The 70,617-nt window shown below is 45.8% G+C and overlaps 5 protein-coding genes across 6 annotated transcripts; 2 read left to right on the top strand and 3 right to left on the bottom strand.

Annotated features, from left to right (window-relative positions):
• Nucleotides 1-14,605: 14,605 nt before the first annotated feature.
• LOC119355299 (uncharacterized membrane protein At3g27390-like) lies at nt 14,606-19,585 on the top strand. Its single transcript, XM_037622085.1, has 9 exons — nt 14,606-15,114; nt 15,216-15,324; nt 15,581-15,776; nt 15,871-16,004; nt 16,482-16,770; nt 16,891-16,997; nt 17,115-17,292; nt 18,585-19,039; nt 19,125-19,585. Exons 1-9 carry the CDS (start codon nt 14,988-14,990, stop codon nt 19,288-19,290), a joined length of 1,761 nt encoding a protein of 586 aa, XP_037477982.1. The 5' UTR covers nt 14,606-14,987; the 3' UTR covers nt 19,291-19,585.
• A 23,118-nt stretch (nt 19,586-42,703) lies between these two features.
• LOC119355296 (probable protein phosphatase 2C 40) lies at nt 42,704-48,091 on the top strand. 2 transcript variants are annotated; one of them, XR_005171529.1, is made up of 9 exons: nt 42,704-43,243; nt 43,332-43,503; nt 43,730-43,880; nt 43,981-44,044; nt 44,591-44,698; nt 45,231-45,356; nt 45,467-45,714; nt 46,903-47,127; nt 47,200-47,339. XR_005171529.1 is itself a non-coding variant. In XM_037622082.1 (9 exons), exons 1-9 carry the CDS (start codon nt 43,022-43,024, stop codon nt 47,514-47,516), a joined length of 1,329 nt encoding a protein of 442 aa, XP_037477979.1. In that variant the 5' UTR covers nt 42,740-43,021; the 3' UTR covers nt 47,517-48,091. The 2 variants fall into 2 exon arrangements, 1 of the variants encoding a protein (XP_037477979.1); XM_037622082.1 differs by lacking the exon at nt 46,903-47,127 and adding an exon at nt 47,482-48,091 and having other exon boundaries at nt 42,740-43,243; nt 47,200-47,402.
• Nucleotides 48,092-48,661: 570 nt separating this feature from the next.
• LOC119355298 (mitochondrial uncoupling protein 3-like) lies at nt 48,662-51,554 on the bottom strand. Its single transcript, XM_037622084.1, has 2 exons — nt 51,038-51,554; nt 48,662-49,446 (listed from the first exon to the last, which is right to left on the bottom strand). The coding sequence occupies exons 1-2, from the start codon at nt 51,404-51,406 to the stop codon at nt 48,910-48,912; spliced, it is 906 nt and encodes a 301-aa protein (XP_037477981.1). The 5' UTR covers nt 51,407-51,554; the 3' UTR covers nt 48,662-48,909.
• A 239-nt stretch (nt 51,555-51,793) lies between these two features.
• On the bottom strand, nt 51,794-57,888 carry LOC119355295 (zeaxanthin epoxidase, chloroplastic-like). The gene is made up of 16 exons (XM_037622081.1): nt 57,299-57,888; nt 55,308-55,470; nt 55,123-55,197; nt 54,921-55,021; nt 54,720-54,835; nt 54,362-54,573; nt 54,091-54,182; nt 53,804-53,918; nt 53,494-53,597; nt 53,230-53,275; nt 53,075-53,139; nt 52,879-52,968; nt 52,732-52,786; nt 52,511-52,599; nt 52,331-52,418; nt 51,794-52,198 (listed from the first exon to the last, which is right to left on the bottom strand). Exons 1-16 carry the CDS (start codon nt 57,775-57,777, stop codon nt 52,118-52,120), a joined length of 1,971 nt encoding a protein of 656 aa, XP_037477978.1. The 5' UTR covers nt 57,778-57,888; the 3' UTR covers nt 51,794-52,117.
• Nucleotides 57,889-58,853: 965 nt separating this feature from the next.
• Nucleotides 58,854-63,896, bottom strand: LOC119355294 (mitochondrial phosphate carrier protein 3, mitochondrial-like). The gene is made up of 6 exons (XM_037622080.1): nt 63,435-63,896; nt 62,551-62,912; nt 62,419-62,462; nt 59,590-59,804; nt 59,366-59,490; nt 58,854-59,259 (listed from the first exon to the last, which is right to left on the bottom strand). The coding sequence occupies exons 1-6, from the start codon at nt 63,738-63,740 to the stop codon at nt 59,199-59,201; spliced, it is 1,113 nt and encodes a 370-aa protein (XP_037477977.1). The 5' UTR covers nt 63,741-63,896; the 3' UTR covers nt 58,854-59,198.
• Nucleotides 63,897-70,617: the final 6,721 nt, after the last annotated feature.

The raw sequence follows: 70,617 nt of genomic DNA, 5'->3' as shown, positions 1-70,617 counted from the left end.
CACGTGAGATGGGTTAGTCATCAATGGTGTGAAGGAAATATGCCCTACAGGCAATAATAAAGTTGTTATTTATATTTCCTTATATCATGATAAATGTTTCTTATTCATGCTAGAATTGTATTAACTAGAAACTTAGTACATGTGTGAATACATAGACAAACAGAGTGTCCCTAGTATGCCTCTACTTGACTAGCTCGTAATCAAAGATGGTTAAATTTCCTGACCATAGACATGTGTTGTCATTTGATGAACGAGATCACATCATTAGAGAATGATGTGATGGACAAGACCCATCTGTTAGCTTAGCATAATGGTCGTTAAGTTTTATTGCTATTGCTTTCTTCATGACTTATACATATTCCTCTGACTATGTGATTATGCAACTCCCGAATACCGGAGGAACACCTTGTGTGCTATCAGACGTCACAACGTAACTAGGTGATTATAAAGATGCTCTATAGGTGTCTTCGAAGGTGTTTGTTGAGTTGGCATAGATCAAGATTAGGATTTGTCACTCCGAGTATCGGAGAGGTATCTCTGGGCCCTCTCGGTAATGCACATCAGTATAAGCCTTGCAAGCAATGTGACTAATGAGTTAGTTGCGGGATGATGCATTACGAAACGAGTAAATAGACTTGCGGGTAACGAGATTGAACTAGGTATAATGATACCGACGATCAAATCTCGGGCAAGTAACATACCGATGACAAAGGGAATAACGTATGTTGTTATGCGATTTGACCGATAAAGATCTTCATAGAATATGCAGGAGCCAATATGAGCATCCAGGTTCTGCTAATGGTTATTGACCGGAGATGTGTCTCGGTCATGTCTACATAGTTCTCGAACCCATAGGGTCCGCACGCTTAACGTTTGATGACGATTTGTATTATGAGTTATGTGTTTTGGTGACCGAAGTTTGTTCGGAGTCCTGGATAAGATCACGAACATGATGAGGAGTCTCGAACTGGTCAAGAGGTAAAGATTCATATATTGGAAGGTAGTATTTGGACATCGGAATGGTTCCGAGTGATTCGGGTATTTTTCCGGAGTACCGAGGGGTTACTGGAACCCCCGGGGAAGTATCGGGCCTACATGGGCCTAAAGGGAGAGAGAGGGAAGCCCGCGAGGGGTGGCACGTGCCCCCCTCCTAGGGAGTCCGAATAGGACAAGGAGGAGGGGGTGCCCCCCCTCTTTCCTTTCCCTCTCCCTCTCCTTCCTATTTCCTCTGATGGAGAAAGGAAAGGGGGGTGAATCCTACTTGGACTAGGAGTCCAAGTAGGACTCCCTCCTTGGCGCGCCCCTCCTGGCCACCAGCCTCCTCCTCCCCCCCTTTATATACTAGGAGACCAAGAATTCTCTTAGCCGTGTGCGGTGCCCCCCTCCATAGTTTACTCCTCCAGTCATAGCGTCGTAGTGCTTAGGCGAAGCCCTGCGTGGATCACATCACCATCACAGTCACCACGCCGTCGTGCTGACAGAACTCCCCCTCGACCCTCTGCGGGGTCAATAGTTCGAGGGACGTCATCGAGATGAACGTGTGCTGAATACGGAGGTGCCGCACGTTTCGGTACTTGGATCGGTTGGATCGTGAAGACGTTCGACTACATCAACCGCGTTAACCTAACGCTTCCACTTTCGGTCTATGAGGGTACATGGACACACTCTCCCTATCTCGTTGCTATGCATCTCCTAGATAGATCTTGCGTGATCGTAGGATTTTTTCTGAATTTGCATGCTACGTTCCCCAACAGTGGCATCCGAGCCAGGTCTATGCGTAGATGATATGCACGAGTAGAACACAAAGAGTTGTGGGCGATAATAGTCGTACTACTTACCACAAACATCTTACTTTGATTCGGCGGTATTGTTGGATGAAGCGGCCCGGACCAACATTACATGACCGTGGTCATGAGACTGGTTCTACCGACGTGCTTTGCACATAGGTGGCTGGCGGGTGTCTGTTTCTCCAACTTTATTTGAATCGAGTTTGACTACGGCTGGTCCTTGTTGAAGGTTAAAATAGCACACTTGACGAAAAATCATTGTGGTTTTGATGCGTAGGTAAGAAAGGTTCTTGTTAGAAGCCCGTAGCAGCCACGTAAAACTTGCAACAACAAAGTAGAGGACGTCTAACTTATTTTTATAGGGCATGTTGTGATGTGATATGGTCAAGACGTGATGAGATATAAATTGTTGTATGAGATGATCATGTTTTGTAAAAGTTATCGGCAACTGGCAGGAGCCTTATTGTCGGGGATATACCCCGCGGTATGACCCGGCCAGATGTATAACCCGGCCAGACTTTGCGACTCACTAATGACCCGCCCTGACTGGACGACTCACTAAGTGACCCGCCCGAGCCTGGCGACTTATGGGTGACCTGGCAAGCGGATCAAAGGAGCGACAAGACCCAGGGGTCCAAGAGGCTCAAGGCCCAGAAGGCCGGCTACGTTATGGTAGGCCGGCTTAAGAGGAAAGGCGTGAGGAATATCTCCTTTACGAGGAAGCAAGACCCGGACTTGTAATCAACTTGTAAGAGAAGATAGACTAATCCTAGTCCTACTAGGACTCCACATGTAACCCGCCCCTCTAACTTATATAAGGAAGGGCAGGGCTCCCCAAAGAGGGACAAGCAACAAGAAATAATATTTAGGGCTAGACACAAAGAGGAGAGCCGGCTTCCGGCCACTCCCTCATGATCGTAATGAGACCTAGCCACAAACAGCACGTAGGGTTATTACCGGATGATGTTTCCCGGGGCCCGAAGCTGTCTAAATCCTCGTCTTGTATGTTGCGTCTCTCGATTCCGCTCAACCCCTTCAAGCTACCACATAGATGCGTTGGCCTCGCGACTAAGTCCTTACACTAGGACATCTGCCGTGACAATTCCATGACAGTTGGCGCCCACCGTGGGGCCGGCGCACGGTGATGATGAGTTTTTGAAGGGATCTCTCCTAAGGATCGAGAAGTTAGCAATTTCTTCGGATGAAGAGAAGCCATCGCGGGAGGATTTACGTTGTCACTTGTTTCGAAGGCGAGTAGTCAAGTCTAATATTGGCCCGAGGTTCAAGAGAAAATTAGGGTTACGATCTGTTCGTGGCCGTGAGTCGCCATTGCAAGTCGACAAGAGCGACAAGATTTTTTTTATCCCCCGCGGCATATGCACTGGAGTAGCCGGGTCAGATTGCTACTCCTTTTTGGTATCCACGTCAGATGTTGTTCACAAGAAGGTAAAGTCTCGAAGGAAACCGCTGCTATTCCCTGGCATGACGATCGGAGACTGCAAATCAATTGGCAAGTATATTACTTCTGTACGTACGAGCAAGCATGTATATCAATCAAACAGATGGAAGAAAAGTCAACGCTGAAAAAAAAGGGAGCTAATACCCAGAAGGGAACACGGACATGGACTCATCAAATCAGCCACGACTTGGAAGCGGAGACGGACGCGGGTTCCGCTGTTGCAGCCGCGCCACAGGCCGCCTTGCCGCCGCCGGCTCGCAGTGCCTCTCCGCCCTCTGCCGGCTTCCAGCTCTGCCTTGCGTGGGGCCTTCCCGAGCTGTCGCGCCGGAGTTATCCCGTTCTTCAGATTCATCCCAAGTCGGCCAGAGACCAATAGGCCACTGCTGCCCTCGTAAAGCCGCCGCCCTCAACATCGCTGTGGCAACCCGCCCCTGCAGACGCGGATTTAAGCCGCCCAGCTCCAGCCGCTGACTGCTTTTTACCGCACTTTGCCTGCCTCGCTTCGACGAGCCGTCACGGCCGTGTTTCCAAGTCGCCGTCGCTTCCAACCTGAGGCGCCACTTCTGCCTGGAACCGCATCGAATCGCTGGGCTCCATCACCGTTTTTACAGCTGTGCCCTGACCTGCCTTGGTTCACAGGCCGCCATGCCCTGCTCGCATCGACGAGTCGCCGGCTCGCCGCATCGGCCTCTTCCCGGATTCTGCTCCATTGACGAGTCGCCCGCGGCGTTCAAACTACTGTCGAGCCGCCTCCTCTACGACGGGTCAACGCCGAGCCACGCCCGGCCTCGTCTCGAGCCGCCCTGGTCGGCTCTCCGCCGCTCCAGACCCGTGGCGAGTCATTTTTTCTGCAAGCCTCTGCACGCGCAAGTCCTCCGGTTTTGTGCGGCCTTCGAGCACCTCGGCTCTGCGAAAGACGCCGACGCCTCTGGAGCGGCAAGAGAGTGGCAGTGGCACGGCCCCAACAACCATTGATTTTCCAAAACATCTCACGTGAAAAGTACTACCACAGGTTGCCATTTTAAATAATGTGAGGTTATACTGGTCCATCGTAACCAGTATTTAGTCTGCATATGGATCATCTGTCCAAAGGGCATAATCTATCATCCAGATAATCAGGTGATATTAGTCCGGTCTATTTTTAGTACATATTAAATTCTTTTAAAAGAATTACTGTACTTTACGTATTTGTCTGTACGCAGGGACAATGATTTATTATAAAGATGGTGTCATGCTATGTCTATGAAATATGTGTTAGCATCATCATGCACGGGCCTCCGCGCCCGCTTGCTGTTAAACGCGTGCGCGCAAACCGTCACCCGTGCAGCTCAATCTACATCAACTCGCTGAGACCACATCCGCGATTGATTCACCGCCCGCGCGGCTTACCGTGCCTGCAATTAACTCGCCCGTCGGCACCGGCTTACAAATGCTGCGGTCAACTCACCCATAAGTAATTTTAACTTCACCTAGTGATCATCAACTTCATGGCGGATTATTTCCGACCTAACACATCAGGTGATATCCATTTAAAATATATTTTATTAGCCCATATTATTTTTATCAAAGAGCGGTTTATCTTTGTCTTGGTCTGCAATATTGTTTATGCATGGCAATTATTTATGACAAAAGGTGATATTATACCGCGGAGATGGAGGAACGCCAGCATCTTTTGGCACAAGTGGTCGTCTTACTCAACGGACTCTCGCACCGGCTTACAATTCCGTGGCCGTCTCTTGCGACCACGCTGGCTTACAACAAGGAGGACAACTTGCCCGTCTGCACCGGCTTATAACGCCACGACCGGTTCATCTGTTTGTGCCGCCGCAGATGTTGCGGTCGTCTTTACCGTCCGCCTCTTGTGGCCTGGTCTACATCAACACATCGGGCCACATCTGTCTGCATGAGCTGTTTATTGAGTATGAGCAAGTCACTGCTTGGGAAGCCCGTTTTTCTCTTCCAACAAATTGGAGACAAATTATCATATATTATCAACCGCCGTCTGCACTGAATGGCTCAATGGGCAGGCGCACAAATCGCCGCCACTACAGTTTGGTTAAACTTCAAACAACCAGTTGAAAGGAACCATTGGCCGAGTTGCTGACACGGCTCATACGGGATCATTTATAACCCGCCGCAGTCACCTCAACCTTCTGTGGATTCACATCGCGTTATCAACGCTAATGATATACACCTTCTGCTATGGTCAAATATGGAGAATCTTAAGCCAACTCTTCGAGTCATCTTGAGACTCGGGGGCTACAATGGTATGGCTCGACAAAATTAGCCGGTTTCAATGAATTCAAGAACTCCGGGTGATTGGAAGAAAAAATAGCCCGGCCCGGAGGCTACTGTCCTTTTGACAAATATTTAAAGGCCGTCAGGAAATTTCCGGCTTAAAAGAAAGGATTCCGGTTCAAAATCCGGTTCAAGGTAAACCTGTTTCCCACAAAGCTTGAAGCTCTCAAATCCGGTTTAAAGTTTCGGATTCAAAAAGATTTAAATCTCTCGCAAGTTCGAGTTCTCAGAAAAATTAAAGGTTGCCAAAAGAACTTGCTGCCATGATGCGCGGTTCAAACTTGGATATCCTGCCTTACGGCTTATCTTATTATGATCACTTGGGGGCTTCCTGCTCATCGAGCATAGCTATCAATACCCTCTTGATCGGCGCAATGCCAAAATTTATATGGTCACTTGGGGGCTTCCTGTTCAAACATAGGTCGTATTCGAACCAAAGAGAACATAGCTGTTGATACCCTTTTGATTGGCAAACTGCCGAACCTACTTGGGGGCTTCTTGATTGTATCCGAATCATAGCTCAACCCTTTTGGGGATCGACGTGGATCGTATTCGAATCAGCGTCGTTAAACAACTCTTAAGGTCATTTGGGGGCTTCATGTTCAAACATAGATCGTATTCGAACCAAAGAGAACATAGCTGTCGATACCCTCTTGATCGGCATCGCCAAAGCCACTGGGGGCTATATGATCGTATTCGAATCTTAGCTTAACCCCTTTGGAATGGTTTACTGATCGTATCCGAATCAGAAGCCTCAAAAAGTTTTATTCTGTCTCTGGTAAAGTTTATTGCAGCCACAATTACTTAACTTGAGACCTTTTTGGGATTATATCTCAAATATATATAAGTGTTTTATGCTTAACCCGGCTTGACTTTTGACTATAAGTCGCCAGTTTATGACAATCATCATCTATGTGGAAGCATTGGCTTCTAAGGATTGGGTTATCACCCTTACTGCATAGGTTATGTAAGCCGGCAGTACAAATTCAATATCACAGTAGTTATATGTGAGATATTATGACCTGCCCTGGTTTTGACGCTAAGTCGCCAGGGCATATGTTGTTTAAACTCTCTGCAGGATTTGCAGAAATATGACATGTAAATGATTAAGTTCAAGCTCATTACCAAAGTTGATGCTTCAAAATGATTATCCGTTCTGGATTTTTCTCAAAAGGCTATAAGCCGCCGGGTCATGAAAATTCCGGTTTACAATGAAGGCGTATTGAATCTCCATCAGCCAAGAGCCGCCGGGTATTTAAACTCCGGATTTACTTGTCAACAGATAAGGTATTTGAATTATTTAAATAGCCAACACGGCTGGATTTTCAATGATGATATTGAATGATTGAGGTTTTCATACCGGATTATATTATTCAAATTTTGAATAGCCAACATGGATGGATTTCTATTATGATTATCAATAACCAGTATTATGATTGAGGTTTTCAAAGTCGCTTTAGCGCCACAGCTATTATCTTTATCAATGGGCATGATTTATTTTACAATGGAGGAAATAGTCCCGAGTCGCTGCAGGCTTACGACCCGACATTTGGGGGCTACATTATTCAAGTTGAGGTTACATCAAATATGCAAGTCTCATGTCACTGCAAGCATGCACCATGACACTTGGGGGCTAATGCAAAGTCATTTTTATTGGCCTTATTGAAGACCCGACTCATCCCATTGTAATGAGCCGGCCCTTGGGGGCTACCAATTGCTCTTGTTAAAATTCAAGATACACAAGCCTTATTCCATTATATATTGAAGGATCCACTGCTCAGTTGGTAAAACATAAAGCTCTTAACCTTGTGGACGTGGGTTCAAGCCCCAGGATGGGGGTTACATCATATGATATTATTTTCAATGAAAAGTCCCAGCTTAGTATTATCTTACTAAGCCGGCCCTTGGGGGCTACACGTTACTGCTCAAATTTACATCATCATATTTACAAAGTCCCTGCTCATTATTACATAATGACCTGACACTTGGGTGCTAATGCATATTGCTCTTTGCTTAAGACAATTCTAGGATGACCCGGCTACACTACTATGACTATAGCCGACTCATGGGGGCTACATAACTGGATTTCATTTAAAGCCATGGTGATAAGTCCCGACTTATTCATGCTGATTAAACCGGCCCTTGGGGCCTACAGGTATTATGGATATAAGGGAGAAATATCTTCAAATTTTCAGTTTGAGTAAATGGGATTGACCGGTGTCTGCAAAAATCATAAACCGGCATCGGCGACAATTATGACTCGGCATCATCTATTTATAACCCGGCAATTTTGGTAATCATAAACCGACAAGTTTTATATCTCAAGTCGGCTGAATATAAGTTGAATATTTGAAGACCAATATTTTTGTCAAGTCAGAGCATTGAAGGCCGACTCAAATGGATGCTTTATTTACAATATTTCTTCTACAAGCAAATTGACTACGAAGTTGGTCCATTGACCCGGATTTTCCAGAAGAAGGAGATGACAAGGACTTAAGGATGATCAAGTGCCGGCTTACAAGAATATTTAACCCGGAGTGCAACCTGTCAATTTGTTCTTGTGTTTATGTTGCAGATCAGTTTAACATGGATAAATCCAAATTAAACTTGGGGGCTAATGTCGGGGATATACCCCGCGGTATGATCCGGCCAGATGTATAACCCGGCCGGACTTGGCGACTCACTAATGACCCGCCCTGACTGGATGACTCACTAAGTGACCCGCCCGAGCCTGGCGACTTATGGGTGACCTGGCAAGCGGATCAAAGGAGCGACAAGACCCGGGGGCCCAAGAGGCTCAAGGCCCAGGAGGCCGGCTACGTTATGGTAGGCTGGCTTAAGAGGAAAGGCGTGAGGAATATCTCCTTTACGAGGAAGCAAGACCCAGACTTGTAATCAACTTGTAAGAGAAGATAGACTAATCCTAGTCCTACTAGGACTCCACATGTAACCCGCCCCTCTAACTTATATAAGGAGGGGCAGGGCTCCCCAAAGAGGGACAAGCAATAAGAAATAATATCTAGGGCTAGACACAAAGAGGAGAGCCGGCTTCCGGCGACTCCCTCATGATCATAATGAGACCTAGCCACAAACAGCACGTAGGGTTATTACCGGATGATGTTTCCCGGGGCCCGAAGCTGTCTAAATCCTCGTCTTGTATGTTGCGTCTCTGGATTCCGCTCAACCCCTTCAAGCTACCACATAGATGCGTTGGCCTCGCGACTAAGTCCTTACACTAGGACATCTGCCGTGACAATTCCACGACACTTATGATTGTCGCTTTATTGTATGAAATGCAATCGCCATGTAATTGCTATACTTTATCACTAAGCGGTAGCGATAGTCATAGAAGAAATAGTTGGTGAGACGACAACGATGCTACGATGGAGATCAAGGTGTCAAGCCGGTGACGATGGAGATCATGACGGTGCTTTGGATATGGAGATCAAAGGCACAAGATGATGATGGCCATATCGTGTCACATATTTTTGATTGCATGTGATGTTTATCCCTTATGCATCTTATTTTGCTTAGTACATCGGTAGCATTATAAGATGATCCCTCACTAAATTTCAAGGTACAGGTGCTCTCCCTGAGTATGCACCGTTGCTACAGTTCGTCGTGCCGAGACACCACGTGATGATCGGGTGTGATAAGCTCTAGGTTCACATACAACGGGTGCAAGCCAATTTTGCACGTGCAGAATACTCGGGTTAAACTTGAGGAGCCTAACATATGCAGATATGGCCTCAAAACACTGAGACCAAAAGGTCAAACGTGAATCATATAGTAGATATGATCAACATAGTGATGTTCACCATTGAAAACTACTCCATCTCACGTGATGATCGTACATGGTTTAGTTGATATGGATCACGTGATCATTTAGATGACTAGAGGGATGTCTATCTAAGTGGGTGTTCTTAAGTAATATGATTAATTGAACTTTAATTTATCATGAACTTAGTCTTGATAGTTTTTGCATATCTATGTTGTTGTAGATCAATGGCCCGTGCTACCGTTCCCTTCAATTTTAATGCGTTCCTAGAGAAAGCTAAGTTGAAAGATGATGGTAGAAACTACACGGGCTGGGTCCGTAACTTGAGGATTATCCTCATTGCTGCACAAAAGAATTACGTCCTGAAAGCATCGCTAGGTGCAAGACCCGCTGCAGGAGCAACTCCGGACGTTATCAACGTCTGGAAGAATAAAGCCGATGACTACTCGATAGTTCACTTTGCCATGCTTTACGGCTTAGAATCGGGACTTCAAAGACGTTTTCAATGTCATGGAGCATATGAGATGTTCCAGGAGTTGAAATTAATATTTCAAGCAAATGCCCAAGTTGAGAGATATGAAGTCTCGAACAAGTTCTATAGCTGCAAGATGGAGGAGAATAGTTATATCAGTGAACATATACTCAAAATCTCTGGGTATCATAACCACTTGACTCAGTTGGGAGTTAATCTTCCTGAAGATAGTGTCATTGACAGAGTTCTTTAATCACTTCCACCAAGCTATAAAGGCTTCATGATGAACTATAATATGCAAGGGATAGAAACGACAATTCCTGAGCTCTTCGCGACGCTAAAGGTTGCGGAGGTAGAAATCAAGAAAGAGCATCAAGTGTTGATGGTTAACAAGACCACAAGTTTCAAGAAAAAGGACAAAGGTAATAAGGGGAACTTCAAGAAGAACAACAAGCAAGTTGCTGCTCAAGAGAAGAAGTCCAAGTCTGGATCTAAGCCTGAAACTGAGTGCTTCTACTGCAAAGGAGCTAGTCACTGGAAGCGGAACTGCCCCAAGTATTTGGCGGATAAGAAGGATGGAATAGTGAAAGGTACATTTGATATACATGTTATTGATGTGTACCTTACTAATGCTCGTAGTAGCGCCTGGGTATTTGATACTCGTTCTGTTGCTCATATTTGCAACTCGAAACAACAGCTACGGATTAAACAAAGATTGGCTAAGGACGAGGTGACGATGCGCGTGGGAAATGGTTCCAAAGTTGATGTGATCGCCGTCGGCACGCTACCTCTACATCTATCGCCGGGATTAGTTTTAGACCTGAATAATTGTTATTTGGTGCCAGCGTTGAGCATGAACATTATATATGGATCTGTTTGATGTGAGACAGTTATTCATTTAAATCAGAGAATAATGGTTGTTCTATTTATATGAGTAATATCTTTTATGGTCATGCACCCTTGATGAGTGGTCTATTTTTGTTGAATCTCGATTGTAGTGATACACATATTCATAATATTGAAGCCAAAAATGCAAAGTTAATAATGATAGTGCAACTTATTTGTGGCACTGCCGTTTAGGTCATATTGGTGTAAAGCGCATGAAGAAACTCCATGCTGATGGACTTTTGGAATCACTTGCTTATGAATCACTTGATGCTTGTGAACCATGCCTCAAGATGACTAAGACTCCGTTCTGCGAAACAATGGAGTGAGCCACTGACTTATTGGAAATAATACATATTGATGTATGCGGTCCAATGAGTGTTGAGGCTCGCGGCGGGTATCGTTATTTTCTGACCTTCACAGATGATTTGAGCAGATAGGGGTATATCTACTTAATGAAACATAAGTCTAAAACATTTGAAAAGTTCAAAGAATTTCAGAGTGAAGTGGAAAATCATCGTAACAAAAAAATAAAGTTTCTACGATCTGATCGTGGAGGTGAATATTTGAGTTATGAGTTTGGTCTTCATTTTAAACAATGTGGAATAGTTTCGTAACTCACGCCACCTGGAACACCACAGCGTAATGGTGTGTCTGAACATCGTAACCGTACTTTATTAGATATGGTGCGATCTATGATGTCTCTTATCGATTTACCGCTATCGTTTTGGGGTTATGCTTTAGAGACGGCTGCATTCATGTTAAATAGGGCACCATCTAAATCCGTTGAGACGACACCATATGAACTGTGGTTTAGCAAGAAACCTAAGTTGTCGTTTCTTAAAGTTTGAGGCTGCGATGCTTATGTGGAAAAGCTTCAACCTGATAAGCTCGAACCCAAATCGGAGAAATTATGTCTTCATAGGATACCCAAAGAAGACTATTGGGTACACCTTCTATCACAAATCCGAAGGCAAGATATTCCTTGCTAAGAATGGATCCTTTCTAGAGAAGGAGTTTCTCTCGAAAGAAGTGAGTGGGAGGAAAGTAGAACTTGATGAGGTAATTGTACCTTCTCTAGAATTGGAAAGTAGTTCATCACAGAAATCAGTTCCAGCGATTCCTACACCAATTAATGAGGAAGCTAATGATGAAGATCATGAAACTTCAGATCAAGTTACTACCGAACCTCGTAGGTCAACCAGAGTACGACCCGCACCAGAGTGGTACGGTAATCCTGTTCTCGAGGTCATGTTACTTGAGCATGACGAACCTACGAAATTTGAGGAAGCGATGATGAGCCCAGATTCCGCAAAATGGCTTGAACCCATGAAATCTGAGATGGGATCCATGTATGAGAATAAAGTGTGGACTTTGGTTGACTTTCTCGATGATCAGCAAGCCATAGAGAATAAATGAATCTTCAAGAAGAAGACTGACGCTGATGGTAATGCTACTGTCTAGAGAGGTCGACTTGTTGTGAAAGATTTTCGACAAGTTTAAGGAGTTGACTACGATGAGACCTTCTCACCCGTAGCTAGTCTAGTAGAGGCTCACTAGGGACACGATATTTGTTTATGTATTCACACATGTATTTAAGTTTCCGATCAATACAATTCTAGCATTAATAATAAACATTTATCATCAATAAGGAAATATAAAATAACAACTTTATTATTACCTCTAGGGCATATTTCCTTCATGATGTAGGTCATTACTTTCAGACCAAAATAGTCATATGGCAGGGTGACCCAGTGTCCCTAATGTTATTTAACATTATTGCTGACATGTGGACTATTCTGATTGAGTGCGCCAAGCAGGATGGCCAGATTGCAGGAGTAGTGCCATACCTTGTGGATGGTGGCCTCTCTATTTTGCAATACGACGACGACACAATACTTTTTATGGAACATGATCTGGACCAGGCTCAAAACCTGAAACCCTTGCTTTCAGCGTTTGAGAATGTTGCGTCTCAAAATAAACTTTCATAAAAGCGAATTGTTCTGCTTTGGAGAATCCGTTGAGGCGTCGTCCGATTATGCTGACCTATTTGGTTGCGCATATGGCCAATGCCCAATTAAATATTTAGGAATACCGATTCATTATCAGCGCCTCACCATTGCAGTGGAAGCATATAGAGGAGCGTCTAGAGAAACGGTTGAGCATTTAGAAAGGCAAACTGCTCTCAATTGGAGGACGGTTTTGGTTTACTCCGTCCTTATAAATATGGTTCTCTATATGATTTCTTTCTTCCAACTTCCAAAAAGGGTCCTACAAAGACTAGACAATTTTAGATCCAGATTCTTTTGGCAAAGAGACGATGAAAAGAAAAAAACATACAGGTTGGCAAAATGAAGCGTGGTTTGTTCATGACCTACATGTCAAGAATGAGGCCCTACTCAGTAAATGGTTGTTCAAATTTCTTACTGGCGATGGTGTTTGGCAAACCATGTTGCGGAACAAGTATCTAGGCCAAAAAGCGGTGTCCAGGGCATTTTTGAAACCTGGCGACTCGCACTTTTGTGCTGACCTAATGGCGGCAAAGAAACGTCTCTTTTGCTTTGGGTCTTTCGTGATAAAGGACACCCGGAGATTCATTGTTGTAAAGACATCTGGCTAGGCACTGCCAGTCTCCGAGAACAATATCCAACCTTATATACCATTGTTCGTGATAAGAATAATACTATTGTGCAAGTGTTCAGTTCATCCCCGCTGAATATTTTGTTCAGTCGGGATTTGATTGGCCCCCGACTTGTGTCATGGCATAATCTTTTATCCCGACAAGATTCAATTTACCTGACACAAGGCCGAGATGTGTTTCGCTGAAAACTTACTACATCAGTGTAGACTCTATGTGCCGTGCACTCACAAATCTTGAGGTACCAGTGAGTAATAACAAGAAAATTTGGAAGTCCAAGATTCCATTAGAAGTGAAAAACTTCATGTGGTATCTTCATAGGGGAGTTCTATTAACCAAAGACAACCTTGCACAACGCAACTAGCAAGGGAGTAAGAGTTTGTACTCATGACGAGACAATCAAACACCTCTTTTTTCAATGCAAGTTTGCACGTTATACATGGCCAGTCACCCAAATAGCGTCAAATGTGCATCCGTCCACAAGTGTTGCCAATATTTTTGGTTTTTGGTTTGGATGGTATTCTAAATAGATTCAAAATGGTAATAAGGGTGAGAACCGTATGCCTTAGTTTGGTCGACTTGACTATGTAGAAATGATTTGTTTTTTAATGAAAAAAACGCTTCTCCTCTGCCTATTATTTTCTTGTATATGCACTTGCTACGTACGTGGTGTATGCTACAAAGATCGAAGTACCAATCGTTGTTCAAAATGGTGTGTACGCGATTGGAGCAGGTGTCTACGAAGGGTTTTGTTTTTTCAACATGGATGACAGCATAACCTTTGGATCAATCCACCACCACCTTTGACATAGGCAATGAGACTCTACTTTTGCCGATTTATCAATTTTTATTTATGATTTTTTGTCAGACTTTTGAATTTGGTTGTATGCATCCTAATCATATAAAGACCGAATGTTATTCATATTACTTTGTATCTGTTTGATGCTACATTTGAGATAATAAAATCGCCATGTATCAAAAAATTATCAATAGAATGAGATGTTCTTTATGAAAAAAGATGGATGATGACCAAAATGACAGCAATCAAAAGCAAACCTCAGCGCTTACCACACGGCCAGGGTCACTAACTTGTCGCCTTGACCGCCAATTTTGACCTACTTCACACTAACGCCGTTAGTCGGCACTACGTCACAGCGCGCGCCAGTCGAAACTATCCAGACAAACGGACAAAACTCCTTCCGTCCCGGCAGTTTATTTACTCCTACGCAAAAAATATAAATAAATCCGAAAGGCAAAACCCCCGAAACTTCTCCGCGTTCCCCTCACTCCCTCTCTCTCGCGTCTTCTTTCTCCTCGCAACATTTGGTTCGACTCAACTCACGGGCTGGCGAGCGGGGACCTGGAGAGCGCAGCCGCCGTTTTGACCCGCCCGGCCGGCGGATCAAGGACCCTTATAAGCGTCTTTTCTTCCCCATACGGCTTCTCACGCAAGCTGAGTTTTCTGCTCCGCCTGCGCCGGTCGCAGATTCCCGCGAAAGCGAGGGCCAGAGCTTTTCTTTTTTATCTATCTTGCTCTGTCCTCTCCCCCCTTTGTGCCCTCCGTCCTGCCAAAGCGGCAGAAAGCCGCGGCTGTTCTTGATTCTCGCGGGGGGCTGCGCCGGTCTTGGCGGCCTGGACGTGAAGGAGGCGCGGCGCGGCGGGGGCGTTCGATGGGCACGGTGAAGGCGTGGGTGGCGGGCAAGTACGCGGAGCCAATGGGGCCGATGCACGACTCGCTGCGCGTCGCCTACGTGGTCTTCTCCTTCTGCGCCGCCTTCTTGCTCGGCGGAATCAAAGGCATGTGCCTATTCTCTTCCTCCCTGTGAATATTGGTCGCGCCTTTGTTTCTGCCGGTGTGGCTTACTGTTCTTCTCGTTCTTGGGGAAATGGGTGTGCAGCGATGGTGGTCGGCCCGGTGGCGGCGGCGCTGATGATACTGGGGAACGTGGGCGTGATCCTCGTGCTCTTCCCGGCGCACGTCTGGTGGACCATCTACTCGCTCATCAAGTAAGCCCATTCTGCTTCTCGTGTGCTGGAAACAGAGCATTCTTTGTTGGTTCCGAGCTTCCGATCCCTTCCGCTGAATGTTCAGTTCTGGGCGCAAACTTCTGATTCTGGCTTGGCCGAGGTTTCGATGACCCGATTCGGCTGCCGATTCTTCGAATTTCAGTGGCGAATCAGATGATCCGCCACATGAGAATGAGATAGAATAGTCAAACTGATCGATCGCTGTTGGTTGCGTTGCTCTGCATTCTGAACCCAGGACGGACCGCATCAACGCGGGCCTGAAGCTAGCGGTGGCCATCGCGCTGCCGGTGCTGTTCGGGCTCTGGCTCGGCCTGGGCATCTTCGGGAGCGCCCTGGTGGCGCTGGGCTACGGCTTCTTCACGCCGTGGATCTCCACCTTCGAGGCGTTCCGGCAGGAGAGCGAGGCCAAGAAGTTCGTGCATGGCATTGTGGTAAGCTCAAACTTCTAAGGGACGACCGGTCGCTGCTAACTGTGAAAATTGAGTGAGAGATCGACGGTTGATTTTGGTTTCTCGGCGGTGGCAGGACGGGACGTGGGGGACGATCAAGGGCAGCTGCACGGTGGTGAGGGACTTCGCGGACATGTGCTTCCACTCCTACCCCGTTTACCTCAAGGAGCTCCGCGAGTGCGCCCAGGACCGCGAGCCCCTCTCCATAAGGTATTGATACCATCGTGTTAGACCACATAATGATATATTAGCACTGGGTTACCTGTCTAAAGCTATTCAAGATTTTTGTCTGAAGCTGTTGATATTATCGTGTTAGATAATACTATAAGATGGTATTTATTGTTATATTAGCACTGGATGACCTGTCTGAAGCTGATTTTGTCCCATGGTATCATCTTGTGTGACAAGAAATTTTGTTTCATGCTGTGATCTTGTGTGACAAGGACGTGCCTATCTGATAGTGATACATTTTTCATAAGAAAGACATGCCCTGGCAGCTTGCCATTCTAGACTTAATGAAGCATAGTAAAGCCTGTAAAATCTGGGTCGATCGCCCCGTCATGATCACTGCACATCACATTATAATTACAGTTGCTTGAAGCTGGACAATGAAAGCGATGGTGAACTAGCTAGCTGTGCACGCCAAAAATCACCCTGAAAAGAAAATGTGCTGTGGTGTTTGTGCAGGCTGCTGGACGTGCCGTCGTGCATACTCGTCGGCCTCCTGGGGTTGATCGTGGACATACCGCTCTACACGGTGATCGCGCTGATCAAGAGCCCCTACATGCTCTTCAAGGGCTGGCAGAGGCTGCTGCACGACCTCATCAGCCGCGAAGGCCCCTTCCTGGAGCCGGTCTGCGTGCCCATCGCCGGCCTCGCCATCCTTTTCTGGCCCCTGGTGGTGGTTGGGAGCGTCCTGCTGGCCGTCGTCTCCAGCATTTTCGTAGGTCTCTACGGAGCGGTCATCGTCTACCAGGTCTCTTTCTTTGCCACTGCCACCGTGCCGTGCCATTTCTTGCCCGTCTCCCACGCGTCCGATTCCATGCTGCGCGCGAAAGAGATTGCCTGATGTGGTCAAGTTTGTTCGTCGTCGCAGGAGAAGTCCTTCCGGCGGGGGGCTTCGTACGTGGTGACCATGGTCGCCGAGTTTGACGAGTACACCAACGACTGGCTTTACCTTCGCGAAGGGACTGTTCTTCCAAAGTAAAGTGTTCTCTACTGCTGTTTTTGAACACTTTGGGTTGTATTGTAGGTTGTAGCTTCTACTTTGTTGTGTGCTGCTTTATTCATTTCTCATGGTTCAAGTTTGTTTTCCACCAGGCCTTCCTACCGGAAGAGGAAATTGCCCGATTCCGCCGAGTTCTCGGTCCGGCCAAATGTTTCTGTCAGGGGAGGTGAGCACCCTAGTTCATCCAGTGAAGCTCCGGCAATGCTGGTTCCCACTTTGGTTCCGGCGAGGTCCGTCAGAGAGGCGATACAAGAGGTCAAAATGGTCCAGGTCCGTTTGTCACCCATGTTTAATTCTTACCAACCAACGCCCGTCTTATTTCACCAAAAACACCAAGAAGCGTCACTATATGCAGCTCCCTCTTTGAGCAAAATTTCTGGAAGATACTCAAACTTGGCAATAAGTGCATTCATTGTTTCAGTAACATCAATGTTGTTCACATGTCTGGAAAGAAAAGGCAATGGATACACTTTTCAATCCATGCTTCCTCTTTGATGCATGGCTATACATTTTCATTCTCTCATCCATGCTCTCGTAGATTAGGTGTGAGCTAGTCCCGACTGAAGTAATAATACCACAAATGAAATGGTACCGTCAAACAAGGGAATGTTAAGCATATGTTAGTTGTTGGGGTCCATGGTCTCTTACATTAGGCGAGCTAGTTCTAATTGAGGAAATGTTGTAAATGCAAGGAAGACCTAACAGAACGAATAGTTGAACAGCATAACTGCTGAATCTATCATTGAAAAGAAGCGATGGATGCCGGCCTATTGAACTTACAGAATTGTATGGTAGCTACTGACCTCGCCAGTGGCCACAACTAGAATATAGACTTTGATTCAAGGATATGAAAGCTTGTCAGCCCCCTTTCCCCAAAAAAAAGGTATAACGCTAACATAAGCATATCCATTGCAGTTTGTGTGTAATGTGTACCAACCCAAATAACTGTTGTTCTTTTACACCTTCCTCTCTGATCAATGCTGGAATTTCTATCTTCTCAGAGCAAACTAGAAGCTTCTTTTAACGTTATTTGAAAATACAATAGGTACCAGATCATAGTTGAGTCTGTACAAATTTTGTACTCAAATGCCATGAGATGCATATGCGAAGCAGAAAACGTAAATACGCGGATGTACTAGGTTTAGCTCTGCTTTAAGTGAGAGGTAGTGGATTTCACCTACAATACCAGATTCTGCACCATGTATATACTCCCTCCGTTCCTAAATATAAGTCTTTTTAGAGATTCCAACGTGGATAACACATGCCATGTATATACTCCCTCCGTTCATAGATGAGTCTGTACAAAAATTTGGCTCAAATGCCATGAGAGATGCAGATGCGAAGGAGAAAACATAAATAAGTAGATGTACTAGGTTTACCTCTGCTTTAGATGTGAGGTAAGTGGATTTCACCTACAATACCAGATTTTGCACCATGCATATATTTTTGAACAAATAGAAGGTGCCACCAAAAAAAATTCTACACCGCAGTGTACATGGTGTTTCATCTTGAATGTCAAGTCCTGCCTGAATCCCTAATCATTCATTCTCCTTGATCTGCAGATATGGGAAAACGTTATGAAGTCGTGCGAGCAGAGGGGCAGGGACCTGCTGAACCTGAATGTCATAACCAGCGTGGACCTGACCGAGTGGCTGAGAACGAAAGACGGCGGCAACGAGACGATAAACCTGGGGCTGCCTTCCTACGACATGCTGTGCACCGTCCTGCAGTCGATCAAGGCCGGCTCCGCGGGGCTGCTGCTGGGCAACGGCGTGGAGGTGGACCAGCAGAACCGGCCGCAGGACCTGCTGCTGGACTGGTTCTTCCACCCCGTGCTGGTGCTCAAGGACCAGATACAGGTGCTCAAGATGACCGAGCAGGAGGTGAGGTTCCTGGAGAAGTCGACGCTTTTCGTCGGCGGTGGTTCTGCCACCGCCGGTGCGGATGCGTGGGACAATGGCGCCGAGACGCCCCGAGATCCTGTCAGGACCGCGCAGATCCAGGCGATCAGTAGAAGGTGCGCTGTCCCCTGCAGCAACTGCTTGTTTCTGCTATGGAATTTTAGTATTTGACATGTCAGTTTGTTGTTGATCTGCTGGCAGGATGGTGGGGATAGTGAGGAGCATGTCCAAGTTCCCGACGTACCGGCGGCGGTACAGGCATGTGGTGAAGCTGCTGGTGGCGTACGCGGTGGAGCGGGAAGGCTCGTTCGGGTCGTCGGCGTCGGCACCGTCGGTCTCCTTCGAGATCACACGCCTCGAAGTGTAGATAATGCCGTCCGTCGTCTTTTGCTTCTTTTTCTCTTCAGTAAGTATAGGCATCTATCGCACGCCGTTTTTGTCTGTGCCTCTCCTGTTTCAAGTCTACTAGGAGCTTCTGTGACTGTGTGTAGTATACGTAGTAGTTTTTTTTTTTACCCTTTGGGTAGTGGGAGTGTGTATAGTTGTTGTGTTTTAGGATTTGAGATGATGCATGTGCCGAAACTTGAGGCACGGTCTTCAGTTGTGCTGTAAATTCTTGTATATACATTTCACTTCTTAGGGAATTGTTTGGTTCCTTGGTAGGTGTTGCATTGTTGCGTCTTTGGCCGGCTGCGTTCACTGCTGGCATGATGGTAACCTATATGAGCGAGAATACGTCGGGTTTGACGGGGCCAAAATCTGACAAAATCTTTTTTGAGGAGAAACACACGAAGCAGCCAGCTGCTATCCACTTTCTTTCCCCTTGCATCGTTTTTTTAGAGAAAAGGTCTCTTTCTCTTGTGCATCATTTATTCATTTTCTTTTGCGCTTGTTTTCCTTTTTTGTGAGAAACTTCTGCTCTTGTGAACCCCGAGATTCATCGGGAGCTCATTTTTGGGCAGGCCCATTCTTTTCTTTTCTTTGCTGTTTTTGTTTTTTCTTCTTCCAAATAGTTTAGGGTTATCAAAAAGTTTCAATTTTTTTAAGTGTGAATTTTCAAATAAATGTTCTTCAATTCAAAAAATGTTTGGAAAATCATAAAATATTCGTTGACTTCATAAAATATTCGTGATTTTCAAGAAATGTTTGCATATTCAAAAGATGTCCATGAATTTTAAAAAAAATTCTAAATCATAAAATGTTCGTGATTTTGAACAAATATTCATGAATTCAAAAAACATTCATGATTTTTTTAAATGTTCCCAAATTTCAAGAAAAGCTCATCGATTCAAAAAATGACCGCTGTTTCAGAAAATGTCCATGAATTTGGAAACTGTCCATGTATTTCAAAAAAGTTAGTCAAAACAAAAAAGTTAGTGAATTTTAAAATTGTTCCCAAATTTAAAAATGTTCGCCGATTCAAAGAAAATGTAGTGTTGGTTGGCAAGCTCATAGGCCTGCTCATGGTGGTTGGCAAGCTCCTGACATTGGAGTTGCCAAAATATATGTTGATGGAGGTATAGACCGAGGAGAATGGAAGGGGGCTGTCAGTCAAATTTTGCCGTGACGCGAGTGGGACATATTTGGGTGTGTCGTCAATCCTTTTTGAAGGTCTTACACATCCAGCGACGCTTGAAGCCATTGCTTGTAGTGAGGCAATGTTTCTAGCTCTTGATCTAAACCTCTCCCGCTACAAATTGCTATGGATTGTCTAAAAGTGGTACGCAATATTAAAGAGGATAAACCATGCAATTATGGTTCGTTGATCAAGAAGATTCTGTCGAAGAAGGCGTTGTTCCGGGAGGTGTCCATTAGTCATGAATATCAATCATGCAATATAGAAGCACAGAATCTTGTAAAAGTAGCAACTTCTGTGGAGAGTGGGTGTCATGTTTGGCTCACCGGAGATGTATCTGGTGCACGGGGGCAATTTGGTGCTACCGGTGCACCGGTCCCCATTAAACATTCAAATGTTCGAAAATCCCCAAAAAAACATTAGTGCACTGACACAACACCAATGTATGTTGTCACAAAAAATCAAATCAAAATCTGAAACATTACTCGAGATAAAAAAATGTCAAATTTGATATTGAATAGTACATAACACAAGTTGGGCTTCGGTTTTGGCCCATTGGCGCACTGATGTCAAATTTGTCATTTCTGTATCTCGACCAATGTTTTCAATTTTGATTTGAATTTTCATGAAAACATACATTGCTATTGTGCCAATGCACTAAATATTTTTCGGATTTTTTTGAACATTTTTGAATGTAACAGGGTCTGTTGCACCAGATACGTTCTCTTGGCCCACCTCACCCCCACCTATAGCTTGTATCCCTGTCAACATCGTTTAAATAAAAGCTATATGGTGTTGTACAAAAACTATCGAGCTACAACCCGTTTAGCCCTTAAATTTTCACTCATTTTATTTTTATTAAAGCACATGAATTGAGTTTTTTTTAAAATAATATCATGAGAATAGAAAAAAAATCGATCCCATGATGGATTTGAATAATTCCCCCAAAATATTTTTTAAAATAACTCCCTAAATTAGTTTTACGATTTGAATAATTCCCCCAAAATAGCTTTTGTGCTTCAAATGAAGATGCAAAATCCAAATATGCATGAAATAATGGTATGCTTCTATTAACATCTAAATTGAAAAATTGGAATGTTACACCAACACACACACATTGACACAACACCTACTTGAAGTCCTTGGGTAGTACTAGTAAAAACTACTACTACTCGTAAATCAGGCAACACGTACTAACACCCACCGAGACACCGAGGGTGTGTTTGGTAGGGTGCATGGAGGCTGCATGAGGGCAAAAGTTTTCAATCCGACCCACTTTTGCTTGTTTGGTAGGGTGCATAGGCTCACCTGAGCTATGCTCATCTGATGCATAAAAGTGCCCTCAGCCATGCTCATCTCATGCATCCCAGACAGGATGCATGGAGGCAGCTATGTTGGCCCTGACACTCGTCCCCACCGACCAGACCATGTCCGGATATATTTATTTTTTCAAAAAGAATCAAAATTTCAAAATTTGTTTAAATTTTCGAAAAACTTTAGAATTTCAGAAGAAATGAAAAAATGAATTTCAAAATTGTTTAAATTTTCAAAAAAAATCATAATTTCAAAATTTCTTTGGACTTTCAATAAATATTTGAAATTTCAATTTTTCTAAAAAAATCATAAATGTTTGGTATTTCAAAAGGAAATCAAAATTTGTTTGAATTTTGAAAAAAATAGAATTTTGATTTTTTATAAAATATTCAAATTTTGTTTAAATTTTCAAAAAAACTCGTAATTTCAAATATGTTCAAATAAAAAACAGAATTTCAAAATTTATTTTAATTTCCCAAAAAAGTTTAGAATATCAAAATATGTTTAAATTTGTGTTGACATTTTTTCGATTTTGTTCATCATTCAAAAAAAAATATTCAGAATTTGAAATTGTTCAGCATGTCTAAACACATGCAGGCTGCCAAACAAAATTTCAGCTCAGCATGTCTCAGCGCATACATCACTGCCAAACAACAGCAACTGCTTGGACTTAGCATGTCTACACTCAGCATGTATGAGATAAGAACAACTAGGCTAGGTCCATACATGCTACCAAACACACCCTCGTGAATGTGTTTCGGCCTACCCTACTAACTAAATCAGACAATGAAAGTTTTAGTGCTTGGAGTAGGGCCCAAAATGGTGGTCTATTAGCTGGTACACAAACCGGTTGGTAGGTCGGAACTCAGAAACCGGACCTGTGAATGTCACCGAAACTTGGAGGCCGACCTCGTCATAGCTGAACACAGTACTGGAATAGTACACCCATGCCCCAGCATTCAAACCAATGCACCTCAATGCGAATTGCTGCATTTCTAAAACAGGAGGTGAATCTCTGACAATAGAGTTCAGGACCAGAATAAGCCTAGTTGTGACCTCCGTGATCCACGATCCATCCCACGACCAAGAGCCACGGCCGGCGGACCGAAGAAGCGTTCTCCGCCATGCGTGCCAGTCAGCGGCCGGCCCTCCACAATTCACGGGCCCAATCGCCATCCAGTCTAGTCTAGAGCAGAAAACGATGGAACCCAAGTCGTCGAAAGAAAACAGCATGCTGTGAGTTGCCGACGGTGAAACAGGAAAGGAGGCAACAAGGCAACAAGGAGCGAGCACAAGCGCACAGCTGGCTGAAACCGCAATGCAAAGCAAGGCAACCAACCACTTCCTTCCTTGGTTGCATCCATCCATGTGAACATATTAACTTGGAAAGAAAAACGAGGAACCGAAAAGGAAAGCTCTCCTTGATTACATCCGCTCTAGGTCAGCGGGCATCGATTAGACCATCTCCAACAGCTTCCTTATTTTTTAGCATGAGACGTTTTTTTTATGTAACATGAGACGTTTATCGGTGGGTTGATTTTCATCATTTCCCGCAAGAAAAACGTCCTCCAACAGTTACCCAACCACAAAAATTGTAGTTTTTTTTAGCAGCCCTAAAATACAACACAAAGTGCCTCAAACATACAACACTTCCGATGTTGTCACAAAAAACGAGTGGATGCCCCGGGATGATCGCCCACGGCCGTTTCACTCCCGTGCCCGGCCGGATCTCCACCCCGCTGAAGGCCACCGCCGTCGCTCCGCCACCCCGACCCCATCGCTCCCCTCCGCTACCTCGATGGCCGTCACCGCTCTGATTTTGCATCCGCCCATGACGGCCGGCACTCCGCCGCCCGTAATGGCTGTAGAAACTCGGCCGTGTCCCTCCGGGTGGCCTAGCGTCCGCTGGTTCTTGCTGCCCGATCACCGTGGCCGAACGGATTGATGACGAGCTTGGGGTGGCGACAACGCGACGTTGTCGCCTTCCCCACGCCGACGGAGGACACCACATGGCCTTTTACATCTCCTCCCGACAACAACTAGCCACTGAGGACCCGCCAACCGGATATCCCTCCTCGCCCACAAGGTGTTCGACGAAATTCTTACGAAGGTAAAAAAATCGTTTGCGTTTTTTTGTATGCAATTGTAGAATTTTAGCTTGATAGATAGTTTCGTATTGTAGATGAGTTCTTGTGACTCCAACTATTGCGATGATTCCTCGTTGGATGAGGAATTTGACTTGACCAAGGAGGAAGATATTGCTATATCGTGATGACGATGCACAAGAACAAGAGGCTGAAGCATGGCGGTTTGATTTTCGGCAGTGGTTTCTATGGAGAGAACGGAAAGAGGCGGGCACCCGATTGATGTGCAACTACTTTGGCCCAAATCCTCATTAGCTAGATAGAATGTCTACGATCTTGTTTATTCACATTTGCAATGTTGTGAAGCAACATGATCATTCCTGCCTACAAAGAAGGAATTGCACCGGATTGCTTGGACATAGCACTAAGAAGAAGGTCACTGCCGCATAGCTCATGATGGCCTATGGTATTCTGGAAGATTCCATTGATGATAACTTGGCAATGGGAGAGCATTTCAATTTCTTCAGACAATTTGCGAAGGCGGTAGTCAAAGTGTTTGGTCCAAAGTATTTGAGTGCACCCAATGGTCAGTACACGACAAGACTTTTGGATATAAACAATCCCGTGGGTTTCCAGGTATGCTTGGCTCCATGATTGCATGCACTAAAAGTGAAAGAATTGCCATGCAGAATGGCATGGACAGTTCAAAGGACACAACAAGAATGCCACCATCATTCCTGAGGTCGTGGCCTATCGAGAGAGATGAATTTGCCATGTCTATTTTGGGATGTCTGGATCTTACAATGACATCAATGCGCTAAACCGGTCACCTCACTTTCAAAGTTAGAGCATCTACAGTCGGGCGCCCCAAACCGGCCTTAAACGCCCGGGCAGCCTGCCCGGTCATTGACCGGTCATGATTTTGTTGTTGGGGAACGCAGTATTTCAAAATTTTCCTATGATCACGCAAGATCTATCTAGGAGATGCATAGCAACGAGAGGGGAGAGTGTGTCTACGTACCCTAGACCGAAAGCGAAAGCATTTAGTAACGCGGTTGATGTAGTTGAACGTCTTCGCGATCCAACCGATCAAGTACCGAACGCACGGCACCTTCGCGATCTGCACACGTTCAGCTCGGTGACGTCCCTCGTACTCTTGATCCAGCTGAGGCCAAGGGTGAGTTTCGTCAGCACAACGGCATGTTGACGGTGATGATGAAGTTACCGACGCAAGGCTTCGCCTAAGCACTACGACAATATGACCAAGCTATAAAACTGTGGAGGGGAGCACCGCACACGGCTAAAGATCAACTTGTGTGTCTATGGGGTGCCCCCCTCCCCCGTATATAAAGGAGGGAAGGAGGAGGAGGGCCGGCTTCAAGGGGCGCGCCCAAGGCGGGGATTCCTACTCCTAGTAAGAGTAGGTTTCCCCCTTTCCTAGTCCAAGTAGGAGAAGAAGGAAGGAGAGGAACAAGAGAAGGAAAGGGGGGCTGACCCCCTAGCCCTAGTCTAATTCGGTTTGGGCTAGGGGAGCGCGCCACCTCTTGGACCGCCTCCTCTCTTCCACCACTAGGCCCATAAGGCCCAATAACTTCCCGGAGGGGGTTCCGGTAACCCCCGGTACTCCGAAACTTATCCGAAACGACCCAAACCATTCCGGTGTCCGAATGTAGCCTTCCAATATATGAATCTTTATGTCTCGACCATTTTGAGACTCCTCGTCATGTTCGTGATCACACATGGGACTCCGAATAACCTTCGGTACATCAAATCACATAACTCATAATACATATCGTTATCGAACGTTAAGCGTGCGGACCTTACGGGTTCGAGAACTATGTAGACATGACCAAGACTCATCTCCGGTCAATAACCAATAGCGGAACCTGGATGCTCATATTGGTTCCTACATATTCCACGAAGATTGACGGTGTCCTGGACTAGGGGGTACTCACCACGTCATCTTTCGATCTGATAGATTAGGCCGAGGACCCCCGTGGCCGTATACTCATGGGCCAGTTCGGACAGCTGCCGCATACAAGAAAGATTCCACAAGACTTGGCGATCAAGACAAGGACTTCTCCCCACCGGCGTATTTGGCTAGGACTCTTGTCAACCTAGGCCTCTGGTGCATTATATAAACCAGGGCCAGGCTAGTCGATAGATCATATACACATCAACAATCATACCATAGGCTAGCTTCTAGGGTTTAGCCTCTCCGATCTCGTGGTAGATCTACTCTTGTACTACCCATATCATCAATATTAATCAAGCAGGACGTAGGGCTTTACCTCCATCAAGAGGGCCCGAACCTGGGTAAACATCGTGTCCCATGCCTCCTGTTACCATCGATCCTAGACGCACAGTTCGGGACCCCCTACCCGAGATCCGCCGATTTTGACACCGACATTGATGCTTTCATTGAGAGTTCCGCTGTGTGATTGACAAAAGAATCGATGGCTTGCCTGCATCAACCGCGACTTCGGCATCTTCGTCACTAGCTCGACTGGTCACTTTGGTTCGACCAAGAACTGCACTCTATGTTCGGATCACCATGTTCTGACGAGGGTCTTCATCAAACATCAACTCTGATCTCTATCAAGATCATGGAGGAATCATCCATGGAGCTCGGGGGCTCAACGTCAACATTGCCCTCAAGCGACCATGCTGTTTTTTTGGACAGCGAACTCGTATCTGCCGCCACCACCTCCTCGAGTATCGCTTTGACGATCGCTTTGGTGGAATTTTGCGGAATTGAGTCTACAACAACCCTGGAAAATTTTGTCGAGTTCCAATGGAGGAATCTCTAGCAATCCACGATATACCGGAGCCCTGTCAAATCTGGACGGAAATTTGGATGAGTTTAGGGCGTGGTGTTCAGCTTCTAACTCAGACGTCCTTTGGAAAATCCAACCGTTGATCGGCTGCGGAATTCCTATATCTACCACCTCTCAAAATTTCAGCTCGATCCGACCGTCCAAACTCTCGGAACCTTCCGATTAGTGCATCACTTTTCGGATCTGTTTTCTGCGCGAAAACGAATCCGACCCGAGTTCATCTTTTTTATGAACGGAGTTTCGGACATCCCTTTTGAAGAAGTTTTGTATGGGGTATTGTGTTTTGTTCCCGAACACATCGCACTAACTTTAAGATCTTTTGAACATGATCTTCAACATCATGCTGGTGTCAAACCAGTCCGGCAATATTACTTCACGACTGTCGACCTGCGCTAGACACGTCGTCACTTTAGTCGAGCTCAACTTATTCGGATCATCATCTCGGCAAGCCGAACAAGAGTCCGGCATCGCGAAGGACAAATCATCATCAACATCGCCGCCCCACGGATTGCACGGAGCGGGCATACCGGCATCACCGCACGGTCGCTTCATCAAGCCGGCATCGACCACGTCACGACCCGCATCGACAGAGCCGCACTATTGCTTCTTCAAGCTGGTGTCCATCACGCCGACCTACTTCGACATCTCGGCTGGACCGGGGGTTTCGCCATCTCTTCATCAACCTACTCCGGACGCTTCGGCGTCACTAGCCGACCAGCTCCGTCACGTTAGCTGGGCCGAGGGCTTTGCCTCAGCGAGTCAACCTTTACCAGCATTGCCATGTTATCGTTTTATTGTCCATCAGGCAATGGGTGTGCGGAGCGAGTCCCAATTTTGGGAATCATCTTCCTTCGGATTGCTACAACAAATAAACCAGGTTCTATTAATTCCAGTATTTTTTGCTTGTTTGGGTTCATTTTTTCCAAGGAATTATTACTCTGGTTTGTCCATGATATGTACACAGGTCTATCAAATGGTGACCGCATTAACGACGGTCGCGTGGTGGTTCGGTCAGTTTCCGTACATAGTCCGGCGAACGCCGCATCCGGAGCTCGGACCGACCTGTGAATTCAGACTTTGCCACACCTTTACTACATCACGCCGACGCCCTGCATCGACATTGACTTCGGCGCCAGGCCATATTTCTTCTATTCCTTACTTTGCATAAATTATTTATTATGCAACATTTTTTAATTTATCATTACTACTATTATCTCAGGTTTGCACTATTTTTTGTGCACAGGAAAATGATCTGGGGACTTCGACGTCACTCTGTCGGTCTGCATTGACCGTGCTATGTCACCACTTCAGCGTGTCGAGCTCTCCGCTCCACCACCTCGGGACCGGCTTGGGGGATGGAACCTTGCCCCGCATCAAGCTCGGACCGCGTCATCAATACGGGACACATTAACCAACTAAGTCGCTTTCATGCTCAAAGCTTTAATTTCTAACTTGTGTTCGGTTCGACCAAGAATTATACTTTTTTGGAAAAAAGTGTTGGGGAACGTAGTAATTTCAAAATTTTCCTATGCACACGCAAGATCATGGTGATGCATAGCAACGAGAGGAGAGAGTGTGATCTACGTACCCTTGTAGGAAGCGTTAGCACAACGCGGTTGATGTAGTCGTACATCTTCACGGCCCGACCGATCAAGCACCGAAACTACGACACCTCCGAGTTCTAGCACACGTTCAGCTCGATGACGATCCCCGGACTCCGATCCAGCAAAGTGTCGGGGAAGAGTTTCGTCAGCATGACGGCGTGGTGATGATCTTGATGTACTACCGTCGCAGGGCTTCGCCTAAGCACCGCTACAATATTATCGAGGATTATGGTGGAAGGGGGGCACCGCACACGGCTAAGAATATGATCACGTGGATCAACTTGTGTGTCTAGGGGTGCCCCCTGCCCCCGTATATAAAGGAGCAGGGGAAGGTGCGGCCGGCCAGGAGGAGGGCGCGCCAGGAGGAGTCCTACTCCCACCGGGAGTAGGATTCCCCCCCTTTCCTAGTTGGAATAGGATTCGGGAGGGGGAAAGAGGAGAGAGAGAAGGAAGGGGGGGCGCCGCCCCCCTCTCCTTGTCCTATTCGGACTAGGGGGGAGGGGCGCGCGGCCCAGCCCTGGCCACCTCTCCTCTCTTCCACTAAAGCCCACTAAGGCCCATATACCTCCCGGGGGGTTCCGGTAACCTCCCGGTACTCCGGTAAAATCCCGATTTCACCCGGAACACTTCTGATATCCAAATATAGGCTTCCAATATATCAATCTTTATGTCTCGACCATTTCGAGACTCCTCGTCATCTCCAATGATCACATCCGGGACTCCGAACAAACTTCGGTACATCAAAATGCATAAACTCATAATATAACTGTCATCAAAACCTTAAGCGTGCGGACCCTACGGGTTCGAGAACAATGTAGACATGACCGAGACACATCTCCGGTCAATAACCAATAGCGGAACCTGGATGCTCATATTGGCTCCCACATATTCTACGAAGATTTTTATCGGTCAGACCGCATAACAACATACGTTGTTCCCTTTGTCATCGGTAAGTTACTTGCCCGAGATTCGATCGTCGGTATCTCAATACCTAGTTCAATCTCGTTACCGGCAAGTCTCTTTACTCGTTCCGTAATACATCATCTCACAACTAACTCATTAGTTGCAATGCTTGCAAGGCTTATGTGATGTGCATTACTGAGAGGGCCCAGAGATACCTCTCCGACAATCGGAGTGACAAATCCTAATCTCGAAATACGCCAACCCAACATGTACCTTTAGAGACACCTGTAGAGCTCCTTTATAATCACCCAGTTATGTTGTGACGTTTGGTAGCACACAAAGTGTTCCTCCGATAAACGGGAGTTGCATAATCTCATAGTCATAGGAACATGTATAAGTCATGAAGAAAGCAATAGCAACATACTAAACGATCGGGTGCTAAGCTAATGAAATGGGTCATGTCAATCACATCATTCTTCTAATGATGTGATCCCGTTAATCAAATAACAACTCTTTTGTTCATGGTTAGGAAACATAACCATCTTCGATTAACGAGCTAGTCAAGTAGAGGCATACTAGTGACACTCTGTTTGTCTATGTATTCACACATGTATTATGTTTCCGGTTAATACAATTCTAGCATGAATAATAAACATTTATCATGATATAAGAAAATAAATAATAACTTTATTATTGCCTCTAGGTCATATTTCCTTCATTCTCCCACTTGCACTAGAGTCAATAATCTAGTTCACATCGCCATGTGATTCAACACTAATGGTTCACATCACCATGTGATTAACACCCATAGTTCACATCGTCATGTGACCTGTACCCAAAGGGTTTACTAGAGTCAGTAATCTAGTTCACATCGTTTATGTGATTAACACCCAAAGAGTACTAAGGTGTGATCAGGTTTTGCTTGTGAGATAATTTTAGTCAACGGGTCTGTCACATACAGATCCGTAAGTATTTTGCGAATTCTATGTCTACAATGCTCTGCACGGAGCTACTCTAGCTAATTGCTCCCACTTTCAATATGTATCTAGATCGAGACTTAGAGTCATCCAGATCTGTGTCAAAACTTGCATCGACGTAACTTTTTACGACGAACCTTTTTTCACCTCCATAATTGAGAAACACATCCTTATTCCAGTAAGGATAATTTCGACCACTGTCCATTGATCTACTCCTAGATCACTATTGTACTCCCTTGCCAAAATCAGTGGTAGGGTATACAATAGATCTGGTACGCAGCATGGCATACTTTATAGAACCTATGGTTGAGGCATAGGGAATGACTTTCATTCTCTTTCTATTTTCTGCCGTGGTCGGGTTTTGAGTCTTACTCAATTTCACACCTTGTAACACAGGTAAGAACTTTTCCTTTGACCGTTCCATTTTGAACTACTTCAAAATCTTGTCAAGGTATGTACTCATTGAAAAAACTTATTAAGCGTCTTGATCTATCTCTATAGATCTTGATGCTCAATATGTAAGCAGCTTCACCGAGGTCTTTCTTTGAAAAAATCCTTTCAAACACTCCTTTATGCTTTGCAGAATAATTCTACATTATTTCCGATCAACAATATGTCATTCACATATACTTTTCAGAAATGTTGTAGTGCTCCCACTCACTTTCTTGTAAATACAGGCTTCACCACAAGTCTGTATAAAATTATATGCTTTGATCAACTTATCAAAGCGTATATTCCAACTCCGAGATGCTTGCACCAGTCCACAGATGGATCGCTGGAGCTTGCATATTTTGTTAACACTTTCAGGATTGACAAAACCTTCTGGTTGCATCATATACAACTCTTCTTTAAGAAATCCATTAAGGAATGCAGCTTTGTTTATCCATTTGCCAGATTTCATAAAATGCGGCAATTGCTAACATGATTCGGACAGACTTAAGCATAGATACGAGTGAGAAACTCTCATCATAGTCAACATCTTGAACTTTGTCGAAAACCTTTTTGCGACAATTCTAGCTTTGTAGATAGTAACACTACTATCAGCGTCCGTCTTCCTCTTGAAGATCCATTTATTTTCAATTGCTTACCGATCATCGGGCAAGTCAACCAAAGTTCATACTTTGTTTTTCATACATGGATCCCATCTCAGATTTCATGGCTTCAAGCCATTTTGCGGAATCTGGGCTCACCATCGCTTCTTCATAGTTCGTAGGTTCATCATGATCTAGTAGCATGATTTCCAAAACAGGATTACCGCACCACTCTAGTGCGGATCTTACTCTGGTTGATCTACGAGGTTCAGTAATAACTTGATCTGAAGTTTCATGATCATCACCATTAACTTCCTCACTAATTGGTGTAGGCGTCACAGAAACCGTTTTTTGTGATGAATTACTTTCCAATAAGGGAGCAGGTACAGTTACCTCATCAAGTTATACTTTCCTCCCACTCACTTCTTTCGAGAGAAACTCCTTCTCTAGAAAGGATCCATTCAAAGCAACGAATATCTTGCCTTCGGATCTGTGATAGAAGGTGTACCCAACATTTTCTTTTGGGTATCCTATGAAGACGCACTTCTCCGATTTGGGTTTGAGCTTATCAGGTTGAAACTTTTTCACATAAGCATTGCAACCTCAAACTTTAAGAAACGACAGCTTAGGTTTCTTGCCAAACCATAGTTCATACGGTGTCGTCTCAACGGATTTAGATGGTGCCCTATTTAACGTGAATGCAGTTGTCTCTAATGCATAACCCCAAAACGATAGTGGTAGATCAGTAAGAGACATCATAGATCGCACCATATCTAATAAAGTACGGTTATGACGTTCGGACACACCATTATATTGTGGTGTTCTAGGTGGCGTGAGTAGTGAAACTATTTCACATTGTTTTTAACTGAAGGCCAAACTCGTAACTCAAATACTCTTCTCTACGATCAGATCGTAGAAACTTTATTTTCTTGTTACGATGATTTTCCACTTCACTCTGAAATTCTTTGAACTTTTCAAATGTTTCAGACTTATGTTTCATCAAGTAGATATACTCATATCTGCTCAAATCATCTATGAAGATCAGAAAATAATGCTACCTGTCGCGAGCCTCAATATTCATCGGACCACATACATCAGTATGTATGATTTCCAACAACTTTGTTGCTCGCTCCATTGTTCCGAAGAACGGAGTCTTAGTCATTTTGCCCATGAGGCATGGTTCGCAAGCATCAACTGATTCATAATCAAGTGATTCCAAAAGCCCATCAGCATGGAGTTTCTTCATGCGCTTTACACCAATATGACCTAAACGGCAGTGCCACAAATAAGTTGCACTACAATTATTAACTTTGCATCTTTTGGTTTCAATATTATGATTATGTGTATCACTACGATCAAGATCCAATGAATCATTTTCATTGGGTGTGTAACCATATAAGGTTTTATTCATGTAAACAGAACAACAATTTATTCTCTTACTTTAATGAATAACCGTATTACAATAAACATGATCAAATCATATTCATGCTCAACGCAAACACCAAATAACACTTATTTAGGTTCAACACTAATCCCGAAAGTATAGGGAGTGTGCGATGATGATCATATCAATCTTGGAGCCACTTCCAACACACATCGTCACTTCACCCTTAACTAGTCTCTGTTTATTCTGCAACTCCCGTTTTGAGTTACTAATCTTAGCAACTGAACTAGTATCTAATACTGAGGGGTTGCTTTGAAAACTAGTAAAGTACACATCAATAACATGTATATCAAATATACTTATGTTCACTTTGCCATCCTTCTTATACGCCAATCACTTGGGGTAGTTCCGCTTCCAGTGACCAGTCCCTTTGCAGTAGAAGCACTTAGTTTCAGGCTTAGGATCAGACTTGGGCTTCTTCACTTGAGCAGCAACTTGCTTGCTGTTTTTCTTGAAGTTCCCCTTTTTCCCTTTGCCCTTTTCTTGAAACTAGTGATCTTGTCAACCATCAACACTTGATGCTCTTTCTTGATTTCTACCTTCATCGATTTCATCATCATGAAAAGCTCGGGAGTCATTTTCGTCATCCCTTGCATACTATAGTTCATCACGAAGTTCTACTAACTTGGTGATGGTGACTAGAGAATTCTGTCAATTACTATCTTATCTGGAAGATTAACTCCCATTTGATTCAAGCGATTGTAGTACCCAGACAATCTGAGCACATGCTCACTAGTTGAGCGATTCTCCTCCATCTTTTTAGCTATAGAACTTGTTGGAAACTTCATATCTCTCAACTCGGGTATTTGCTTGAAATATTAACTTCAACTCCTGGAACATCTCATATGGTCCATGACGTTCAAAACGTCTTTGAAGTCCCGATTCTAAGCCGTTTAAGCATGGTGCACTAAACTATCAAGTAGTCATCATATTGAGCTAGCCAAACGTTCATTCTGCATCTGCTCCTGCAATAGGTCTGTCACCTAGCGGTGCATCAAGGACATAATTCTTCTGTGCAGTAATGAGGATAAACCTTAGATCACGGATCCAATTTGCATCATTGCTACTAACATCTTTCAACACAATTTTCTCTAGGAACATATCAAAATAAACACAGGGAAGCAACAACGCGAGCTATTGATCTGCAACATAATTTGCAAAATACTACCAGGACTAAGTTCATGATAAATTTAAGTTCAATTAATCATATTACTTAAGAACTCCCACTTAGATAGACATCCCTCTAATCCTCTAAGTGATCACGTGATCCAAATCAACTAAACCATGTCCGATCATCACATGAGATGGAGTAGTTTCATTGGTGAACATCACTATGTTGATCATATCTACTATATGATTCACGCTCGACCTTTCGGTCTCCATGTTCCGAGGCCATATCTGTATATGCTTGGCTCGTCAAGTATAACCTGAGTATTCCGTGTGTGCAACTGTTTTGCACCCGTTGTATTTGAACGTAGAGCCTATCACACCCGATCATCACGTGGTGTCTCAGCACGAAGAACTTTCGCAATGGTGCATACTCAGGGAGAACACTTCTTGATAATTAGTGAGAGATCATCTTAAAATGCTACCGACAATCAAAGCAAGATAAGATGCATAAAAGATAAACATCATATGCAATCAATATAAGTGATATGATATGGCCATCATCATCTTGTGCTTGTGATCTCCATCTTCGAAGCATCGTCGTGATCACCATCATCACCGGCGCGACACCTTGATCACCATCGTAGCATCGTTGTCGTCTCGCCAATCTTATGCTTCCACGACTATCGCTACCGCTTAGTGATAAAGTAAAGCATTACAGCGCAATTGCATTGCATATAATAAAGCGACAACCATATGGCTCCTGCCAGTTGCCGATAACTCGGTTACAAAACATGATCATCTCATACAATAAAATTTAGCATCATGTCTTGACCATATCACATCACAACATGCCCTGCAAAAACAAGTTAGACGTCCTCTACTTTGTTGTTGCAAGTTTTACGTGGCTGCTACGGGCTTAAGCAAGAACCAATCTTACCTATGCATCAAAACCACAACGATAGTTTGTCAAGTTGGTGTTGTTTTAACCTTCGCAAGGACCGGGCGTAGCCACACTCGATTCAACTAAAGTTGGAGAAACTGTCACCCGCTAGCCACCTTTGTGCAAAGCACGTCGGGAGAACCGGTCTCGCGTAAGCATACACGTAATGTCAGTCCGGGCCGCTTCGTCCAACAATACCGCCGAACCAAAGTATGACATGCTGGTAAGCAGTATGACTTATATCGCCCACAACTCACTTGTGTTCTACTCGTGCATATAACATCAACACATAAAACCTAGGCTCGGATGCCACTGTTGGGGAACATAGTAATTTCAAAATTTTCCTACGCACACGCAAGATCATGGTGATGCATAGCAACAAGAGGGGAGAGTATGATCTACGTACCCTTGTAGACCGAAAGCGGAAGCGTTAGCACAACGCGGTTGATGTAGACGTACGTCTTCACGGCCTGACCATCAAGCACCGAAACTACGGCACCTCCGAGTTCTAGCACACGTTCAGCTCGATGACGATCCCCGGACTCCGATCCAGCAAAGTGTCGGGGAAGAGTTCCGTCAGCACGACGGCGTGGTGACGATCTTGATGTACTACCGCCGCAGGGCTTCGCCTAAGCACCGCTACAATATTATCGAGGATTATGGTGGAAGGGGGCACCGCACACGGCTAAGAATATGATCACGTGGATCAACTTGTGTGTCTAGGGGTGCCCCCTGCCCCCGTATATAAAGGAGCAGGGGAAGGTGCGGCCGGCCAGGAGGAGTCCTACTCCCACCGGGAGTAGGATTCCCCCCCTTTCCTAGTTGGAATATGATTTGGGAGGGGGAAAGAGGAGAGAGAGAAGGAAGGGGGGCGCCGCCCCCCTCTCCTTGTCCTATTCGGACTAGGGGGGAGGGGCGCGCGGCCCAGCCCTGGCCACCTCTCCTCTCTTCCACTAAAGCCCACTAAGGCCCATATACCTCCCGGGGGATTCCGGTAACCTCCCGGTACTCCGGTAAAATCCCGATTTCACCCGGAACACTTCCGATATCCAAATATAGGCTTCCAATATATCAATCTTTATGTCTCGACCATTTCGAGACTCCTCGTCATGTCTGTGATCACATCCGGGACTCCGAACAAACTTCGGTACATCAAAATGCATAAACTCATAATATAACTGTCATCAAAACCTTAAGCGTGCGGACCCTACGGGTTCGAGAACAATGTAGACATGACCGAGACACGTCTTCGGTCAATAACCAATAGCGGAACCTGGATGCTCATATTGGCTCCCACATATTCTACGAAGATCTTTATCGGTCAGACCGCATAACAACATACGTTGTTCCCTTTGTCATCGGTATGTTACTTGCCCGAGATTCGATCATCGGTATCTCAATACCTAGTTCAATCTCGTTACCAGCAAGTCTCTTTACTCGTTTCGTAATACATCATCTCGCAACTAACTCATTAGTTGCAATGCTTGCAAGGCTTATGTGATGTGCATTACCGAGAGGGCCCAGAGATACCTCTCCGATAATCGGAGTGACAAATCCTAATCTCGAAATACGCCAACCCAACATGTACCTTTGGAGACACCTGTAGAGCTCCTTTATAATCACCCAGTTACGTTGTGACGTTTGGTAGCACAGAAAGTGTTCCTCCGGTAAACGGGAGTTGCATAATCTCATAGTCATAGGAACATGTATAAGTCATGAAGAAAGCAATAGCAACATACTAAACGATCGGGTGCTAAGCTAATGGAATGGGTCATGTCAATCACATCATTCGTCTAATGATGTGATCCCGTTAATAAAATAACAACTCTTTTGTTCATGGTTAGGAAAGATAACCATCTTCGATTAACGAGCTAGTCAAGTAGAGGCATACTAGTGACACTCTGTTTGTCTATGTATTCACACATGTATTATGTTTCCGGTTAATACAATTCTAGCATGAATAATAAACATTTATCATGATATAAGGAAATAAATAATAACTTTATTATTGCCTCTAGGGCATATTTCCTTCAAAAAGTTGCGTGTAAAAATTTCCTTGTCCAAACTTTGTTTGTGACGCATAAATTCAAATACCTCGTTTACTTGGGGGCTTCCTTTATGAAGCTTTTCCTCTTGCATATGATTATACTTGTACGGCTTCGTTCCTTGTTCGTGTATTACGCCACAATATGCACCATATTGACTTAAGCAATTTGCAAGCTGGGTTGCCTCGCTCCTGTGTTTACCCCTACGTTCCCGATTGTTCGGCTAGGGAGTAAAGGGAGCACCTCTGCGATTGTCACGATTGGGTCACCCGAGCCGGACCTCAGACTGGGTGAAGCCGAAAGCTAGCGCTCTTATTGTTTTCAATGATGGTCGGCACACAACGGAACTCATGAGTATAAAAAAATCTATTGCACAAGTCTCATAATAACAATGAGCACCGAAGAAAGGTATCGGTGGGGGTACTATTTTCTTCGAAGATGCTTCTTACACTTCACGGTAATATAGCATGAGTTCCCTGAGCGCGCTTTGTCTGTTACAGCCTTATGGCTTGATTGCCTGGTTATTGGAAACACCGTCGATATTCTCGACCGATGGAGTACATAACACTTTTTCAGTCCTTAACCGAAGAGGGAGAAGCTGACGGTCGGTTAAGACGCGTTTAAAGTTCGGTTGAACATAGATATGACATAAGTACTTCGGTACATGCAATCATTCTTCTACCCAAGTCACTTGGGGGCTCTTAAGTTTATTTGAGTTGTTTTATAATAAGTGTTCTTCTTCTTAGTTGTTGCAAAGTTTTATTATTATTATTTATCACTCCTTTTTTCGATACGAGTGTGCGGTCACTAGCCGGGGAGCCTAATTTCTCTCTCAAAGCCGCTAGAGTTTAGTTTGCTAAACTGACCTGATGAGAAGTACTCCGCCCTCGGGATAGGAGGTTGAAGTCGTAGGCTGACCCGCTCGAACTCTTGAGATAGGATGTATCATGTTAAAGCACGACAGAAGCACTTCTTTTTTCTAAGACCAACTTTCGGATTGGCACCGAACACTTGATATTGTTCGGACGTCATGTTTTTACTGACGTTTCTTGGTTTTCCAAGCTTTTTGGCACTTTTAAACTATTTGTGCTTTTCCAGCATTAGTCTCGCAGTGCAACGCTGGACACCTTTAGGGATTCGGCAAAAACATTCTCAGATATTGCTATATATGCATCGGTTTCGAATTGTGTCTTCGGTTAATAGTTGGGTTGCCCGGCTCCTGCACTTGCTTCCTACGTTCCGTTTTGTTCGGCTAGGCGTGCAAAGGGAGAACCACTGCGATTGTGCTTCCAGCTCACATGGTTAAGCACCTCAGTGGAGAAAGCTGAAAACTGACTTTTACAATAAGCGTAAACTGGTCAGCGATCCGATGACTATGTTAAATGATGGGTCGTTCATAACATTGGCCGAAGTGTTTACGGCTTGACCCCGACTGTCGCCGAACACTACCGGGGGCTATTAACTGGCCTCCCAAACTAAATCCTCAATATTTTGCTCTTACATTAGAGCTGAGGTTTAATGATCATGCTTAGCATGACAACCCAAAGAAAGGAACCGATAGCGGGACTATTTTCTTTGGAAGACATTTCTTCTATTAAACAGTAATATAACTCTCTGCGTACCTTTGTTTATAAAACCGTATGGCCAGATTGCCTTGTTTGTTATAAATCTTTGCCCTCATAAAGGCCTTATAAAGTAGGACAAACACTCCTCGGCTACTGGCCGAGGAGGTGGAAGCCGATGGTCGGTCAACAAAGTTTTGTACAATGCGGATCCGAGCATTAATGACGTGAAGTACTTGGATACATAGAGTCATTACACATAATTTGTGATTTTACTATGGATATTGATCCTTAATTCGGCCACCCATGCCCGCATTAAGGCTCGGGGGCTACTGGGCTTTGGGCTTATTATTTACAAATATTAAAGGGGCACATTGATCCCTGATCTGGTGTTACCACCCGACCAGTGTCTTGGGGGCTACTGCATTGCTTGTCCAATGCAGAAAATTTTATGTGCAATATAGTTTCCGAGGAGATTTTGATCCTCAGGATGGTCGGCCGCACCCAACCGAGTCTCGAGGACTGAGCACGCCTCTTTTAGTGCCCCGAAGTATTCTGCCGAGCTTGGACTTGATCCTTAGGCCGATTTTGCAAATCAACCTGGGTCTCAGCGGCTACTGGGATCAGCGGTCTTACGTCATCCTTCAGGTGCATCTCGGGTTTTAGACCGATACACACCTTGAGGGCTACTGGCTATATATCTCGGCAGAGAATAAATTGCACCAATAAAAAATATTCACAAAAATCGGCCCACATTCGGGGTGGTGCACCACCTCGGAAGCAGCCCGGCATAAAGCTCGGGCGCTAGTGGCTGGCTCCATAGAGGGCATTTTCGGCATTAAGCTCGGCTAAACTCCTTCAAACTTCTTTGAACCAAGGTGATTTACGACACCTCGGATATAGTCCGGCGTTGGAGCTCGGATACAGTCCAGCGTTGGAGCTGGGAAGTGGTCCGGCGTTGGTGCTCGGTTGCAAAAGATACCTCGAATACAGTCCAGCGTTGGAGCTCGGACGCAAGAGGACGCTGCCGCCCGGGAACAACCTCAAACCCGAGGTGTGGCATAAAAATAACAAGGCATTGGTAAAGGCCGGAAACTTAAAGGGGCTCCTCAGATACCCGATGTGTAAATGAATTTCGGCGATCCTCAAGATCGAAGATAAAGAAGATTTGTTGAACCAGTTTTCAAGACCGACGATCGAAGATGAAGAACAGTTCGGAAGAATCGAGGAGCGTCCCTAACTTGAAGACCGGTTCAGGGGGCTACTGACGGTGTCCTGGACTAGGGGGTACTCACCACGTCATCTCCCGATCTAATAGATTGGGCCGAGGACCCCCGTGGCCGTATACTCATGGGTCAGTTCGGACAGCTGCCGCATACAAGGAAGATTCCACAAGACTTGGCGATCAAGACAAGGACTTCTCCCACCGGCGTATTCGGCTAGGACTCTTGTTAACCTAGGCCTCTGGTGCATTATATAAACCAGGGCCAGGCTAGTCGATAGATCATATACACATCAACAATCATACCATAGGCTAGCTTCTAGGGTTTAGCCTCTCCGATCTGGTGGTAGATATACTCTTGTACTACCCATATCATCAATATTAATCAAGCAAGACGTAGGGTTTTACCTCAATCAAGAGGGCCCGAACCTGGGTAAACATCGTGTCCCATGCCTCCTGTTACCATCAATCCTAGACGCACAGTTCGGGACCCCCTACCCAAGATCCGCCGGTTTTGACACTGATAAAGATCTTTATCGGTCAAACCGCATAGCAACATACGTTGTTCCCTTTGTCATCGGTATGTTACTTGCCCGAGATTTGATCGTTGGTATCATCATACCTAGTTCAATCTCGTCACCGACAAGTCTCTTTACTAGTTCCGTAATGCATCATCCCGTGACTAACTCATTAGTCACATTGCTTGCAAGGCTCATAATGATGTGCACTACCGAGAGGGCCCAGAGATACCTCTCCGATATACGGAGTGACAAATCCTAATCTCGATCTATGCCAACTCAACAAACACCATTGGAGACACCTGTAGAGCATTTTTAAATCACCCAGTTACGTTGTGACGTTTGATAGCACGCAATGTGTTCCTCCGGTATTCGGGAGTTGCATAATCTCATAGTCATAGGAACATGTATAAGTCATGAAGAAAGCAATAGCAAAAAACTAGACAATCATAATGCTAAGCTAACGGATGGGTCTAGTCCATCACATCATTCTCTAATGATGTGATCCCGTTCATCAAATGACAACGCATGTCTATGGCTAGGAAACTTAACCATCTTTGATTAACGAACTAGTCAAGTAGAGGAATACTAGGGACACTCTGTTTTGTCTATGTATTCACACATGTACTAAGTTTCTGGTTAATGCAATTCTAGCATTAATAATAAACATTTATCATGATATAAGGAAATATAAATAACAACTTTATTATTGCCTTTAGGGCATATTCCCTTCATTTTTGACCCAGACGGATGCCTCAAACAGGTCTCAAACGCCCGGGCTGATCGGCACCCCTTATATCCAGCCCAAACATGAGACGGATATGGGCGCGCCCGCCACGTCGGACTGACGGCGGGGACCCACCTGGAAATGCCCGGGAACCCGACGGTCCGAAGCCCGTCTCCTCCATCGGACTGCTGGCGCCATGTGGCGCAGCTCCGGCGGGCCGCGTAGTGCCTAGCTTGGCTATTTAAGACGATCGGCGGCACCGAAACCCTACCATCCATCCACATTTCCCTCCACCTATCCGGTGCCGCCGCCACTTTCCACTCCACCTATCCGCCTAGTAGCCATGCCCCACGCCACTGGGTGAGGAGCGAGCCATTTCTGACGCCGGAGCGCCGGCTCAAGCTCCTTGAGCAGATCTGGGCTAGGCGCGAAGCCTGGATCGCCGCGGAGCTGCCTCCGGATGTAGTGATCCGGGAGAGGAGTTGGAGGAGGAGGAGGAGAGGATGTGGGAGACGCTGGCGATGCGGATCTGCAGGCGGAGCAGCAGGCCATCCTCGGTTCCCTCCGGTCGGGGTCGGCTGCGGAGGCCAGACGCCGTCGCCGGCAAGAGATGGAGGCGCAGCAGGCCGCGGAGGGGGCGGAGATGCTCGCCTACATGGATGAGGTAGAGCAGGAGGAGGATGAGCCACAACCCTCCTACCCGCCCGTCCAGTCGGCGCCAAATAGTAGCACGCAGGGGTTTATTTTTTTGCATGCTCTGTATGAGTCTTTTTTTTGCGGCAAAGAGGAGTTTTATTCCAAAATTATAGGATTACAATCTACTGGGAAGAGATCCTCGATACATGGAGGGCCTCTCTAAAGCCAAACAACAGTACGACTACAATTAGCCAGACAATCTGCTACCCTGTTTTGATCCCTACAAATCTTCTGGGGAATAAACCCCCTCTCCTCCATCAGGGCCTTGATCTCAACTACCAAGTGCCCATAAGCTGAACGTGAGAGATTCTCATTTGATAAGATGGACAAAGCCTCAATTGAATCTGACTGGACGATCACTTGCAGTTCTGTGTGTTGGAGAGCTAAAGCCATGCCTTGCATAAGCGCATGGATCTCCGCTTCAAGAGCATCATTGCATCTGAATAAAACCCTATAAGCAGCAAAGATGACCGAACCATCATGACGTCGTAGCACCATACCAGTCGCTTCGGAGCCATCATGAACAGAAAAGGAACCATCCACCGAGAGTGCCGCCTAGCCCACTGGAGGAGGAGGCCATGGCACACACTGCCCGCTACCATGCTCTCTATGAATCTAAGGGTTGAAATATGAGAGACGAATGTAGAATGGCTAATTTGAGGCATGACCGGTTACTGTCCGCGTTCGCGGACGTTTGAGGGGCCAGATTTGCAAAGTTCGGTTGTACATGCTCCGGGGAACTCACACCGGTGAACTTCCAAGCAAATGGTCGCACATACAACTTTAGGTATAAGATTTTCTAGAGTGGGGTACTTTGGTGAAGCCAATTTCAGAATATATCAAGGTCGCAGCCACCTGTTGCTGCTACTTTTCCACGTCCTCTTCCCTTATGTCGATCCAACCATGCATAGGTTGTAGATACTCACGGGACTCACTCCGGGCTACGATCGGGCACGTAGACGACGACGCCTTCTTCTCTTCTCTTCTCTGTCTACCAAAAAAAAAGGAAAAAGAAAAATGCCGGACCTCGTGGTGTGACAACGGCAGAGCCAGAGGCGGCCCACCTGGCTGCCTGCCGCGGCGCGTCCGTTAAAAACGCAAGGCAGGGCGACCTGATTGGTGGCGCGCAATAAATTTGTCCGGCCGGGGACGGCGCGCGTGGGAGCGGGCTGGATTTGCGCGTCGTCTTCCTCTCTCTCTCTCTCCCGGAGCGGCGCGCCCCATGTGAGTGCCGGCCCCCCCACCCCCACCACCCTCGCCGATCCCGCAAAGCAACAGCTCGCGCGCGCCCAGGCAAAAAAGCCAGCGGAAAGGTTCGGGGCCGCTTGCTACCCGACCACACCACCACCGCACCGCACCGCCAGGCCAACCCTCCTGCCTGCCTGCCTGCCTGCCAGCGCGACCCAGAGACCCGTCCCGCGCGCGTGCTCTCTCTCGCCCACCCAGCTAGCCCGCCCGCCTGCCCGCCTGCCATGCGCGCAGGATCCGCGGCGGGGATCTGAGCGACGATGGCGGTGGCGGAGGCGAGGACGCCCCGGCGGCGCCACGGGAGCATGGCGCTCGCCGACCTGCTGCTGCGGGAGGCCTCGGCGGAGCGGGCCGACGCGGCGGGGGGCGAGCGGCCCGGGGTCGCGGCGGGGCAGGCGGCCCGGGCCAGGAAGGGCGAGGACTACGCGCTGCTCAAGCAGGGCTGCGAGCGCCACCCGGGCGCGTCCTTCTCCGCATTCGCCGTAAGCTCCCCCTCCCCACGCGTCCGCTGCATTTCACTTGTTCATCTCGCCCGGCGATCTGCTCTGACAGGTGCCTGCCTGGCTGCAGATGTTCGACGGTCACAACGGGGCCGCCGCCGCGGTCTACGCCAAGGAGCGGCTCCTCGCCAATGTGCTCGGCTGCGTCCCCGCCCACCTCACCAGGGACGAGTGGCTCGCCGCGCTGCCCAGGGCGCTCGTCGCCGGCTTCGTCAAGACCGACAAGGATTTCCAGACAAGAGGTCAAATCCCCTGCGACCATTTATACATGGAGCTAATTAAGACCCTCCATTCCTAGTGTAGTACTACTACCACCACCAATTACTGCCATGTCTACAAGTACACACAGCTCTATGCCCACCTCAGTTGGGAGGTCATCAATTCAAATTTGTGCATGTCCATGCTCTCCTGGTACACCGGTACAGTAGTACCAGTGCTGAACCTTGTTTGTCCACTCCTGCCTTTCAGCGCACTCTTCGGGGACAACCGTGACGCTCGTCATAATCGACGGCTCCGTTGTGACCGCCGCATCCGTCGGTGATTCTCGATGTGTCCTTGAAGCAGAGGGTTCAATTTACTACTTGTCGGCTGATCATCGTTTTGATGCTAGCGGGGAGGAGTAAGATTTGTTTATACTATATCACAAATTCATCAATTCCGTTGCTCTATTCATGAATATATGTCGCTGCTTCTTATCACTTTTTGGTTTCCATTTGTAGAGTTGGACGTGTAACAGAATGTGGAGGTGAAGTTGGCAGGCTAAATATTGTTGGTGGAGCTGAGGTTTTGCTCTTCATCTTTTGCTTCTGCTCAAGTTTTTCCCTCTATTTTACGTGTTGGCAGCCAAGGAACTTTCTAAAGTTGAATCTTTATATTTTGATGACTTTGGAAAGATGTAGCTACGAAAGTGTTGCTATCCGTTAGCGACTGATTTGACTTGTAGCAAGTTATTAAGCGTGGAATTTTCATTTGGCGACCAGGGCTTGCTGTTTACTTCAAATTCGCCCCTTTCTAATTGTTCGATAGTTTCTTTGTAATTTTAATCTGTGGGGACTAATGAATCGACTTACTTATTATACAAGTACTAATTTTGGTTTAGAACCACTCTTTCCATATTTTGTGTACCTATGGAATTTTAATGAGTGCCTTACTCTACATGCCGTTGAGTGTTCACCGTTCGGTGGTTCATTTCAAAACTTTGCGCTTGCACATTATCCCGATTACATATGTTGTATATATATTTTCTCATGTTTCCCTGAACCATAATTGTGTTAATAGGTCTGATTCACACCTTTAGCTTGACCCTTCTTTCCTTTATTGCCCAACCAGATTGGCCCCCTTAGATGTTGGCCAGGAGGTTTATGCCTATCAAGATCAATTGGTGATCAGGATGTTGGTGAATTTATCATTCCTGTTCCTTTTGTGAAGCAGATCAAGGTAAAAAATTCTTCATGTCTGTTCTATACAGAACCAAATTCAAAACGTCACAATAAAAGTGATAGGCACCAGAAGTTCTACTGTCTGAATATTCTCGTTGTCTTTGTCATCTTTATTTTCTTGTCACTTCGTGAAATGTCCTTTTTGTGTAAATTTGATAGACATGGGTGCTTCTGCAACCTATTGCAGAAGCACAACCTGTAAAATTCAACACCATCTGAAAAAAAATCCTAGTTCTATTTTGTGTATTTGTACAGAAAAGATATGACATATTGCAAACATACCAAGTGTCTTGTAGCAGTACAGATTTTTGTGGTTCACAATAGTTCATATTTTTGCTTGATGTTTCTCAACTGCACATGTATGTGGCACATCTACACAAAATCCCTATTGCCTTTTGAAATATACAAGGTGCATTTTGCAAAAAGTTTTGTCTGCACCCATGTGTGAAAAGTCGGCATAATAAAGTGTTTTTCTGAAGATTTTTTAATCATATTTTCGAAATACTAATGTCTTCTAATGCTTGCTGCAGCTATCTAGTGCTGGAGGTCGTCTAATTATTTCAAGTGACGGTGTTTGGGATGCCTTGACTGCGGAAATGGCTTTTAGTTGCGCACGAGGGCTTCCTCCAGAGGCTGCAGCGGATCAAATTGTCAAAGTACAGCCACTTAACCCCTCATTTCTGGCACACAACCTGGAATCCTCAGTTTGTACCGTGTGTCATTGTGCATTAGAATAAAACTGTTATTTACTGTTGATCTTTTGCAGGAAGCAGTGGATGCAAAAGGATTAAGGGATGATACAACTTGTATTGTTATTGACATAATACCGCCAGAAAAACCGAAATCCACTATACATTCTCGAAAGAAGGCACGGAATGGCTTTAGTCTTTTGAAAAATATATTCATCAGAAAAAGAACATCAGACACATTATCACGTGCTGATACGGAGCGTACTTCTGAGCCCGACTTGGTGGAGGAAGTCTTTGAGGATGGATGCCCATCTCTGCTAAGATGGTATGTTCCCTTTCTCCATTGTGTCGATGGATCCATACTAGTTCACACACAATTATATGGTGAACCCAAAGCTTCCTGACTAAACAATAACTCGTACTTGGGAAACCTGAGTTTAGCAGTGGTTTAGCTTTTTGGTAACATGTGACATACCATTTGAGCTGAAGATGTCACCTGAGTTACACCTTGTCATATTCAACTGAAGAGACCTTACTCTGCAGGCTGAAATTGTATATGCTGGAACACAGGTTCTGTTAGATTCTGTGACAACGGTCGATGCCATACATCTAATAGAAAATATCATTTCGATTGAGCATTGGGTATGGGTTTTCTACTATATAACACCTTACCATTCAATGAAACAGGGCATAGCCCTTTAGACTGAAGTCAGGTTGGTACAGGTGTTGCTGTGATTGGGTACCACATGTTACATTTGTGTTTAATTTAGTATATTTGGCTAGCATTACATTTTATCAACCAGGCAACAAGTCTTCTTTCGACAATTATTATTGTAGGACGCTATACTTCTTTTGTAGCATTGCTAAATATTTGGATTCAGTCCTTCAAGATTATTTTGTCAAAAAATATGATTCGATGTTTGATTGGCAACAATTGTCATGTCTCGTGAAAACACCATATTTTGCCATATGCCTTGTTGGGTTCCACCATAGATTGACAACAACGGGACAACTCAAACTCCCCAACCATAGTGTTCATCCAGAACTTGACACAAACATCAAAAGAGAAAGAAATGTCAACCATCCAATCCTAAACTTATGGCGAAAGTTCACTTTTCAACACTGAACTTTAAAACCATTTAAAATACTACCTTGAACTATTGAAATGCTTCAGTTTCACCTCAAGTGGTTTCACAAGTGCCTTGCGGCCCACATGGATGCCACAGGTCTGCAACCTCACTTCCACATCGTAAAAAAAAACTTTGCCTTTGCCTTTTTTTCTCTCAAGCATGGACAGGGTTTCAACTAGCCATGGACAGGATTGCGTGGAAGTTAGCTATCCATGACTTGGTTTCGAGATCTTATGAGTTTCAACTCTAGCCTACCCCAATTTCTTTGGGACTGAACGGCTTTGTTGTTGTACTATTTTTCTCTGGCTTCTAAGTATTTTCTCTTTTGTGGAAGTTATTTTATCCCAATGGTTCTGTTTGTCTTATATTGCTTGTTCTCGTAGTGTTTGTTTCTCCACGGTAGTGGCATGGCAATGCTTGGACGGCCTGCCACCCAAAACTACTCATGGAACCAGCTGAGGGTAAAAGGTGGACATTTCAATAGTTTGAGGTTGTAATTCAAGCGGTTCTAGAGTTTCAGGGGTGAGATGAAAACGCAAACAAGCAGAAAAGCAAAGCGCCTGTTTCGCTCTATGTGGAAACACCTTATGAAGCTGAATGCCTTACCAGTTGGGTCTCATTCAAACTTTTTTATTGTCATTGTCTATTAATTGCTGACATTTTACTTCTGGTGAATGCAGGCTAGACTCCGAGTATCCAGTCCGAAATATGTTCAAGCTCTTTGTATGTGCAATTTGTCAAGTAGAGCTAGAGTCTGGTCAAGGGATATCGATACACGAGGGTTTGTCAAAGCCAGGAAAGGTGTGTCCCTGGGATGGTCCGTTCCTTTGTCACAGTTGCCAGGAAAAGAAAGAAGCAATGGAGGGAAAGCGGCCCTCACGCGGTATTATATCTTCCACCATCTTGTGAGCTATTTGTGAGGTTGAAAGCCACATTTGGAATAAATCTTGCTATACCTGCAGATTCCTCCTCAAGAAACAGTGGGTCAAGCGAGTAGTAACCGAGGGCAAGAGTCATCTTGAAGCAACCATCTAACGATATTCCGAAAGACCGATGCATAGCTGACACTTGGCATTCTTGCAATGGTTGATCTGTTAGATGTATTATCATGGAGTTAGGATGTAAGATGAACAACTGGATTGACAGGGAGGGAGGGACCTGTGTTGAAGAGCCAAAGCACAAGATACTCGTCTTGTAATGCTATGGAGCAAAGGGAATTGCCTGTTGGTACCAACATGTTCAGTGGGCTTTCTCTCAGGCCAAAGGCATGTTTAACTAAGAACGGCTGTTCTCTTCTAAGGTCAGCCAGCCATCATGTAAATTATCCATCGTATAGAAGTGTGACACATAGCCGCGGCATTGTATTTGTCAAGTAGGATTAGCTGTGAGATCCTGAATTTCATTTTGGGCAGATCTGAATTAAGGTCACTCGGCCCGTTCCCTGTCAGAATCATGCCGTATCTTCCATGATTCAATACTGTAATTAACACCTAAGGATTAGCTGTGAGTAAACAGGACATGTTCACCATTTCTTTGTACCCCTGTTTTCCTTGTGAATGACGTGACGGCTCACTCTTCCAGCTGGCAAAATTTATGGTTTTCCTTGTCTCTAGATTTTGACAATATGGGCAAGAGGATAAAGCATGGATTCTTTGCCTCCACGCTGCTCAATTAGATGGCCATAGGAACTGCTGATAATTGCCCAGCACTACAGTTCAGTCTGTGTTACACTTGTAAGGGTGTTTGAATTGGTTGTACCCCCTCTGTAAATAAATATAAGAGTGTTTAGATCACTAGTACAGTAGTTAGTAGGAGTATTTCTTTACAGAGGGAGTAATTTTTATGTGCCTACCGGGATTTACCTCCTTGTTTATGCGCATGCTTAACGGATTCCCGCAACGACTTAGATTCCTCCCTGCATCTAATTCGAATGCTCATGAGTCGCTGTTCTACGAAGATGATAGAGCAGGTGCATCGCCCTGGCAAATGGCTCCGAGGATCCACTTGAGCTCCTCAAAAGAACTGGACAGAAGCGACCTGGTCTGCACACATACACATATTGTGGTGCAAGAGATACCAACCACCTGCAACAGCTCTGCAGAGCAAGATGACTGCTTGTGCGCACATGAACACAAAAGGGCGAGCTTTCGAATTCTTGTCTGAACAGGGAGTGCATAAATAGCACCCAAAAGGAAGAGCATGAGAAAATGTGATTTGTAAGGGATGACAAATCTATGCGCTGGCTGCTGCACCATCAGATATACAGAGTTCAGGCCCAATTTAAACGTAAATGCACAAGGGCACAGTAATACGTAGCCACAGCCTAAAGGTTCAGAAATAACAGTGTCTTTGATCCGTATGCCTCTTGCATGAAAACTCAGCCAGCACTATCAGAACGAAGAAATACCTGATGCTTGTCGGAGTTTTTCGTAGGAAACCCAGAACACAAACTGCCAGGGGCCAAGCCTGGCCCATGTAGGTAAGAAGCCCTTCCACAATGCTGTCAGGCCCTCATGTTTGACGGTCTTGACCAAACAATCATAAGAATTCCTGTATAGAGCCTTCGCCTCCAGGCCCTGGTTCATCATCCTGGTTTTGATCACATCCGCTGGGCAGCTCAATGTAGTCGCACACAGACCAGAGGCAACAGAGGCTAGTGTGTGAGCATACAAGTTATCGTCGCTGATCTGCTTGCGGATGATGAAATGCTTTGCCTGGTCATAGCAGGTCAACTCGCCCATGTTGACAAGAAATGCTCGCTGGGCATTAGGACCAACCCCCTTCCAAAGTCCTAACAGACCTTCTGCACGGGTGATTTTCGTGAAGGCGTCTAAGATCCCTGTATACCGAGGTTGGATGCCTTGGGCCAACAATCTGCTGTCTGCTTGCATCCTTACCTTGATGAGATCAGCTGGGCTTGCCACCACCTGCACTGCAAAGTAGGAGGCACATTAACTATTGCGTTAGATAGCAATATATAGGGCAATACTTACATTTGTTAAGAGACCATGATTCTAAATCTAGCAGATAACTATAACACTGCTCAATGGTAGCACCTCTGACTCCAGATCAGAAGGACTATAACATGCTCATCACTGGCTGTCTCTCCTTCTTCAAATCACATATTTTTCCAGGGATACAACCATACAAGTAGTGATGAACTGCCAACTGTTCAGGGGAGGGGGAGGGGGAGGGGGTTATGTTGACTAGTCCAGTTAGATGATACTGTTTCAAATCCGTACATAATTTCTCATCTGGCCATCAGAAACACCGCACCTCACACTTATTTGCCCATTGTGAAGCCAACAGTGAGGAATACGATTGAGGCCTGGATGAGAGTGCTAGTCAAACCATATTGTATCCAGCAACTTCACAACCCTGATGGGGCACGGACGACTGGGCAGCGACCTGATCGATGAGCTACAGCAGTGTCATCTTTCATATTGCTGCAGGGTTTACTTTAGCTTTCTGCTAGGCATTGCCTTCCTTTTGGATTAAACTGTGTGTGTCCTCAGCTCCTGCGTGAGTGTTGGGAGTGCTCGTGTGTGGAGCCTGTTCCCTGAACTTTCTGCGTAGCTCTTTTGTGAGGCTTGGGTGTCGTCGGGTTTTCGCCCCATAGCAGGTATCTCATAGGGGAGTTCCTGTGGTGGGTTTCCCGGCGATGCGTTGAACTCGCTTTCCCCTTTCCCGTCCCCTGTTGACACTAGTTTGATGTGTATTTCCGTTATTGAGTTCATGGAAAGTGGTTATGCCCGGTTCAAAAAAAAAAAAAACCATGATGGGGCATCACTGAGTACCCTGGACCTCAGTCCCAAATCCTACACTGTGAATTGCAATCCCTAGTCCCTAGTCACACTGACGTCGAGTGTGTGACACGCACCGTGTCCACTACAAGTTTTGATCACAATCTTATAGTTCATTGAAGCATTATCAGCCGATGTAACGGACATGATTGAGGTTGATGCCACAGCCAAGATGGACCCCACTGTGGCTTCATGTGTCACGGAGGTATTACCAAATATAGTCATCACATGAGGATAAGGTGGAATGCCGGCAATATTTGGAATTTAAGTTGTAATGAAAAAGATACACCCTAATACACTTCTTCATACGTACTAGTACCTCCGTAAAGAAATATAAGAGCGTTTACACCACTACTTCCGTAAAGAAATATAAGAGCATTTATAGATCATTAACGCTCTTATATTTCTTTACAGAGGGAGTATGTAAAAGAACGGCGATGGTTAGCAGTGTTAAAAATGAATAGCTTGTTACGGCATCCAAACAGCCATGCTAGTTTCAGAGATACATTCTCTCAGTTCTCCAACGGACATGATTTCAGATTTACTATTTTGAAAGCCTAATATTACCAAGTTCTCAATCTAGTTCAGGAGATCACATTTCTCCATCATAGCACAGATCAAAAGCTCCCTGATTAGCTAAGCCGAATGGCACACCGCCGTGCAGGCACAAGAGCAAAGCACTTCGACGGATCTGATATTCACAGAGACATGTTACCTGCGCGGCGACGCCGGAGGCTCCCCCAGCACCCGCCTTCTCGAGGAGGCCCACCTCCCGGCCCCCGCCGGCAAGGGAGGACCGGAGGTGCTCGTAGCCGACGATGCGGAGCGGGGTGTAGAAGAGGTGCCGGAGGACAGCGGGGGAGAGGCCCCGGTAGAGCCCCCCGTCGCGGACGAGCTCGCCCGCGACGCGTACGACGCCGCCGCCGCCGCCACCAACACCGGTGCTGCGGTGGAGCTGGAGGCGCGTCTTGAGGGCGTCGAGGGGGAAGGTGGAGACCTCCGCCGCGGCGGCCGAGACCGACGAGAGGGAGACCTTGGCTAGGGTCTCGCTCTCGCGGCGGTCGCCGGCGGCCCGAGGTGACATGGCTTACGAGGGCAGACACCTCACTCGGCGTACCGGTGGAGTATACATGCCTACCGAGCGTACATCTGGGCCGACCAAGGATGATCCAACGGCTGTAGAGTCGGTCTGCGCGGGGCTACGATCGAGTGGTCCCGCCCCAGATCCCGCACCTCGACGGCGAGCCACGGCCGCGGCAGCGAAGACCACACCACCGCGTGTCTTGGATCCGCCGTCATGATCCTAAGGTTCAGCTGCTGACGATTACTTTTTTCTACTAAGTTGATTCCTGGGTCCTAAGTCCTAACTCTCGCTCTTACCACGAAGAGAAAATATCGAACTACAGACTACTGGTGCATATGCCTTGGAACGAATCATGGTGTTTTTCCTTTGGTCCATTGCGTCATGGTGTTCATGCTATAATTGCCTTCGGCTTGATTACGCAATATTTCTATCTTTCAGTATGAACACGTCTTAATAGGCACAACAATGTACTGTACTAGGTACAGTATTACAGTGGCAACAGCTAAAAATTGCCTACCCTATTGTACACCCTCAGTTCTTTTTCGTAGAACTGCAACGTAGTAATTCTGTCAGAAGCTACTCAAAATCCTGCTTTGGATATCTGGATGAGTGCAAAAGTTACAATTCTTTTTCTTTCCATGATGCAGTGTCGGCTGTTTACTGAAGAATGCTGTACAGTGGCTGGTGACAAGGGGTCGTTGAAGTCCCCACTCATGCTGCCTGCAGAACTTCTCCCCCTCCTCTCGCGGAGTCGTACGGAAGCGTGCTCAGCACCTTCACCCGGAACATGGCCTGCAAATTTGCACAAACTGATCAGAGTTCTGAATCCAGAAGTGGGCATTCCACGACGAATCATGATTGACTGGATCATCGGGCAGATAGGAAGCAAAGGTAAGAAAGATATGGAGAACAGGATATGGCTACCTTCTTGTCTGAGCCAAATTCGATGGCATCGGAAGGGTGGAAACGAACTGGGAAGTTTGGAGGTAACCGGTAGCGTCTGCCTTCGTTGCTGGAGATTCCACACGCAAGAGAACGGGTTAACATTGTAAAGTTTCGACTTCTGGAGCAAGAGAGTGGAATCAGGCTGCTCTCAGAACTTACTCGTTAAACCATGTACCGTGCTCGCTTCCCAGATCGGTCAAATAGAAACCCTTATTCTTGCATGTGATAGTAGCATGGATCTCTGATACCTGCAAGGAAGTTCAACAGATCAAAGGGAAGTTAACAAGTTTATCGACAAAGGAAAATGCAGCCATGAGTGCAATTTTGAGGATTAAACGGGTTACACTAAAAATTTGCCACATATCATCTTAATAACTTACTTGTGGCAAGGGGAACGACAACGAAGAATCAGAATTGCTCGGATCTGGTTTGCTTCTGCCAAGAAAAAGAGACATTTGTTTTATTCTGCAACGCCTTGAGGAAAAAAGTGCTGTATAAAGAGAAATATTTTTGCTATGTACACCTACCCAATAGAGAGTGTCCTCTGTTCATCCCTGATCAAACGAATGGGCTGCAAGGCAGAGTCGCCTCCAGAGCTCATAGGGAAGAGGTACCACCTGTGAATAGTGTCACTCAAATAACTACTCTTTTCAAAGGCGCTGAAAGTAGTATGCAGAACATGTCTGGTTCAAAATGAAACCAGAGGATAAGCAATGAACTTACTCTCCACCCATAGCTTGTTCCAATGCATCGTCATCCTGAAACCATCGACCAAGCTGGTTGCTTGCCTACAGTGGGATGCTAAATGTCAGAGATTTTCAAATAGTTATCTTGTTTTGTAGTAGTTATTAGTGTTTACATGTCTTTTAGAAATATACCTTGTCAGAAAGCCGGCAACTTAACGGTCTTCCTTCCAGCTTTGAGCTGCATATCAAAAACAATATTCATATCGTATTTCCATCATGATTAATAGATGGTGAGTAAGAAGAGACAATTGGGAAGTCCTTCTGTGCATGGTGAGAAGGTATCTAACCCTAATGAAAATCAAATATTGTTCTGTATTTACAAATTCCATTAAAAAGTATAGCACTATTTACTTATGAGCTCGAAATGGAAACAAACTTATAGCTCAAAAGAATCACCTGTTGCCACCTAAAATCCAGCTCAGCATCAAAGGCATTCCAACCTTGATGAAAAATCTGCCGCCAACTCTTCCAGGATGCGGTATCCTCAACTTTGTCAAAAACTACATGTGACAAATATCCATATAGTAATTTTAGTCTGCATTGTTTGATAATACTCTTATGAAGCAGGTAATCTAGTTTTAAACCTTGCTTCATATGTCCAATAAAATCACGGGTGGCCAACTCAACAAGCAGTTTTAATCAGGCCGAGAGACAAAAACCAACTAAATATGTTTAGAAGTACAAAGCTGTGTAGTTCTTGACTTACCGACAAAGGTCCCAGACCCACACCTAGATATGGTCTGTAAGTGGTAGCCATGATTGCCGCCATTCTTGCCAATCCATGTATGATAGCAACACGTAGCTTTCTCTCCTTCTCATAACTGCAGACAAACATGCAAACAAATACCATGCCCATCAGTCAGACTTACCAAGGACATAATAATAGGGCAGCTTTGGAATTGGATTCTGTTAGTATTCTACTGGATGCTAAAAGCAATACCATCTGAACAAACTAACATGCTACGAGTACAACACAAGGAAAGAAATAGTTACCTCCTCAAGGAGGAAATAACGTCCACAGGAGTTCTAGACTTGACACTCTCTTCCCAGGCCTTCTCAAGCTCTACAGCCAGCTGGTAACCATCCTATAACAAGTGACAAGTTATTTTAGAGCAGCGAGTAGCTGGTAACCATCCTATAACAAGTGACAAGTTATTGATCAGCGAGTACTGTATCTCACAACACCAAGGCAGGAAACCTATCCACCATGCCGAATTTCTGATAATGACAATGATATCATACGCATGGCTAAGTAATTATGTACCTCGATAGCCATGCAACCACCCTGTCCCAGATTTGGCTGCATAGCATGGACAGAGTCACCAAGCAAGGTGACACGACCTTTCCCCCAGTTGATAGTAGGTGGCCGATCGTATATATCCCGGCGAAGAATTGCTTCCTCCTCAGTTGCATTTAGCAGATCTATGACATTATCACACCAACCGCTAAATATCTCGAGCAGTCTGTTCTTTTTGCCTGTCAATATACAGCATTAGTGGATGCATGGATGACAAGCACATAGGCAATGCCTATCAACTATATGTCCCTCATTGGCATCATAGACTATAGAGGAAGGTAACATTTAACTAACTTAGTGCAAAACCTTCCCTCTGGACACTCACCATTCTCAGGATCAGTACCACCAGCAGGTTCCTTGTGAAATGCATACCACTGCATTTTACCACCACCAACATCTGAAGAGACGAAATATTGTTTGTGACCAAGAAACACTCGGTACCTTCACAGAGGAAGAAGGGGAAGCGCATTAGTATTTCCAATCAGAGGAAATGACAGTACTTATTTCTCAGATCTGAGCCACATACCCGACTGTGTCAATATCAGGAGGCACAAAGTCTGCAATTCCGGTGTAGCAAGTGTATTCTGAATAAGATGCATCCGTTTCGCCAAAAAGCGACTTCCTCACCTATCCAATGAAGTAAATATTAATTCAGGTCCCTCAAAAAGATAAATCTCTATTAAGGTCAACTTTGATCCTGTTTTTGAAAAGGCAACTGACTGCATTACCTTTGACCATATGCCATCTGCTCCAACCAAGAGATCACCTTCAAATTTCCGGCCATCCTCCAATATCGCGGTAACCTGCACTTATCCGGTGAATGTTACAAACAAACATTGGACTTTTTCAATAACATTGAGAACCAGTTTTGCACGGAGATGGCCACTCAAAGACAACTGAATTGATGATTCACCTTGTTGCCATCATCAGTAAAGTCGACAACGTGGCAATCGTTCATTATAGCGTCGTCGCCGACAGCACGGGCAAGAATCTGCTGCAGCGTCATGCGGCTAATGACCCTTGTGACCGGGAGCCCTCTGTCAGCCGCAGGAGTGAAGGTATCAAACTTGATGTACCTGCATACCAACATGGCTCAGTCAAATGAATCTTGAAGCTGATCAACTAGCAAATTCAAATATGCAGTAGAATAAGCACAACTAAGTACTCTACATGTAATTTAATTATACAAATCAACATCGATAAGTAAGCAACAAATTACATTGTGTTATTCATTCGCTCGTGTTGCTATCATTGACTAACTGTAGGTCTACTACGATTAACCAATCAAGTGTGAGCTGTACTAATTGCCATGGTATGGCGTACTAAAGCAGGTGAGCATGAACTGCTACCAATCGGGTTGTACCAAGTGGCGATAGTGCACTGTACCACGTGAACAGAGTCTTGTTAGGCTAGCTTGCACAAGAACTTGATGCCAGAGAGAAATCCCAACATTTTTAGGCGCAAGCGGACAAATCCTTGGTAGTAGTTCATGATCCCAACAAGCAACCAAGCAGTGGGCTGCTCGTGTGAGTGGAAGCGGGACGTGATTAGTACCGACCAGGAGCCGGAGATGCCGTCGACGATCCCGTTGACGCGGTCGCCGGTGATGCATCCGGCGTCCATGATCTGGTCGGCGGCGGGCATGTCGACGGCCTCGAGGACGGCGAGCGCGTTGCTCTGCAGCTGGATGGGGCCCCGGTACTTGCCCTCCCCGCGGACGGCGCTCATGTCCCTCTCCAGCACGAGCACCTGGAAGCCCTTCCGCCTGGCCGCGAGCGCGAAGGTGAGGCCGCCGATCCCCCCGCCGGCGACCAGGACGCGCGGCTTTGGCCCCGTCGCCTTGGGCGCGTGCATTGCCGCGTCAACGACCTCCGCAGTGCACCGTACGGAGCCAGAAAGGCAGAGCCGGCGTCCATACGGCGCGCGCGGGGAGCGGAAGGGGAGTATGCGGAGCACTGTCCGGGAGGAGGAAGAGGTGGCGGAGATCGCCGTGGGAGACACTCGCGTGCAGCTGGAGCATGGCATGAGGAATTGGCGACAGTAGACAAGCAGCCAGGAAGTGGAAGCTGTGGAGCTTGTGATGAGCAGAGTATGCTCGCTGCCGTTCAGCGTTGGGTTGACTCTTCCTTCTTCTTTCTCTAAAAAGTCTCAGTGGACATGCTCTGGAGGGAGCTCCAAATGGGCAGTCAGTCAGGCTGGCTTCACAGAAGGAGAAGGAGAAGACGTTCCCGGGAGGCTGGCTATTTTAGCCTGGCGATCGGGATGGGGCAGCTACTAGGCGAGAGACACATGGGATGGGGCAGCTACTAGGCGAGAGACACATGGGATGGGGATGAGACCGCCGGGCACCGGTACTCGCGAACATGGATTCATTGGGCGCAACCCGGCAGAGGGGGGGCTGTACCGTACCGACGCGCCGTGCCGTGCCGGGATAGCGAATTTTTCCCATTTTGTTATGCGGGCCGACACCACGGACCGGGCACGGAAACGGAGGAATGGATTTCTCCTGTGCCGGAGCCCGGAGGTGAGCCGAGTCGGTGGTGTACGTGGGTGCCCCGTGGTGGTGAGAAAAGGAGTCCAGTCCAGGATTGGTGGTGGTGGCCTCCTCGGTGCGTTTGGGCGGCCGTGTGGGCTACGGGCGAACGGGAAGCCGCCGCGCGCAGGCTCTTTTCATTTCATTGTTGCCCGGCCGGGTGGGGCGGCGCCGTCTCGTCTCGTCTGGGTGCGCGGTGGAGGTCGCGGGATCAGCAGTGGAATCGGTTTGCGCACGTTGCCCACTTATTACTAGCAGTGCCACAACGGCCAAGGCACAACAAGCAAGCGACAGGCAGGGAGAGAGCAGGTGAGCAGCGGTTGATAAGCAGGCAAGGCACGGCTGATTTGAGTCGAGTTGGACGGACGTACCATGAGCCGGAGATGCCGTCGACGAGGCCGTTGATGCGGTCGCCGGTGACGCAGCCCTCGCGCATGACCTCCTCGGCCACGGACATGTCGATGGCCTCCAGCGCCGCCAGCGCGTTGCTCTGGATCTGGATGGGCCCGCGGTACTGCCCCTCCCCGCGCACCGCGCTGATGTCCCGCTCGAACACCGTCACGTCGTACCCCTTGCGCCGGGCCGCCAGCGCCAGCACCAGGCCCCCGATGCCGCCGCCCGCCACCAGCACGCGAGGCTTCCCGCTCCTGGTCGCCCCCGCCGTAGAGGCCGTCTCCGTGGCGGCCGCGCCCGCCGGGCGCATTGCCGCCACCAGCCTGGCGCTGGCGCGCGCCCTCTGTTTCCTGGACTGCGGGGCCGAGAGGAGGAGGCCGCTCTGCGCCGGGTACTGCTCCTCGTGGCAGAAGAGCGTCTTGGCGGGGGAGGTGGCGGAGAGGAGCGCCATGGGCATGGACCCCGCTGGTCCGATCGAGTCGAGCTCGCTACCGCGGGATTGCCCAAGGAGAATGGAGAGGCTGTGGCCGGAGGGGAAGTGTTATGGTTGGCTTCTAGAACTCTCGGCTGGACTGGAGTTTGTGGAAGGGGGAGAGGGAGTGAAGCTGTGAAGGGGAAGGGGAGGGGACTGACTGGTGGCGGTGAGCGACCGAGAGGAGGACGAACCGCAGCCAGTCGCTGGATTCCATTTGGAAGGTCGGATCGGACTGATCATCCTGGCCTGCCATCTTCTGCGCGCGTAACAAAGCTAGTACTAAAAGCTACCGAGTAAAACAACTCACTGTTACGGTGTTACCCATTTTAGATTATTGACAACTCAAAGTTGGATTATTAGAATCGACACAACCCCCTGTATTCATGCAAGAGTTATACAAGGCCTTATTTTTCTAATAAAGTTGTATTTCGTTGTTTCATATTCTCATATTTTTTTCGTTGATTCCATGCCATGTGTCTGCGGGTCTTTCCTCCATTCAGCCACGCTAACCATGCGGTATGGAGTAATCTTTCGTTCTATATTTGCAGATGCTACATACAGAGTTTGCGTTGCGTGCCTCTGTGTAGCAGCAGTAGGCTGCCACATGGGATCGGGAGACTAACTAGAGAAGCAGGCGATGAGACGTGGCAGCTTGGTATTTCATACGAGTCCGGAGATCTTTTTCCTGCTTGGCGTATGGCTTCATCCCTTCTCTTGCCGGGCGTCTGTTTCATTTTAATTTTTTTTTTGAGGAAGTGCCGGGCGTCTGTTTCAGAGAGCGACGCTCCAGCATATCTTGCCATTCTACTACGTACGAAAATAGCGCCTTGTTTCAAACCTTTCTTGCTTGGTCGACTGTAGAACAACCCTACGCTTGGTTTTTACTTGGTCGACGGTACAACAGCTGTACGAAGTACCCAGACGCGCATTGCCGACAATGGCGGTTTGCTTGGTTGATGAACGATCGGGCGCCAGTAAGTCAATTGCAGTGTTGCTCTGCGCATTTTCCGCGAGATCGCAACAACACCTTCTAACACAGCAGACTCAAAACACAGCAATGTAACAACAAGCTGGTGAAGCCAGTCCAGCAATATATAACCCTAAGCAAGCGCTTAATTACAGCTTTTATTGCCAGGATTAGCTGAGACATATAATAACAATTCAAAAAAATGGGCAACGTATGCTATGGTTCCAGGCAATCGTCCTAAACCAGACGATCATGTGCCGAAAATCGTTCCTAAACTGTCTTGGACTTCTAATTACCAGGGCCGCGGCTAGGCAGTCCTGAAAAAAAAAATCAAATTTTGCTCTTAAAAGGATGAAAGATGAGCTATTTCGTCATCTCATCCAATTCGGCGCCAAAAAGTCTTGTCAGATATTATATGCAGTATAGAATCAAAGCTTCAGCCCTTGAGCTGCTCTCCAGCGGCAGCAGGAGTCGGAGCAACTCCACCAGTAGTTGGCCTGCACAAGCCAAAGCACAATTAAGGTTTTTTTAGGGTAAGTTACCCTGAGCAAGACTAATAGCTGGCCCAATGCGCACGAGGACCAACAAAAATGGAATACTTACAGTCCAACCATGACTTTGAAAGCATCATAGATGCCCCACTGAGCTCCAGTGAGGGTACCAATCATCACGATACGCAGAGGGAGACCACGAGTAAACAGACCCCACAGACCAAGTTTCTTCACAGCCTGCACACGCAAAAAATATATACTACTGTAATAAGAAACAAAACCAAGACAAACATAAAAGGTGGCCAATGACTTGAGTTACAAGGTAGGAAAGCTCACGTCGCCCACAGTTGCTCCCTTGGCATTGTTGAGGAATGAAACAAGGTTGTCAGCTGGGTGCGAAACTATTGCGCACAACACTCCAGCAACGTAACCCCCTGCAAAGCTCACTCCGAGCTGGAGAGACTTGCTGCACTCGCTCTTGGGGGCAGGAATTGTGTACTTGTAGATCATCTCAACAATCGTCTCGAAGGAGGAAAATTTCATCATAGTGTCTGCATTTTACAAAATGATCAGATGCTGATTAAGCTAGTAGTTTGATCGCGCTGCAGACTACCACATCTCCAGTGTTCAGTGTTGAAGCAAAAGAATAATATACATAACCAATCTACCAAAAGGAAAAATAATCTAAACTACTATTGACTTGACCATGGCTATGCCAGAAACAAGGAGACAACAGAAAACCACAACAGCAATGGTGCTGTTACTATTTCCATTTGCTCTTTATATTTCTTTACAGAGGGAGTAGTTCAGAATTCACCTAATTGGAGTCTAGCTCTAGCTGCCTACATAAAAGGTAAAAGGAGCAAACAGAAACAAAAGAAATGAAACTAAGAAACAACTATACTGCAGCTTCTTTTTTTGGGACATCGTGTTCGCCTGCTTTGAGGCAGGCATCATAAATATTTGTCTAATGCAGAACACTCCAGTGGAGTCTAGTTTCACAACACCAGAGTGACACAAGTAGGGTGCAATATTTGTGCAGGCAAACAAAATATGTAAAATCAGTGTGGTCTCAGAATTACGCACATTTAAACAGTTGCAACTTGCAAGTCCCGATTCAAGGCAATATTATTAGTATTTGACTTTTTGCGTAAGCGTAATAAAGCTCAAGTGCTAACAACCAAAGATAAATGTGTACGGAAACACCAAAGAGCAGCAAATTCTCATAGCATAAAAGTAAATAATCTATCTTAACAAACATGTACGCCACGTAATTGGAGTTTCGCTCTAGTACAACAGAGAGAACTCAAGCAGTGTGAAAATTCTGTGTATGCACAAATAAATCTTGAAAACCATTGCGTGATTTCAAGAAGAATACTATGTGCAACGAAGAGTTAATATTCCAGAAAAAAACTATACTGAAGTTCCAATGAAAGATGTGTTAATAAACAAAGCAATCTATCTTAACAAACATGTACGCCACGTAATTGGAGTTTCACTCTAGTACAACGGAGAGAACTCAAGCAGTGTGAAAATTTTGTGTATGCACAAATAAATCTTGGAAGTCATTGCGTGATTTCAAGAAGAACAATACTGTGTGCAACGAAGAGTTAATATTCTAGAAAAAACTATACTGAAGTCCCAATGAAAGATGTGTTAATAAACAAAAAGTAATATCTTAACAAACATGTACGCCACGTAATTGGAGTTTCGCTCTAGTATAACAGAGATAACTCAAGCAGTGTGAAAATTCTGTGTATGCACAAATATATCTTGAAAATCATTGCGTGATGTCAAGAAGAACAATACTATGTGCAACGAAGAGTTAATATTCTAGAAAAAACTATACTGAAGTCCCAATGAAAGATGTGTTAACAAACAAAAAGCAATATCTTAACAAACATGTACGCCACGTAATTGGAGTTTCCCTCTAGTATAACAGAGATAACTCAAGCAGTGTGAAAATTCTGTGTATGCACAAAATAAATCCTGAAAGTCATTGCGTGATTTCAAGAAGAACAATACTATGTGCAACGAAGAGTTAATATTCTAGAAAAAACTATACTTGAGTCCCAATGAAAGATGTGTTAACAAACAAAAAGTAAAATCTTAACAAACATGTACGCCACGTAATTGGAGTTTCGCTCTAGTATAACAGAGATAACTCAAGCAGTGTGAAAATTCTGTATATGCACAAATATATCTCGAAAATCATTGTGTGACTTCGAGAAGAACATGACTATGTGCAACAGAGTTAATATTCAAGAAAAAACCATACTGGGGTTACCATGAAAGAATGTTTTAACAAATGAAAAAAATGTTGGGAGGTTGCTACCCACACATAAATATATGCTAGTACTTAATTGGACTTTCACTTCAGAACAGCAGAGAGAATTCAAGCAGTGTGGAAAATCTATATATGCACGTATATAATCTTGGAAATCATAGTATGATTTCACGAATAACAGGAACAATGTGCCACAAAAATTCTAGCGAAAATATACTAGAATTGCACACACACAAGACAGTTGTAAATTGAAGTGTAACACTTAAAAGACTTAAAGCGATGATGAAAATGCATGATATCACTGTATGTTAAAGACAATAAGATTTGTCACCGGCAAGAAATGAGACCATTGTCCATAAATAGTGTACACCACTCCATTGGAGCCTATGCCCAGTTTAATGGGTATAGCTCAAGCAGTGTGGAAATATCAATATATGCACACATAAAATCTTGGAAATCATACTATGATCTCAAGAGGAACTGTGTGCAATTAAATGCATGACTCTGATGTCCATGCAAATAATTAGGCTCCCTTAATTACGTGAATGTATAGTACCATGTTCAAAAATCAAGAATATAATAAGGCATGATTAGTGCACTCCACTGTATCCCTGATAGCAGAAGTAACACTCCTATCACCATATGCACTCTAGGGGGGCACAACTTATGCGTCAATAACAGAGCAACTTGGTTATTACATTCTTCAAATAAATTTAGTTTTCAACATTTATTATATTATAAAGAGTAGCGACTGTCTAGTAGGGTGCCCACTGCCCAAACATTATATGATTTAGAGTAGCAACTAGCAAATGTCTCCTAAGGAAAGCAATCTGGATTCATGGTGACAACAGAGCAGGGAGTAGATAGTAGATACTTACATGGAATTTGACGGCCCCAGAGAGGAACAATTCCCTTGTACAATCTGCATACCCAGCATTGTTTCAGAAGAGTGAGATTACAGTTACAGAGAACAATAGATTTCAATGTTTCAGTCACTTGCCTTGACTTACCCAGCATATCCTTCAGCCTTGACAAACTTAGGTAGCCCATCAGATAAACCTTTTGCAAAACCAGGCTGTGTCTGCACACGAACCTTCACAGCCTCCATAGGGCAGAGGGCAACATCTGCAATAACCTCAGCCGAAGCAGAGCCAGCAAGATAGATCAAGGTCTTGTACTTGACTGCATTCTCAGGTCCAGCAATATCTGAGTAATACTTCTTGAAGAACTCGTAGAAACCAAATTTGCAGGCGCCTTGACCACTGTAACCTATCAAAGTAGGCACCCAGCCTCTGAAGAAACCCTTTGCCCCTTGCTCTTTCAAGAGAACACCAAATCCAGAAGAGATGCTCTTGTACTTGGCTGGATCAATCTAATAAAACAGGCAAAGTGACATTTCATTACTAACTGGTTCCGTACAATGATAAAACATAGGAGGGCGATCAATTGCGCCTACAAAACACACACGCACGCATACACAAATCATTCACAGTTGGTCCGCAACAACAGTTAATTGCTGAAAATGTAACAAATGTAAACAATTACATGATCCAACCCTGGGTCTACGGACAAGCAGCTTTGCAGTATCCCGCCCAACCAAATAGAAATATCCACAAGCAGTTAACAAACACATTGTCAGGACCATTTTAGCCCAGATAGCATCACGTACAGGAATCATAAGACAAACTGATGTAATAATATGCGATGTGTACGAATCCATTGACAACAGAACCACATAACGCATAGGATATGCTACGTAGCATACTCCAGACGCATTATGCATTGGAGACAAACGCACGCGATCAGAACCTAACCAGCCTCCGGTATATCATTCGTTTATATCAGGGATACATTGACGCACCGCGGGGACAAGAAGGCTCTAATAGAAGCTTACCTGCATGTTGCACTTGACGAGGTCGAGGGGCGTGACGGTCATGTGCGTGAGCCCGCAGCTGGTGATGCCACCGGCCGTGCACGCCGCGTAGAAGGCGGGCGAGTACATCTCGACCTTCCGGGACGGCTCGCTAGGCGCCCGCGCCCACGCCGCCGGCCTCGTCGCCGCCGCATGGGACGGTGCGACGAGCCCGCGGCCACCAATGCCAGCGGCCGCAGAGAAAGGGGTGGAGGCGGCGGCGGCGGAGGGGGCCGCGTAGAGGAAGCTGGGGAGCAGCGCGTTGCGCGACCTATCGGAGACGGCCATGGCTGCGGTTGGGCTGCTACGCGTGCGCTCGTCGCGGGTGCTTTGGTTCTTCCCCTGGGGGTCGGGGCTGGGTTGTCTTGTGGGTTGCGGGGAGGGAGGCGAGCGTGAGGCTCGCCGCCACTTGCTCGCGGTGAGGGGAGACCGGTGGCTGCGCGATTTGTTAGGGCACCTCGCTCCCAGGAAGTGGTGGTTTTATAACGGAGGACACGGATGGGCACCTCTTCTCTTTCATGTAAGATGGTGGGCCGGGTCTAATGGTGGGCATGATTTTCTGCTGATCCGGCCCACCCTACCAAAAATAAAGCCCATTCAGGCATAACAAAATATGAGGAGAAAGATGTTCTTACTCAAAGCAAAGGGTCTCCTCCAAATCAATGACAAAGCCAAAAGGTATGGGTGGTCTCGACTTTAAGGATTTTGAATTGTTTAATTTGGCAATGTTAGCCAAGCAGGCGTGGCGCTTACTTCAACACTCTGAATCTCTTCAGATGCCATTGTTCTTGATGCAACACTTGGAGGTCACCCGAGCCAAGTGTGCAGAGCTAGCTATTGTTGAGGGCTGGGATATCCTAGAGAAAGGATTAATAAAACGAATAGGTAGCAGAGAGACCATTAAGATGCCTTATAGATGTCTAGTACCCAACCCACTGGAACTAGTTTCCGATCTCATCGACGCCACTTCCACAACATGGATAAACAAACACATTGAACAAATATTCATGCCTATGGATGCAAAGGTTATTATGGGGATCCCCGTGTGTACACGAAACCTGGCATATTTTTGGTGCTCAAAATTTGAGAGGAATGAATGCTTCTCAGTTAAGTCACCTTATAAAACGTTAGTGGCCACAAAAACAAGGTGGCAAGCTTGGTTGAACGGTGATGTCGGCTCGTCCGGTACAAATAGTGATGAAGGTTCATGGAAGTATTTATGAAAAACGCAGGTCACGGGCAAGGTTACGATGTTCCTTTGCCGTTTGTCTAAACATTCGCTGTCAGCCGAAGACGTGATTGCTCATAGACATATCCGGCACTACAGCATGCAGGTTGTGCGGGGCACCAGACTCGTGGAGACACGCATTAGTAGATTGCACCATGTCGAGATGCACATGGATGTTAGCAGATGAAGAGCTGGCGCATAAAATAACTACAACTACAGAACTTAATGCAAAGTGTTGGCTGTTTACTCTCATGGAGGAGCTGCCTCATGACCTCTTTGTCCTACTTCCTGTTACCCTCTGGGCGTTGTGGTCGGCAAGCCGCAAAGCAATCCATGAAGGGGTGTTTCAGAACCCCCAGCCGATACATGCGTTTGTCGCAATGTTCATTAGTGAACTGGAAATGCTTAAGGAAAAGAAACCAGAAGCGACTCAAGCCGTTGGCTTCAGTGGGGCTCGCCCGCATCGCCCCAAGGCACCACTAGAGGGCTACACAAAGATACATGTTGATGCCAGTGTGCTAAGGGGGAGAGGAGGAGTTGGGGCTGCATTTTATCGGGATAGACAAGGAAATTATCTTGGCGGTTCTTCACTGGTTATTGGAGGAGTCGATGATCCATCGACCCTGGAAACTATCGCATGTAGAGAGGCCCTTGCCTTGGTGAAGGATCTCTAGTTGCATCATTTGGTCATCACTTTCGACGCCAAGCAAGTCGTTGCAGATATAAAGAACAGATACAGAGGTGGCAATGGAGAAATTATCAGTGAGCTCTTCATCTACAGAGGTGTAACCATTTACAACAAGCTCTTCATCTCCTCCATAGACAATGATCATGTCCTTTGTTCTTCTAAGGTACTTAAGAATATTTTTAACAGTGAGCCACTTCGGGATCACTTTGGTACCTTCTACTAACAGTTAGCGCATAAGAAACATTTGGTCTTCTACATGTCATAGCATACATGATGGATCAAGTTGCCTAGGCATATGGAGCTCCAGTCATCTACACATGCTCATCAACTGTCTTAGGACATTGATTCCTGCTAAGTGTCGTGTGTTACTTCTTGAGCTTGCGTTGGTTTTTTCCTTGAAGAGGAAAGGGTGATGCAGCAAAGTAGAGATAAGTATTTCCCTCAGTTTTGAGAACCAAGGTATCAATCTAGTAGGAGGTATAAGCAAGTCTCCAATCTATGCACCTGCACAAACAATCAAACACTTGCACCCAACGCGATAAAGGGGTTGTCAATCCCTTCACGGTCACTTGCAAGGATGAGATATGATAGAGATAGATATAAAAGATTACTAAAACGTAAAACAAAGTAAAATTAAATAAATTACAGCAAGGTATTTTTGGTGGTTTATAGATCTGAAAATATATGATGGAAAATAGACTCAGGGGCCATAGGTTTCACTAGAGGCTTCTCTCTTGAAGAAAAATAATACGATGGGTGAACAAATTACTATCGAGCAATTGATAGAAAAGCGAAAGTTATGACGATATCTAAGGCAATGATTATGCATATCGGCATCACATCCGTGTCAAGTAGACCGAAACGATTCTGCATCTACTACTATTACTCCACACATCGGCCGCTATTCAACATGCATCTAGAGTATTAAGTTCATAAAGAACAGAGTAACGCCTTTAAGTAAGATGACATGATGTAGAGGGACAAACTCAAGCAATATGACGAAAACCCCATCTTTTTATCCTTGATGGCAACAATACAAATGCATGCCTCACTACCCCTACTTTGTCATTGGGTGAGGACACCGCAAGATTGAACCCAGAACTAAGCACCTCTCCCATTGTAAGAAATACTAATCTAGTTGGCCAAACCAAACCGATAATTCGAAGAGAAATACAAAGATATCAAATCATGCATATAAGAATTTAGAGAAGATTCAAATAATATTCATAGATAATATGATCATAAATCCATAATTCATGGGATCTCGACAAACACACCGCAAAAGAATATTACATCGGACAGAACTCCAAGAACATCGAGGAGAACATGGTACTGAAGATCATAGAGAGAGAAGAAGCCATCTAGCTACTAGCTATGGACCCGTAGGTCTGAGGTAAACGACTCACGCTTCATCGGAAGGGCAATAGTGATGATGTAGATGCCCTCCATGATCGAACCCCCCTCTGGCAGATTGCCAGAAAAGGCCCCAAGACGGGATCTCACGGGAACAGAGGCTTGCGACAGCGGAAAAGTATTTTTTGTGGACGCTTCTGGTGGTTTGGGGATATTTGGGAATTTATAGGCCAAAGATTAGGGTTTAGAGGAGCTCTGCGGGACCCACAAGGTGAAGGAAATATGCCCTAGAGGCAATAATAAAGTTGTTATTTATATTTCCTTATATCATGATAAATGTTTATTATTCATGCTAGAATTGTATTAACCGGAAACTTAGTACATGTGTGAATACATAGACAAACAGAGTGTCCCTAGTATGCCTCTACTTGACTAGCTCGTTAATCAAAGATGGTTAAGTTTCCTAGCCATGGACATGTGTTGTCATTTGATGAATGACATCACATCATTAGAGAATGATGTGATGGACAAGACCCATCCAATAGCTTAGCATAATGTGTTGGGGAACGTAGTAATTTCAAAAAAAATCCTACGCACACGCAGGATCATGGTGATGCATAGCAACGAGAGGGGAGAGTGTGCCCACGTACCCTCTTAGACCGAAAGCGGAAGCGTTAGCACAACGCGGTTGATGTAGTCGTACGTCTTCACGATCCAACCGATCCAAGTACCGAACGCACGGCACCTCCGAGTTCAGCACACGTTCAGCTCGATGACGTCCCATGAACTCTGATCCAGCAGAGCTTCGAGGGAGAGTTCCGTCAGCACGACGGCGTGATGACGGTGATGATGATGCTACCGACGCAGGGCTTCGCCTAAGCACTGCTACGATATGACCGAAGTGGATTATGGTGGAGGGGGGCACCGCACACGGCTAAAAGATCAATGATCAATTATTGTGTCTCCAAGGGGTGCCCCCTCCCCGTATATAAAGGAGTAGAGGAGGGGGAGGGTTGGCCCTCTCTATGGCGCGCCCTAGGGGAGTCCTACTCCCACCGGGAGTAGGATTCCCCCTTTCCTAGTAAAACTAGGAGCCCTTCCAAGTAGTAGGAGTAGGAGAGAAGGAAAGGGAAAAGAGAAGAGAAGGAAGGAGGGGGCGCCGCCCCTCCCCCTAAGTCCAATTCGGACTAAGCATTGGGGGGCGCACAACCTCTCATCTCTTTCCCCTAAAGCCCAATAAGGCCCATATACTCCCCGGCGAATTCCCGTAACTCTCCGGTACTCCGAAAAATACCCGAATCACTCGGAACCTTTCTGATGTCCGAATATAGTCGTCCAATATATCGATCTTTACATCTCGACCATTTTGAGACTCCTCGTCATGTCCCCGATCTCATCCGGGACTCCAAACTACCTTCGGTACATCAAAACACATAAACTCATAATACAAATCGTCACCGAACGTTAAGCGTGCGGACCCTATGGGTTCGAGAACTATGTAGACATGACCGAGACATGTCTCCAGTCAATAACCGATAGCAGAACCTGGATGCTCATATTGGCTCCTACATACTCTACGAAGATCTTTATCGGTCAAACCACATAACAACATACATTGTTCCCTTTGTCATCGGTATGTTACTTGCCCGAGATTCGATCGTCGGTATCTCAATACCTAGTTCAATCTCGTTACTGGCAAGTCTCTTTACTCGTTCCATAGTACATCATCCCGCAACTAACTCATTAGTTACAATGCTTGCAAGGCTTATAGTGATGTGTATTACCGAGTGGGCCCAGAGATACCTCTCCACGATCGGAGTGACAAATCCTAATCTCAAAATACCCCAACTCAACAAGTACCTTAGGAGACACCTGTAGAGTACCTTTATAATCACCCAGTTACGTTGTGACGTTTGGTAGCACACAAAGTGTTCCTCCGGTAAACGGGAGTTGCATAATCTCATAGTCATAGGAACATGTATAAGTCATGAAGAAAGCAATAGCAACATACTAAACGATCAAGTGCTAAGCTAATGGAATGGGTCAAGTCAATCACATCATTCTCCTAATGATGTGATCCCATTTATCAAATGACAACTCATGTCCATGGTTAGGAAACATAACCATCTTTGATCAACGAGCTAGTCAAGTAGAGGCATACTAGTGACACTCTGTTTGTCTATGTATTCACACATGTATTATGTTTCCGATTAATACAATTCTAGCATGAATAATAAACATTTATCATGATATAAGGAAATAAATAATAACTTTATTATTGCCTCTAGGGCATATTTCCTTCATAATGATCATTCAGTTTTATTGCTACTGCTTTCTTCATGACTTATACATGTTCCTCTGACTACGAGATTATGCAACTCCCGAATACCGGAGGAACACCATGTGTGCTATCAAACATCACAACGTAACTGGGTGATTATAAAGATGCTCTACGGGTGTCTCCAATGGTGTTTGTTGAGTTGGCATAGATCGAGATTAGGATTTGTCACTCCGTCTATCAGAGAGGTATCTCTAGGCCCTCTCAGTAATGCACATCACTATAAGCCTTGCAAGCAATGTGACTAATGAGTTAATTGCGGGATGATGCATCACAGAACGAGTAAAGAGACTTGCCAGTAACAAGATTGAACTAGGTATTGAGATACCGATGATCAAATCTCGGGCAAGTAGCATACCGGTGACAAAGGGAACAACGTATGTTGTTATGCGGTTTGACCGATAAAGATCTTCATAGAATATGTAGGAACCAATATGAGCATCCAGGTTCCGCTATTGGTTATTAATTGGAAGTGAGTCTCGGTCATGTCTACATAGTTCTTGAACCCGTAGGGTCCGCACGCTTAACGTTCAGTGACGATCGGTATTATGAGTTTATGTGTTTTGATGAACCAAAGGTTGTTCGGAGTCTTGGGTGTGATCACGGGCATGACAAGGAGTCTCGAAGTGGTTGAGACATAAAGATCGATATATTGGAAGCCTATGTTTGGACATCGGAATGGTTCCGAGTGGTTCGGGCATTTTTCCGGAGTACCGGGAGGTTACCGGAACCCCCCGGGAGAAGTTATGGGCCATAAGAAGGAAGCATACCAGCCCACAAGGTGCTGGTGCGCCCCCCTTGGGCAGGAAGCCGAATAGGAATAGGTTTGGGGGGGGGGGGCTTTCCTTCTCTCCTACTCCTCCTTCCCTTCCTCTCGTACTCCAACTAGGGAAAGGGGGAATCCTACTCCCGGTGGGAGTAGGACTCCCCTAGGGAGCGCCATAGAGAGGGCCGACCCCTCCCCTCCTCCACTCCTTTATATACGGGGGAAGGGGCCACCCCATGGACACACAAGTTGATCATTGATCTCTTAGCCGTGTGCGGTGCCCCCCTTCCACCATAATCCACCTCGGTCATATCGTAGTGGTGCTTAGGCGAAGCCCTGTTCCAGTAGTATCATCATCACCGTCATCACGTCGTCGTGTTAACGAAGCTCTCCCTCGACACTCTACTGGATCGTGAGTTCGTGGGACATCACCAAGCCGAACGTGTGCAGATCACGGAGGTGTTGTACCTTCGGTGCTAGGATCGGTCGATCGTGAAGACGTACGACTACATCAACTGCGTTGTCATAACGCTTTCGCTTACGGTCTACGAGGGTACGTGGACAACACTCTTCCCTCTCGTTGCTATGCATCACCATGATCTTGCGTGTGCGTAGGAATTTTTTTGAAATTACTGTGTTCCCCAACAGTGGCATCCGAGCCAGGTTTATGCGTAGATGTTATATGCACGAGTAGAACACAAAGGAGTTGTGGGCGTGGGTATATACATATTGCTTGCCATCACTAGTTGATTCTTGATTCGGCGGTATTGTTGGATGAAGCGGCTCAGACCG

Source organism: Triticum dicoccoides, chromosome 2A (assembly GCF_002162155.2).
Source record: "Triticum dicoccoides isolate Atlit2015 ecotype Zavitan chromosome 2A, WEW_v2.0, whole genome shotgun sequence".
In the NCBI taxonomy this organism is placed as follows: domain Eukaryota; kingdom Viridiplantae; phylum Streptophyta; class Magnoliopsida; order Poales; family Poaceae; genus Triticum; species Triticum dicoccoides.
The sequence above is the reverse complement of the archived record's forward strand: the minus strand, read 5'-3'. Positions and strand labels throughout refer to the sequence as shown.

Bases quoted from the DNA above. Each gene is read 5' to 3' on its own strand.
- LOC119355299 (XM_037622085.1), top strand. From the start codon at position 14,988: ATGGGCACGGTGAAGGCGTGGGTGGCGGGCAAGTACGCGGAGCCAATG. The intron at 16,771-16,890 runs GTCTCTTTCTTT...TCGTCGTCGCAG, and splicing joins GAGCGGTCATCGTCTACCAG to GAGAAGTCCTTCCGGCGGGG. The intron at 16,998-17,114 runs GTAAAGTGTTCT...GTTTTCCACCAG, and splicing joins GAAGGGACTGTTCTTCCAAA to GCCTTCCTACCGGAAGAGGA.
- LOC119355296 (XM_037622082.1), top strand. From the start codon at position 43,022: ATGGCGGTGGCGGAGGCGAGGACGCCCCGGCGGCGCCACGGGAGCATG. The intron at 45,357-45,466 runs GTACAGCCACTT...GATCTTTTGCAG, and splicing joins CAGCGGATCAAATTGTCAAA to GAAGCAGTGGATGCAAAAGG. The intron at 45,715-47,199 runs GTATGTTCCCTT...TGGTGAATGCAG, and splicing joins TGCCCATCTCTGCTAAGATG to GCTAGACTCCGAGTATCCAG.
- LOC119355298 (XM_037622084.1), bottom strand. From the start codon at position 51,406: ATGTCACCTCGGGCCGCCGGCGACCGCCGCGAGAGCGAGACCCTAGCC. The intron at 49,447-51,037 runs GTAACATGTCTC...TTTGCAGTGCAG, and splicing joins CCTCCGGCGTCGCCGCGCAG to GTGGTGGCAAGCCCAGCTGA.
- LOC119355295 (XM_037622081.1), bottom strand. From the start codon at position 57,777: ATGCCCATGGCGCTCCTCTCCGCCACCTCCCCCGCCAAGACGCTCTTC. The intron at 55,022-55,122 runs GTAATGCAGTCA...TTCATTGGATAG, and splicing joins CAGATGGCATATGGTCAAAG to GTGAGGAAGTCGCTTTTTGG. The intron at 52,969-53,074 runs GTAAGTTCATTG...CACTATTCACAG, and splicing joins GAACAAGCTATGGGTGGAGA to GTGGTACCTCTTCCCTATGA.
- LOC119355294 (XM_037622080.1), bottom strand. From the start codon at position 63,740: ATGGCCGTCTCCGATAGGTCGCGCAACGCGCTGCTCCCCAGCTTCCTC. The intron at 59,805-62,418 runs GTAAGTATCTAC...TGTAAAATGCAG, and splicing joins CTGGGGCCGTCAAATTCCAT to ACACTATGATGAAATTTTCC. The intron at 59,491-59,589 runs GTGAGCTTTCCT...TTGCGTGTGCAG, and splicing joins AGGGAGCAACTGTGGGCGAC to GCTGTGAAGAAACTTGGTCT.